Genomic DNA, 72,089 nt, shown 5'->3' with positions numbered 1-72,089 from the left:
AAAAAAATAAATAAATAACTTTTATATCCTTCAAATTCCCATCGCACATACTTCTATTTCTGTTAGTACGCATTCATACCAGCCTTCCAGGTAACCCCTGTTGGTTCACGAGATGGCACCATTATTGTCTTCACCATAGAGTTCCTCGATTTCTCGAGAATAAAGCCACATCATTATTTCTCAAAACCTGATTTGCGTGCAATGATTGAGGATCTCTGTATCTCCTCCTTTCTATTCTTTTCAAAATGATTTTCAAACATGGTTTTACTCCCTGGTCTGTCAAACTGCAACCACGATTATCAACCCATACTTTTGCAAACTTCCCTCATTCACGTGAGTACATGCAATAGATATACAACGACATTAGATACTAACCATAAAAAAAGATCCTTGGTTGGGAGGTTGCTGCAGGATTCGGAAACTAGCACATCCATTCTGAATGTGGTGAATGCGATTCATGCAAATGATAAGAAATCCATTTCTCGAACATCTATTGGTTGGGCACACTCAGATGCTCGTATCCACTCAAATGTATCAAAATGGCAAAAACTTCTCATCCTGCCAATCATCCTGTACGCCAACAACATCTTTGTCTGCTGTGTGAAACACAATGCATCCGCTGGACCACTATTCACGTTCATTACTGTCTGAACCACCACAAGATGCACCAAGATCTAATCATAATTCTCTAAGAATGATGCCATAATCACAGCGACCAAGTTCATCGGAATCATGAAATAAGCAAGGATAATATATGTCGTTGATCATTAATGTTTGAAGACATTGTTATACAAGATTATCACTGCTATGCATTTGACAGCACAGGGTCTTACAGGGCATCAATATTGTGAAAACTTTTATTGTTTATATAGGAAGTTTTGATGTTGTTCTTTATTTTCTCTGTATCATACCGTCTATGGGTGAGATTTCATTTTACCTTCTCTGAAAATCTTATTCTCGTCTAATCAACATGCTCTGCTATTAGCTGATACCATGCGTCGTGCATGCACAGAAGGTGCTGCTAGAAATGGATCACCATGAAATCATCCACAGAATTATAAGTCAAACCAATATTGGGTGACAATAACCATTTCTGTCCACCAGGTGATTAATTTGTTAATATTTCATGCACAGTAATCACTTCAGAAATTAGGGGATACCATAAGAAATCCAATACTAAATATCCAAAATATGTTAAAAAAGCCTCACATCCTTTTATCATTCCTATTTAAGAATGGACTGCTGCATACATCTGTTGTCTGATTCAAAATCTCTGATTGTGAAGATACAACTACACGAGAATATACTGGAGTAAAAATTGTTCACAGCCTCTTTGAGGTAAATCTGTAAATACTGTTATCATTCTGATGAATTCATCCGTCATCAATTTGCTGAAGGGTCAATAAACTGACATGACTTCAAAACCTTTTATACTTCGTGAATCTCTGCTCACTCCTTAAAATAATACATACTAAAATGCTCTTATGCGCACAGGTCTACCTTGGGACACTTGTATTTCATATAAATTCTATCAGAACATGTATATTGCTGTACAGTTCAGATTGCACCCTCAACACTATATATCTTGTACATATCTGCTCACACTTTCTTATCCAATTTGATTGAGTGAATGATCGGATAAAATGTTGTAAATAGAGGCTATAATTTGCAAAAAAAATTGAAGGTTCTATCAATAATAAGAAATAAATGCTGCAAGATTAGCTAGATGTGAAAGAAGATCAATTTGTCAATACTGATAAGAACTATCAATAACTAACCAGCAGCTCAATATTTATTTTATTTTGTCAATACCCTATTTGGCACAAAATCCTCTTTCCCTACTTCATGGCCTACACACAAATATGCATCATCTATGTGATCACAATTAATAATCCCTCCAAACAGCTTGTTGAATACATCAGGCCTATATGCATTGATAAAGTACGACAGAATTTAGCTGTTCACACATTTTTTATCACATTTTCTTTATGGGTCACACTTTTGATGGGAAAATCTGAAGGCCTAATTACTTCCCCAACATGGAGTCAGCCATAAAAGCTAGAGTTGTTACAACATATGCTACACAAATAAACAAGTGCCAAAATAAGAACGGTATGCATATAAAACGAATATAATGGTGAAGAATAATTAGTTTTATAAATTAGAGAATGCTAATAGACTTCAACAAAATCTCTCAATTTGGCTCCAATTCTTTTAATAAAAACATCACCAGAAGTGTATCCTTGCTTGTGTACGAAATGTACAAGTCACACAGAACTAAAAGTTTTCAAACAAAAAATTACTCAAATTCACAAATTACACATGGGAATCAAAGGTCCGCTACAAAAACTGTTGGAAATTAACGTCAAGAGCCAGCTGTTTGTCCTTGAAGAAATTTTTAAGTTTTAGGGTTAAGTTGTGAGTTTAAATTTTAGTTTGTATTTCTCACAAAAACATGTTACGGCCTGCAAAGCTGGGGAGCATTCAAAATAACTATATCAACCCTTCGCAGCATTGAAGAAACACTAAAAATTGTAATATTAATCGTTGGTATTCACACATCATGTTAACCCATAAGACCAAACAAATTATCAGATGTTACTATTATAGCACAATAAATCTCTCTTTACCCTTGCTCTAGATTCAACCAAATTCAAACACTTTTGACAGTTAAAAGTTTAAAGGACCTACAAAGTATTTCAAATGTTCAAAGGCTTAGGCTATCTCTGAAAAAAACGCAAATTCAAAAATAGACATTATAAACAAATTTAATATTTATTATGATAGAAAATCTTGTCTGAAAAAAATTTAAAATAACCATTGGTGACACCAAAAAAGACGTTTTCGCTAGTGCGTTATACTTTGCAAAGATATATTTTACTTAAACACAAAACTTCAACACCACTAATACAAGGAATTGAGGACTGACAGCCATAGACTTTTAAGGAAAGGTTTCTGTAAAACAATAATATATTTATGGCTCGTCTTTGGATAATTAAAAATAATAATATTTTCATTAAGGGTAAACATCCACTGTGTAAAAAAGAGAATGCATACATTAAGTGAAATATAAAAATTCTTCTCGACTCTGCTGTTTGGTTGCCCTTTAAATAGTAAATAGCATTATCAGTTTGAACAGAAGGTCGTCTGAATATGTGATCAAAACAGGTTATGTACGAATCAAGAATAAAATAAATTTCCCTAGCCACAGTTTAACATGCCAATGATAGATAATTTCCGACCAAATTCTTTTCTAAATCTGTGAACTGTGTCTCTTAGTTCTTTCATTCAGAGCGCACTCAAACAAATTTAAGAGAAAATGAATTAAACTTCTTCAATAAAGGGAAGAAGGTTCAAAATTTTAGCAACATTCTTGGCAAAGAGAAAGTTCTACAGAGATTTAGAGAAGTCACAACTCTCTTCTCTCTCTTCTTTCTAATTAGAACAAAGTGTAATCTCTCTAAAATGTGAAAAATTCAACGAGAGTCAATGTTCTTTGAATATTGACCAATCAACATTAATTTTAAATTAGAGAAGACAACCAAGCTGAAATAAGCTCCAAGAACATAAGGGCGAGAATATTGTAGGAGTGTTTTATCAACCCTACCATGAAGCTACTAAGAGTAGTAGTGGAATGTGTGGTTAAATAAAATCATGTTCTAAAAATCATTCATTACTAACATGGATAGCCAAATCAATGTATGAAACAAAATCATCAGCATCCCTTGATCAACATGTACAAATCTATTTTTTGTCACATTTCAATTGTCTTTATCTCAATCTATGCCATTAAGTATGGTGTCATTTCTAACATACCAATAAAATGTAATTTGTTCATGTTAATGTTATAATTATGTTGGATAAATTATATTATACATATGAGATATATAATATATGAAAAATATTATATATGTTATAATTAACTTTTATTAAGAGATATATATATATATAATCATTCAGGGTATATTAATTGTGTTATAAGTATAACTAATGTAAGTTAATATATTAAAGAGACATGTCTCTTCAAGAGACATGCCTCTTTATATCACATATATATTCATTTGTATAGTAACTTGCAAAACACATAAAATATCCACAATTGCCATTACAAGTTACAGATCTTATTTCACTGACATGGTATGAGAGTAGGTTCCCTACTTCCCTATGAGGCTTGAGATTTCATGAAAATAAAAATTTAGTACAAATGAATAAACTATATTTGTAGACAATGTCATCGATCCTTAACCTTAGTTTGAGATGAAGTGGATGGAAAAATAGGAAATTTCCTTATGTAGGGTATGGCATTGCAATTTTTTGTCTGAAGATAAGAAAGTCAATTCCTCTGGATCATGCGCAAACAATCCAATATTGGCGACTTTGTGGCTATTTATCAATAGCTTAAATATGTATTTGGTGGATGGTTTATGCTGAGGCATTTATTTACTCGTGCCTTACATGGACTTCATAGCTTGGGCTTCTATGTTCTACATTTGCAGATCGACAATTGCTAAGGGGGGCTAAGTGAGAGTGCAATATTGGAGTTTGTGTGGCTTGCAATATGAAAAAATTGAGAGATAGAGAAAGTTATCGTGTGGAAGTTCCTGTTATGGACTATTCTAAGAAATTCAGATCTAAGGAATCCAAAGAACATGTGATTGGTTTACAAGATCTAGAGTATAGATGTGAAATCTCCATGACATTGGTAGTTTAATTATATAACTATTTAGAATGATCTAAATAATGAAGATGATGGAAACGATATCCTTGAGATTGTGATTGATAAAGTTCTTAGATTTTTGCAACTGATGAATGTTGATAGCCTTTTATAGTTGACTACATGTGCGGATCTTGAATTGGTAACTTCAATCCCTTGAAGGAAGTGTAATGTAGAGATATGGAAGTAGATGGAGATTGTCATGTGTTATAGTCACTAATACACAATCGATCAAAGGAATACACTATAAAGGCAAGGTAAAATTGTTGACATTGGATAAAGTTGGACACAAAGGCTATTATGGGTGTCATGACTGAATCTTTTAGTTGAAATTGCTTATTCCTTGAAATATGATACTATTGCCAAGAATTGTAACAAAACTGAGAACAACCAACATAAAGGGAAGTGAATGAGGAGATAAGGATTAAATGGGATGGAATTTGTGATAAGGTTGGTCACTCTACACTATACATGTACAAAACCACTAGTAGAAGAAGAGGACATGGATGCCACTATACATGGAACATCAAGATATATGGAATTATAATCTACGAGATTAGAATCGTGAAGCTGACAGACTGTAGGCTTGATTTAGATCACATATGCAATATGGTTTTTGATAATCTCGACCTATATCCATGTAAACACTTCTAGTAATAGAATTGTCTCTAAATGTTCTTGTTGTGGATGATAGTATCGCAGATCGAAAGCTTATTGTGAAGCTTCACAAGAAGAGCTCTAAAATTCCTCGAAATGAGAGAAACAATACTGTGCAAACCATTAAAATTGAAGGCTGACATAGATAATCATCGACTGTAGGATGCCAAGAATGACTGGTTACAAATTGCTCAAGAATATAAAGCCTCTCCCTAGATACAAGAAAATCCACTGAGGCAGTAAGTTCAACGTTACATCTAAATACATTGAATGGAAATTGAAATTAAAATAAAATAAAAATAAACTCATCACTGAAGTAAGCTAAACATGGTTGAACATTATGTGACATACATTGAAGATTGATGGTAAAATAAATGCTTGGAGACCAAGTCAAATCATACTTTGCATTTGATGGTGAGAAAGGAGGGACCACCTTATTGTACGTGATTGAACCGTGCTAAATCAAGGAAAGAAAATAGCATCCATACCACAACAGTGAAGAGACACAAGCATTATAATCACTCCACTGTAGAGGATACCTCAACACCTTTAGGAGGAACGAGACTTGCCAAACACGTATAGTGAAGGTTAATACAAAGGTACCAAGTGTTGGGGCTAACACATAATGAGGTAAGTTAAGGAAAGGTATATCTAAAGCTTCCCTTGCATTATTGAAGTAAATAAAATATAATCTGAAGTTACATTTCTTGATAAGGAGTGTTGAAATTAAAATAAATGAGAAGACTTATGATATATATATATATATATATATATATATATATATAGAGAGAGAGAGAGAGAGAGAGAGAGAGAGAGAGAGAGAGAGAGAGAGAGAGAGAGAGAGAGAGAGAGGAGACTCGTGTACACCGTTATTAATTGAGACTTATGGTGAGTGTGTAAGATCTATATATAAAGATATGTATAAGTGGTTTAAAAAGATGACATGAAAATAAGTCCCACTTCTAAAGGGATTCATTATTTTGGCATCTTCCTTTAACTATAAGAGTCTAGGAATATCAAAAGATGCAATATCATATTAATTTATTGGGAGTGGCTATAAATTAAAGATGATGTGTATGATAACAAAACTTATTATCATTATTGATTTGGGAGAAAGCTTGAGTATTTTGATCACCTTCAGCATATATGTGATGGTTGTCTCTACCAGTAATAGTTATATTATTTATTCAATGATTATAAAGCTAAGGTTAAATGTCAAAGTGATCAAAGAGAATATAAATCCTTTGAGTGGAATATCACTCTCTTCTAGGTGCTAATCCATATATGAAGTAGCAATGATTAAGTAAACAAAATAGTCACTACTATCAGGTACATAAACAACATATTAAGCTCTTTCATGACCAAAGGGTGAATCGATGGTACACAGAGGCTATCAAATAATAGAGCATGTATGATGTGACACGTATGAGTGTGTCCCACCACTAAACAAGAGGAGCACATGGGCATGGGACACATTGTGAAAGCCATACCAATGTGGCTTGAGCTACAAGGAGATATGTTGTGTGTCCAAATATATGCAACTTTGTTGGCATACCTATATGCTCAATAATATAAGAGTGGGAATCTAACATTGTAAGGGGGAATGATAACCAATGTTCTTTTCCCATTTGAATCATCCTTATATGGGAGCAGAAAAGATGTACTCAAATTGTTTGACAAATTCTTACATAGAGACATTTCCTGATTTGATGCATATGGATATTCATTGGAGCAACTTATTATTGTAGATAAGTATTTATTATCCTCGGGTACTGCATGTATCTACTCATTGTAGTCTCTCTCTTATTTTTTTATTTCTATAAATACGATAAAGAGCTATTTTCCTTGATCTTTTCCTTTGTCTTTGAGCATGTTCTTGCAGGAAAAGAAGATTGACCTACATTAGGCATGCTACAAAATGTTGTGTAGACTTGATCTTATGATAGTAGCTCCAAAGAAACTGTGATTTAGGATTCATGAATCATCTAATGATTAGGTTGGATAATGTCAGTTTCTTGAAGCAAATATCCTTGATGATTGAAATTATGAGAGGGAGTCTGACAGTTCATTAGAGGCAACCTTGGAGAAAGAGAGGGATCAGAAAATAAAAATGCTTCAATCAAACTTTTGATGATATTTTTTCAGAAGGAGTAGACCTTGTTGATGGATTCAACACTAGTTAGAAACTATAATAGCTAAAGGACTATGATTCATGGGATAAAGTCTCATGTATGTCCGCTAGAAGGCCTTATGCTATCAAGATAACCATTGAACTAAGGAAGCATGACATGACTTGCTACCAAGAGGTTAGAAGGATGATAACAGATTCAGAGGAAGTCTGATACTTCATTGGAGAGAACCTTGTGGTAAGAGGTCAAAAAAGTTGATATCAAACTAAGAGGGAGAAACCTTATTCTCTGATATATTTTATGGTGAATGTTGTGACAACACCACATGATAGTATTTGTGGAGACTTCATGCCAACTTTTGATGTCATACATGTATGAACCTATCCCCTATGTACATCATGAAGAAGTGATGACTTCTAAATGATTATCACTTGTATTAGGAGAATTTGTTGTAAAGTGACATCGTTACAATAACTTGTAGCATGGTCCATTTTGTGAAATTGTTTCATGCAAAGGCTTTATCTTATAAATAAACAACTAGGCATTTGATATCATTAATTTGATTATCTACAAGTTGCTTGTATAGATATATTTTTGATACTTGATGAATATCTTGCCTTGATATTCTGATAGGCCAATGCCACAATGAGTACTTGGTGATCATCATTCAATTGATGTTTCTAATAGGCTATTACTCTTGTGAGCTTGATGAACATCATATTGTTGATATTTTAATAGGCCAATACTCATGTTACCTAATATGATATCAAATAGTAATTGGTGAATATCATATGTTAATATTCTAACAGGTCAATACTTATATGATATCATATACTGGAAATCTTTTGATCAAAGATATCTTATATGTATTATTTTTTGAAATATTACCTATTGTGTAATATCTATGTGTGTTTTCCTTCTTCATTAAGAGGGAGTGTTAATGTTATAATTCTTTCAGATAAATTATATTATATATATGAGATATATAATATATGAAAAATATTATATATAGAATAATTAACTTATATTAAGAGTGATACACACACACACAAAAAAACATATCTTATTATATAATCATTGAGGGTATATTAATTGTGTTATAACTATAACTAATGTAAGTTAATATATTAAAGAGACATGTCTCTTCAAAAGGCATGCCTCTTTATATCACATATATATTCATTTGTATAGTAACTTGGAAAACACATAAAATATCCACAAGTGCTATTACAAGTTACAGATCTTGTTTCACTAACAGTTCATCCATCAAGCAAGAACAAGAATGACTAACAAGTTAAGCTACATCTTAAATAGTTCATTTAAATTCAACTATCCAAAAGAGAAAAACATTACCGATATACCCACATGTGGATTTAAGGCACCATATCAGACACACATCTATTAGTTTGATCTACCCTTCCCTGGTTTACCCATAATCATCACCCTTCTAAGATTCATCTTCCTCACAAAGAAACATTAATCACATGCAATTAACATTTTAAAGAATAAAGTAAAAGAACTCTCTAATGCATTAGTAAATATACCTCTTTCATTCAATAGTTCATCAATGATCACAATCTTTCTCCTAAAAAGAAATAGAAGAAAACGAAACATTAAGAAAAGTGGGACACAATTCCGCATTTTTATAGAAGACAAATGATCTCATTCACCATTTAGATCTTGTAATATAAACACTTCACAAGTGTAGAGATTCTTCCCATCTCATCATTTCATTCGATTCACACATTAATTTTCAAAGTATTTTAATTCTATATCATGGTAAAATTTCCTCTCTTACAAGAATGGTCAAAGACAGCTCTTCTTATATTTTATATATACAAATTTTTCATCTTTCTTGATTCAAAAGAAATCAATTAACAAAATTCATTATTAAATAGCATAATCCATAAAGCTTTGATCCATCTAACCAAGGAAACACAATAACAATATCACACATTCAATTCATTGAGCCTAATAACTCTTCTCTAGACCCCTTTGTATTCAAGAAAAATATTTAATCGAGCCATGAACATTAAGAGTCAATACTTCAATTCATTTGTTCAGATATCAAAATCACACCATGTCAATATTTACAGGTGAGAATGGTGTTTTGAGTTAGAAAAGAACTATTCCAATGAATAGAGGAAAAATTAAGGAATGAATTATGCTTTTTAATATAACTGAATCTATATTACTAAGAATAAGGGATAGTTCTTAATTAGGTAGTGCAAGAATGAAAATGTTTGATCTAGCATTCACATATTTCATATTAGCAACCGACATGTTCCTTATCCACATACCCATATATGAACGAAAAATAGTGCAGTGTATAAGAGGTAACGTACATCTCTGCTCAGCAATAATATGTCATTGCCAATTCATTTTATCATTATTCCGGTGTATATTTAGAGAGAGATTTATGGAGATGAAGCAGACATTCAGAGTTATTTGGCTAACACTCCATTTAAGCTTGACAAAGAGAAAATAAAGAATTACTGGACACATTCACACAGAAATGCCCAGTGTACGCATGCTCAAGGAAGCTGCTCATGAACCGAGGCATAAAGAAATTTGGGGACCTCGTGAGAAATATAAAGGGCAGATTACATGCTTAAATTTGGGATAAATTCCTAGTGGGATGTTCCCTCCACTCCTATCAACCAGTGGAAACCCCACAACAACTGAAAAGGGACGATTTGTACCCAAACAAAGAAGTTTTCACTAATAAAATATAAAGAAACATCCGTATGGCTTACAAAGAAAAATTCAAAGCATGGAGTGACATCAGGAGCAATAGAAAACTTTGTCAGGCAATTTCTTTCAATTTTAAGTTTGGAATGGTTCGATAAACAGTAACCAAAATCACTTTTCATCATGAATAATGAACAAATAAGTTCTTCCGTTCTCCCAAACCAAGAACAATATACCCAATTTATATCAGAAAGGATATATATCAATATCATTCCTTTAAAGAAAATAAGATACGTTCAAGAGGAAAATTAAAATACGTAACGTGGATGTTTTTGGAGCACTATTACTTGCACCAATCACAACAACCCATCCATTTAGTGGGTCAATGGAAAATTAAAAAATTAAATCTAGTGGTGACATCTTCTTTTTCTTTTTCCCGATTTCGACGTACCACCACTTATTATTCTCCCCTAATCCATCCCAGATATCCCTTGCTATCCCCTAATCCATTATTTGCATGTAACGATTTTGGTCCCTCCATTTCCCTTTTTCGAGAGTGGTTCTAGAATAGCTATTTTAATTTTTATTCTCGCCATAATTTTATAACTATTATCTCAAGATATATATTTATGAATGAAAATATTTTGACAAAATTCCACATGGCAATAAAGGATTGAGTTGTTTACTGTCATAGAAAATGGGTTGTGACACAAAGCTATAATGATCTAGCAAAGGGGATGAAGGCCATATTACAATAGAATAATAGGGAAAAATCAAATTATAGACTTTAGACAATGCAAATGTTACAAGAAATTCTAAAATTTTCCCAGATGACAGAATGAAAAAATTACCATAGGAAAGCATAGAAAAAGGTCACTACTTCCATGACAAAAGAGAGCATCTTAAAGGAAATTCCATTTGAATAATAATGTCATTAAATCTATATACTCTATTATTTTCTCAGAACTTCACTCCTCAAAGTGACCTCAATCTGCCTAATGGTCCCAAGAATATGGAACATACACAACTGACAGTACCTTCCTTTTCTAAAAAAATGGAGTATTTGTTATCTACTTTGCTGACCCTATTGCCTCATGCCAAAGGTAAGTTGGAAACTCTCTTACAAACATCAACAGATTTTGATGAGTTCTCCAAAGACTGGAGGAGTTATATATCTACCCTATAATATAATACTTGTAATGAACACACACACACACACACACACACACACACACACACACACACACACACTACCTTTAATATGAAATATCAATAATCTACTTAGCTCAAAAATTCCACCATCCACAAAAAAAATTCACATCACCTCCCCTTCTTAGATATGCATATTGTATCCACAAATACTTGTTGTATATAAAAAAAACTTGCTCTTATTTCTCCATGCCATGAATGTAAAATTTATTTTCCATGAATAAAGAAATTATTGTAGACATCATTGCATATGACCATGATACATTCAAAATAATCTCTACATAAAATAATACAAAATGATGCATTCAACAAATACAAGACCATGATAATGATGGGAGTGCTCAGGGAATGTGCTTTAACTTGGAAATGGAAACTATGCCCCACCCCTACACACATATTGAGAGGAGTTGGTAAATTTTTTTGGAGATCTCTTCGCTAATTGATAAAGTTGATAATTCAAGGATACAAAAAAGACCAAACACTAGATTGTAGACACCTCTCCTGAACTAGTGTAAATTGAACTTTGATGGGTCAAGGAGTGAAGGAGTTATGGCTATAGGAATCATTCAAAATAGGGAGTCAATACCAAGGGATATTCAAAGAAATGTGAGAAATTTTTGAGTAATGAGGCAGAAGCCTTTGGAATCCTACGGGGGATGGAGTTAGCACATAATATGAGACTTCAAAATTTGATAGTGGAGGGGGATTCACTATTGGTAATTGAGGTTGTTAAGGGAGATAACAGGATGACCTAGCATGCCATGTCGATTACTAGAGATGCTCAAATTCTTCTGAACATGATTAATAAAGTTAAAATTCAACATGTCTACAAGGAAGGAAATCAAGTGGCAAATAACTTGTTGGGGTACAAAAACAAGTCTATTGATGCTCAAGTTTGGCAAAATGAGTATGATCTTTTAGTGGTGATTAAATTGCTAGCTCAGAAAAAAGACTTACCAAGAATTGATATCCACTTAAATTGAAAAATAAAACAATGGCTTCCATCACTATGCATTTAGTGATGGGTACTTTTAGGACCACTAACTTATTAACTAATATGGTGGGATGGGCCATGATAGCACTAACTTTAGTAGAAGTGCTAGTGTTGATAAATTATTATGGAGTTATCTCTTCCTTTAATTTGCTAATTATAACTTGTGATGTGAAATAGAAGCTTAGTAATCAATGCAAGATTTGGGATTATATTCTACTACATCCAAGAAAGGCACTTTCCAAATTTCAAGGCCAACTTTTAAGGGTGGATTATAGAAGCATTATGAACTAGCGGCTAGGAAATAAAATTTATTTTGGATGAAATTATGTGAAAACCAAGTGTTTGGTGAACATTTTTTTCTTTCACTTTTTCAAGTTGCATTGTCTGGTGTGTGAAGACTTGGCTTTGGTTTTTTTGGATAGACCATCAAAGTTGGTGAAAGGTATAGCAGTTCAGATGAAGGAGGGAGAAGAGGGCCTAATAGTTGAGCTTGGAGATGAGGAAGTTATGGAGGACGGTAATGCGAGGATCGAGCAACCCAAAATTGGAGAGGTTGTTTGGAAGGATAAGACAACGTGGATGCAGTTGAAGGAAGGTAGGCTTATTCTGTTCATGGAGAGAATTAAAGGCTACAATGAGATGATGACATAGTAGTTTGTGGATTCATCGAAGAATCGGTGGGTTAAAATTAATGGGATCTCCTTTGAGGTTATAGAAGAGCTAATTTCTAATGCTACTCATCTGGCATTGGAAGGAAAAATTAGAGGAAACAAGCCAGGATGGCTGACATGAAAAGCATGGGGAAATTTTCCCATTTCAATGAAGCCCCTATTTGTTTCAATGGTGGATTTGCTTGTGAAAAGATCCTAAAACCCTAGGATAAGATTTTTTATGTCATCGTGCAATACATAACCATGGAAGATAGAGTCAAGGTGTGTTACTACTACCACTTTCCCATCTTGAACCATTTTAGGAATAAGGAGTGTGTTTCCTCTCCCTATCTAATTTTACATTCCATGGAATATTGTGTGTGGAATATTAGGACAAAAAGGGAGGAGGAAAAAGGCTATGAGGTTTATCACCAAGCCTTGATTTACTGTGTCTTTAAATTCTATGCAAACGTCTTCATCCCCAAATCTTAAGCCAGAGCCTTTTCCTTTGAACAATCACTAATATGGGTTAAATTTCCTCCCCTTCCACCTGAACCTAGAGTGATAGGGATCCCATCGCTTCTTCTTGGAAGAAAAAAATAGATAAAGTTGATGTCCTTGATGTGGAGAGTATTAGTATCACCATTAGGAAGGGAACCAATAGATCAAGAAAAATAATTAGAGAGAAATATCCCTTGTCTAACCCTAGTCTAGTTAAAGCAGAGAAAGTCTAGACCTAGACACAAATGAAAAACCACTAGAAGGAACTATGGGGAGTAGACTTGATGGATGAAACAAAAAGTGAAGGTAAAGATGAGGAATTAATGGAGGAGGAATTGAATATCTCTTTTCCCTTTAGAGTTTCTAATACCTTAAAAATGGAGACTATTACCTTCAATTCTGAGAAAGCAGGGAATGTTGGTGAATAAGGTATGGTTACTTCACCTATGAGAATTAGGAACTTGGCCAGTCAAAGTAAAGCAAAGGTTATTGGGGGAGATGATAGGAAAAAGTCTAAACAAATGGTGGGAGATCACATCGAGCTGAAGGGGACCAATATGGAAAAAATACACAAAGAGTAGGGTAACCTAGAGATTAAGAAGATGAAAAGGTTCATTGCTAACATGGTCAAGAAGAATGTGGAACTAGAAGATAATTTTGACAAGGTTTCTAAATTCTTGATGCAGGTGATGCATTCAATGGCCACCTCCCTCTACCTCATGCAGACTAACAAGGAAGGTACTGATGATGCTAAGGCTATAGAGATAACTCACTCACAGTATGGCTTCTTGGCTAATGATTGGCTACAACTAATTCTAGAGAATCCAAGGAACCATAGCAAGGAGGGTTAGCACCTACCGGCATGCTTTCAGTTTAGTTTTTTGTTCTATGTTTATTAGGTTTTGGATTGGTCTAAGGGTTATCTATATTAATTTTTATTGGACTGGTTTAATGGCCATAGTGACTATTTTGGCCAAGTCTATGTATAATGTTGACATTCCTATTGTTCTTACTAGTATTAGTTTTAAAATTACTTCATCGTGTTGGTTTTAAATTGTTAAGAAGGGGTTTGGGTAATTGAATGGTGATGATTTTTGATTGATTCTTAGTTTGAGTTTTGCTTTGTTTTGTGCCAGCCTCCATTTTGGTTGCTTCTTAATATAAAATACAAATACAATATTATGAATATAAGAAATAAATATATAACATAGAATTATCATTATAGAAGAACTGAGAAAAGGTTGACAAAAAATGAATGAACACATTAAAAATAATATCATTAGTATTCTCAGTGAGAATTAAATTTTTATGCCTAATAACTTAAGAGGATGTCACATATTTAAAAATAATAATATTATCAACAAATAATTTTAAAATGTATTAAAATTTAGGTGCAAGAAGAAATTGACAATTTGAAAGGGACATCATTTTTAAAATATGATTTTTTGTAAAAGAATGTAATGTGCATTAATTGTGATTTATAGATAGTTTCCAAACAAAAAATATATTGGGGAGAAATTTCACTATTAAGAAATAATGGGAAGAAGAAGGAAATATCTATATTTATTAGAATAAATGATTCCAATATAAGGAAATAATAGACAAGAATGTTTCTGCAAAAATTGAAAGCTATGTCTATGTGGAAATAGAAGTAAGTTATTAAAAGTTGACAAATTCTGCTAAATTTAGAGCTTTGTCAAAAAGAAAGTTTACTAATTTACATTAGAAGAGAGTTGACATGCACAAAAACTTTTAAAGAATCTAGCACTAGAGATTCAGTAATTATGAGAAAAGATAATAGCAATTATATTTCACTTCAGTTGACACATAGTTAACAAAACATAATTTTTAATATAAGAAGAATATGCAACTAGTTTTGTAAAAGAATTAAAGAATTAGGTTTTTAGCCTGTTAAATAATCATTTCCTAAACTATAGACTAAACCTTATTTACTTAATAATTAAATGAAATGGATTTCCATGACAACTATTTTTTTAATGTTGCATAAATAGGAAGAAAATATTTAACACACTAGTGAAGCCTAAGTTTTCTATTAAATAAACCACTTGAGTGGTGGAAGATATTAATATTTAGCATATAATATAAATTAATCCTCATTTCCCCATTGCTAATATAAATAGTAGTCAATAGGTGGAAACATAGTTGTTCTAATGTTGTTAAATATCCATCTTTTTCTTCCTAATTTTATAGGAGGAAAAAAAACCACTAAAAAAGAGCACAATCAATACAATAAAGGATTAAGAGACAATAATTTAGTTTTTTTTTTTAAGTGCAAAAACAATAGGATAAATGAAAGAAGTAGGATTCTTGACGCAGAGAAGCACCATACATGGAGACCGATGCACGGATCTTGAATGTTCTAAGAGTTTTGACATGTTCTGTGTAAATATCTATAATCTTGGTATGAATATTTTTGAACTTAAAAGGTCTCTAAAAAAAGGTAAAAATAGAATTCATGTTAGTTTTATAAAAGATTGAAAATATGAGACAAAGATGTAGATTTGGAGGTGTGTTTATTATACTAAAGTGAGAATTATGGGAACAAGTTGATAAGAGTGGCATTTACATCACATGTAGTTACAATATTTCTTATGTTTGTAATTATCATTATTAGCACGCAACTGTGAACATGATTATTTATTTATGCTAAAAATAGAATTCACATTAGTTTTATAAAAGATTGAGAATATGAGACAAAGATGTAGATTTGGAGGTGTGTTTATTGTACTAAAGTGAGAATTATGGGAACAAGTTGATAAGAGTGTCATTTACATCACATGTAGTTACAATATTTCTTATGTTTGTAATTATCATTATTAGCATGCAACTGTGAACATGCATATTTATTTATGCATGAATTTTACAAATAAAGAAGCTTAAGAAGATGAAATAATTTACACAAAAGCATCATAAAAAATTTTAATCCCAAGAAAGATCACATTATCATCTGTTAGCACAAGTTGATGCGTACTCTTACCATAGTGACTCGTATATTTCTTCAAAATAAATTAAAGTAAACATTTTGTTATTGATATTTCTAGTCTTTTACTCTCCATGTAGTAGATGACAAAAGCTTTATGCAATAGATGACTATAGTTCACAAACATTGATACAAAAATCTCTACTCCATCTTTTTCCATGTTTCTAAATTTCCATTTGCAATCATCCAAGAAAATAAGCATTGCTCCTCAGGATATTGGACAAAAATACAATGAAGAGGGAAAAAGAATAGTCAAATTAACACAAATGTGTAAGAAAATGCCACATGAAGGTTTGAATAATGTCACTTGTCAAATTATAGAGACCTTGATATTTTGTCAAATTTTGTAAGCTAAAATGAAAAATACCACCCATAAAAATGACCAAATCCAAAAGAAAACAAGGGCGAAAGTGTCAAAGTTCCTAGCTTTAGTGTGGTGGGTTTTGGGGTAAAATTTGAATGAAAGTGTATATTTAATTGTATAAATTATTATTATTTTGTGAGAAATGAATACTCTTGTATTATATATTGTGGTTTATTAATTTTTACAATAAACTAAATAAACAAAAATCCTCAAAATGATATATTGACAATGAAAAATTAGATTAGATAAGAAATATTTTCAGTGTAGAGGCCATTTAAAAGTTGAGCAAGGTTTGAACACAATTATATTTATTTAAATATTTTTTAAATGGACATCTCATGTTCAATCTAGTGTTTTTAGAAATTCTTATGAAAGAGTTAGAGAAAGAATGAAATTGTTGATTAATATTTTTAATTTAAGTGTGTCAAATATTACAATATTTGTTAGCTAAAAGTAACACATAATTTGCATGGGCTAGTTGCTACTTTAAATGATAAAAAAAACATATAATTTGGAAACAAATATTGAAAAAAAATTAGATAATCAAAAGTTTAAATATTTTAAAAGATTGTTTTACTATTAATTAAAATATTTCTTTCCTATTTACTAACAATTAAATATATTTAAAATTTAAAATATATAATATATTAAATAAATTATATTTTAAATATAAAAATACTAAAAACATAATTATCAATTATCATTTTAATATGGAATAAAATATAATTATATAAACAATTTGATATTATTATTAATTTTAAAATACTACTTTCGTTAAAATCTATTGAGAATTTTACCCTTATTTCTCTAAATTTAAATACAATAATCAATCTAGACATATTCTATTATTTATCATAGCATGACCAAAATTTGGAGATTGATTCTTGGCAATAGTAATGATGACTCTTTTTACATCAGAGGATTACACATCAGCTGACTCTAAAAATTATTTTTCCTCCTTAGATTATATTGATATAGTCTTTGCTTATTTTCTAATCATGGATTAACAATTAACAATGTTTTTTGGTTAGTTTGTGGTGGTTTTGATTGATGTCAAGGCTCTTATTCAATAACCCAAGACTGCATTCCTTAGAGTTCGGATGGATCCCCACCACTAAAATAACCAAAGTAATAATGTATGTAAGATATTATGAAAGTTTTGATCAGTTTCTTATTGGAGTATGCCCCTTTTATTTTTGTATAGTAAAGGACTTTGGTCCCAGGCTAGACTAGAGGTTTTCTTCTCCGTTCTTTCCTACTAGTGCCCGCTAGAATAGAGAATCTTGTAATTTTTTATTAGTTCATTAATATAATACAAGGCTTTGGCCATTTATCGATAAAAAAATAAAAAATAAAAATACTAATTCATTTATTAAAAAATACAATTTATATTTATAAAAAATACATAATTAAAATATATTATAATTTATTAAATTTTAACAAATACTTAAAGTCTTAAAATTGTAATTAAATAAAAAACATATAAATGATTGATTAATGAGAATGGACGATATTGTAGATTTTTTCGATCATGTGGCAGATTGCTTGTCATTGGGGAACCCACATTGACATTAGTACACTGTGATGGTATTTTTTAAATTTTCGTTTTAAAATATAATTTTTTTCCTTGCAATTTTCTACAATGACCAATAACATTGTAAATAAATAGATTCACAACATATTACCAACAACTAAATAACTAGCACATATACAACCCCATCCCTTAATATAAAAAACCCATCCCCATAGAACTTGCACAACCAAGTAATGGTCTTATCTAGCATAATAAGCATAATACTATTCAATAAATTATTATAAACATACAATTAAAAACTACTTAATTTTTTTTTAAAGTCCAAAAAGGTGATAGATGACCAGTCCAGAATATTACTAGTTGGGGCATCCCAACATAACTAGAGGATAGTAAAGAAAACACAAAACAACAAAGGCCTAAATTTTAGCCCTTTTCTTTCCCTTCCTCATTAACAACACCTTCACCCAATCATAAAACATGAAACAATAAAGTTTCTTGAGTCCTCTGTACCAAGACCATTGTCCACCTTCTCCTATTAAAGCAATTGTAGCATTGTAGTTATTGTATGTGTCACCTTCACTACGAATCTTCAAAGTGTCTTGAAGTATTCATCTAGAGCCATAAATTGGACCTTAATTGCCAATATCCTTGTTGTTATTTTCCATGGTACCTTCCAAATTATAACAACCTATGTATTTACCCTTGAGCATCACCACATCCAGAGCTCACAACACATTTTTGTTAAGTAAAATGTTATCTTTATCTATTTTCTCAATCATTATCGAGGAGGTAGTAGTCATCGAGGATGTGTCATTGGTGATTTGAGTAGCTAAGTGGTAAAAGAGATGAAATAAAAGCTATTCATTGTGAAACTAGATGGCACATGGTAGAGTCATGACTGATGTCCATCTTCTTTTTATCCTCTCCCACCACTAAGTCTTAGGTCTCCTCCTCTGTACCTTCGTTTTCCTCCTCCTCCTCCTCCTCCTCCTCAACAACAACATATCTTTCCTTAAACACCATCTCCTTCCTTCTTGGCTTCTTTTTCTCACTGGCCCTTGACCTCAACTCCTCCTCATTAGTCTTCATCTATACATTTTAAATATGCTTCCTTCTCGCTTGACTCGTGGCATGTCTACCCAACCTCCTATGACCTCCACCATTATCTTCTTTAGAATCAACTAGATTTACCTCAAAAAGGTGTCCAATTTTAGGCATTTTAACATTAATTTGGGTATTGTTCAAGTTTCTTTTATATATAGAGAGTTTCTAGAGGGTGTGGAGGATGAGGATGGCTGAGAAGTGGGGGTTGTATAACAACCACTACCCATACTCCTTGAATCCAAAACTACAACATATAAGAATAATGCTTGAATAGTGTTAAATGCCACCATGATAGTGATAATGAGACATAGAGTTTGGTTTGTGGGAAACAAATGGGTATAGCAATTGTGAGGAATTTTTGAGAAGATATGCATAAACTTCCTGCTTGCTTCCCTTACAAAATTTTTCTAGCACAGTTACGATTACCCATATGCAACGACCAAACATGGTTTTCTTGAGAAGTACTATAAAGCTCAGGACATGCAAACTAAAAGCATGGTTCCCTTATACTACTACCTAGAAGATCGAATCTAACTTTTTCAAACAAATTGAGAGAGAGTTATAAATAGAGAAATATGTTCTATTGACTCTAGTTTTTTCTAATATTTTGCTAGTTGTGGAAGAGGCAAACAAATATATATGGATGAACACTTGATTGGACCCAATTGCACTATGAAGAAGTTTGCCACCACATTTCTACATAAATATGTCAAGGCCTTGTACTCCATATACATATACTTCCACATAAAAATCTCAATTTCATTTGATAGATCGCTAGCTTGCAAAATCCTCTTTGATAAAATAGTCATCAAATACTTATACCAAATGCATATCCTCTAGAGAGTTCTCATTTTTCAAGATTTCTCCATTACATATCTTAGTGAAAGCTTCAATAGAAAGCTCAATTCATTCTTGCTAACACTAAGCATTGATTCCTCGAACATTAACTTTAATATTATTGTGATGGGAATTAAGATTTATAGTTTCTACTTCATTTAAAGTTAATTTCCCATTCTCATCATCCTTTTCATCATTTGATTCATTTGAGACCATTTTTTCTTTGCTAGCAGTGAGGGAACCTATAATGGAAATAATCTAAAAATCTTTCCAAATATTACAAAATCTATAGCACTTACATCAAAGAGTTCCCCACCCTCCTAGACCAATATCCATACACCACTTATTGTACTTTTTTATATTGTTTTGTAATGAACACATTCACTATCCACCATCATTTGTGTGGATGGTGGGGTCTGGCTGACATCATCTTACTCCTTTATGCCTTTCACATTATGACCTATTTTAGCTAATTTATTTTCCACTCTGTTACCTTCTTGATAGATGTGGACCACGTGGACTCCATGAAACCCATCCAATAGGGTGCAAATTTCCTCTATGGATGCATTAATCTTCCAGCTACATTGGCCTTCTCCCTTAATAGCATTGATAATTAACATAGCATCTCCCTCAATAGAAAGTCTTCCAATTCCTCTAGATTTTTCTATCCTCATCCCCCATATCAAAGCCAAGACTTCTACTTCATTATTTAAACCCCCTTCATAGTTCCCTACATAAGCAACCACAAGCTTTCTAGTACAATCCCAAACAATAGTAGCATCGATCACAATACTTCCAACAATTGTCAAGCCATGAAACTTTAGTTTTAACCATGTTTCTAGAGGGAGGTGCCATATAATCTTACATTTGGCATTAACTTTAGAATTGTTAAATCTTGCCACCTTTAGGTTTAAGTCCCAAGAAGATTCCCATTTCATATCTTGGTCCCATGAGGGGTTCGGGGGGGTTTGCAATGCCAGTTCTCACTACATTCCTTTAGGAGCCTCATCACTTGGTTAATCACCAATGAGCAAGGATTAGTGTTGTCCCAAAATATGTGGTTATTCTATTCCTTTCAAAAATGCAGAGACACATCTAGGGAGAGTTGATTATCCATAAATTTTTGAACTAAGAATGATTAGAGGGTCCAATCTCATTAATAAAGTGATGGGGGTCCTCATTGAAGCACCACTGAATCTCCCACTTAGAGAGAAGCTCCCTCCAAACCTCTGAAGCAAAGGGACAATGTATGAGAAGGTGTTGTATGGTTTTCTCCTTGTTATAACATAGCACGCAATAGTTGGCCAACTGGAATCCTTTCTTCTTAAGGTTATCAATGGTGAGGATGGCCCCATGTAAAGTTGTCCACCAAAAGAAATTAATTTTTTGCAATATCGAGGGATGCCAAAACTTTGTCCACTCTCTCAAGGCTTGTCCTTCCTCAAAACAAAAATTATATGTAGATTTCATAATGAATTCTCATGAGGGGGTTAGTCTCCAGACCAAAGAATCTTCCAATGGGTGCTCTAGCTAAGTCCAATTGGACTTGGATGGAGTAGGATGCTATAAAATGAAATGTGATTTATAAAGCATAAGTAGAAGGAATAGTCACTCCTATGAAATGCTACTCTAGAACTAACAAAATCATGCACAATCATATTCAAAATAAACTACACCAGATGTTATAAAGTTTTATGAAAGAATGAAAAATGTAATATGTAGACATGCCAATAACCTACTAGAAGTTACTTATCCAATGTACTCCAAAGTAATTAGATCAATGTTTTAACTGCTCTGAATGTGATTTTGAATGCTAGTCTATAAATTAAGATAACATATTGCAAGCCAATATTTTGAATAGAAGCATATTCAAACAAAGTACCTACTAGATATAAAGGAGAAATAGTGCTAAAAATAATTTTTGATATTTAAACAAGGAAACCCATTAAATCTAAAGGGAAAGGTGTTGAGAAAAGCTTTTACAAGCCCCGCTGCCATAGAATTGATAGGGTCCGCTACTCGTGAAGGCGAATAGTAGGGGCCTCTGCTTGTAGGCTGCCATAGGTAGGGCCACTCGGAGGAAGATAGCTAGGGCGGGACGTGTGTGTGTGTGTGTGTGTGTGTGTGTGTGTGTGTGTGTGTGTGTGTGTGTGTGTGTGTGTGTGTGTATCTTACCAGTATTAACTCACTGTTCAACAATATTTGTTAAAGTGGTTGCACTAAAGTGAATCTTTACAAAAACATTGAGGCAAATTTATTTTGTCAAAGAAAAAAATTGAATGTGATATATTCTATTAATTATTACAAGAACAACAATCAAGCTATTGCTATTGATCTATAAAAATTGACATTAACAAAAAATCCAACGAAATCTCTCCCTATAGAACATGTAGATTTTCCACAAAGCATTAATCTAGTTGAATAAGTGAAACTAGAAATGGGTGATGAACACACTTCATATGTCTTTCAAAAGATTGATTTAGCAAAAGGATTCATCAATTGGGGAAAATACCATGAACTGTACTCACATAACTTGCATTGAAAAATAATCCATTACATTTTCCAATTGTATCAATTTCATGATTTAAGAAGCAAAATAATTTTTAGATTAATCTTTCTAATAGAGATTAAAATAAATTAATTGAAAATTTTCAATGTAATGATATTAATGGAATTAAAATAATAGTTCTTCATTAGGCACCTATTATAAAAATATATCTAGAGACAACACGACTTCTTCTAAAATACATTTATAGACAACACAACTTCTTGTGTGAGCCCATGCCTTTCCAAATTGATTACCTCTAAAAATTACATTCTTAATCTTCTTAGGACTAATTATTTTGGGGAAATAGAATCTATGTACATTCTTCCATTGAAATTCAAAAGAAATCACCTCAGTGGTTTTATATAGAATTTGAGTGCACAAAAAGGGAGACCAAGGGACTAAAATATAACAAATATCTAGCATAGGTTTGTTTCTCAGTGTGTATAAGACAAGTTCAGTTTTGGAAGCTTATGTGAAGCTTGAACTATTGAGGAAATCCCATAACAAAGAACTCCAATCCTTGGCTCTTAGAGACTGCCTCTAAAGAATTGGGCATTTTTCAATAGCATAGCTCAAATTGGTTCCTTAATAAACATATATAACTTTTGCCCTTTTGCAAAACCATCTTGAAATCCAAAATAAAACTATGCATTTTACTCAATTTTATCAAGATAAAATGAAGGTAGGAAAACAAAAATGGAGGCCATGCCCATACTTGGCACATTATCAACTGAATTTGATATTAATTAACTCAGCTCTACACACCCATCTATTTTCAAAGAAATGGATATATTTAAGATTGTAGACATTTGACTAAGCATGGTCATATCTCGTTCACTTTTGTTTTGATTAGAGATGTTGATAGACTTGTAGATTGAATAAAATATTTTGGTATTGATAGAGCCATGCAATCTGCCACTTTAGCATGAAGCCAAACTGCAAAATGCCACTTTCCTTGATAGAGCATTAACTAAATGTGCAATCACCAATAAAGAAATCATTCCATAAAATCTTCCAAGGCAGTCCACCTCTGTAAAAACATGCAAGGAAAAATGTTCTGTAGATGCCAAGTATTCTGTTGGACCTGTAGGTATAACGATTCCCTTGAGAGGCACTTTATAAAATTAAATGATTTATACCTACAAGGATTGTCAGACTATTTTATGGACCTCCTCTAATCTCATTATAGGGTCAGTGAAAGAATTTGGGTCTCACTTTTGGCCAAAAAGTGAAAGTATTTTTCCTGTTTTTGAAATATATTGTCAATTGATGCCAAAATTTGATCCATTTAGAGATTAAATATAAAAAACTTTAGACATAAAATTTGTAGTGTCTAGGATCTTCTTTTTGAATATGTAATTTATTTGTATACCCATATGATAGATTTTTTTGGTATGGATATTTAAAAACCACTTTTTTAAAATGCCTACTTCAGGAGCATACCACACTCATGTATGGACACCATAATTTAACACAACTAAATGAATTTTTGTGAATCTTTTTAAATGAAGTTACTTGATACACCAAAGATTGATGAGAATAATTTTTTTGAATTTTTAATGAATTTTTTTAATTAAATTAATTTTTAATTGATGATTAAGCTAATTGCTAAAACCTCTCATGTACAGATGCCATAATTTAATCAAAATTTAATTTTTTGGGATTTTTTTTAAAACTTCGAAAGAATTGTGTGAGGATTGATAACATGTAAATTAATTTACAAAATATGTAAAATTTTAAAAGTTATTAAAGTTTTAGTGAATGTCACTATTTAATGTTGAAGAGATACTTTTGATTAATAAATAATGGGAAAATAGCAAATGAACTCATAACAAGATATAAAATTTACATTTTTGAAATAAGAATAGTAAGACCTATAATGGGTTTTTGCTTTGTCAAAAATTTCAATGGGGACAACTGTATAAAAATTATGACAATCCCTAAAATTATCGATTAAATGCCTTAGTCAAAAATTGGTTCATAAAGGCATAGGCTTGGTGGGATGAAGCCTATGCCATGCCTTTCCCCAAGGCCAAACTCAATGTAAATTTGTGCCTGTGGCAAATTCCCACCCGTGGCACTAGAATCGGGCACTAGATTTGCAATTCAAAAATTGGGTGCCTAATTTAAATTTAGCCGTTAGCCAAATCAGGTACCTAGTTATTTAAAAATTGGGTGCATAATTGATAATCAGGTAGCCAATTATAATGTACCCATTGGGCCCCAAAAGATGCCCCACAGACCATTTTTCAATGATTGCAATATTGATTAAATGATAGTTTTGAACTAAAACAACAAATTTCTATCATAGTTACTCTATATTCTTGTCTTCTTCTACAATTTGCAAGGTGTTAATTCAAATTCAAAATTGGTGCAAACATGGGATCAAAAAAAAGAAGAAAGACTTGAAAATAAAAGTTTTGACAAATGAGGAGATTGCAACAAATAAAGAGAATGAAGCACAACGCCAAAGAGAGAGAAGAAAAAGAATTAGAGATTTGAGCAATGTTTCAAAGGAGAAAGATATTAAGGATACCATGATGGGTGAAGAGGCCATAAAAGAGAACCCAGTATAAGGTGATTTAGGTGCACATTCTAATCAAACATTCAATACAAGTGTGTCTCCAAACCCTTGAGTTTTTTCTCTTGATGAAATTGGTGATTTTTTGGAAGTAGGTTATGATTTAAACAATTTATATTTTCTTCATGAGAATAGATTGCCAAATGATCATGCACAACAAAATCCAATGGAACTACATGCCCTAGAAGAAATATAAAGAAAAATGAAAATAAGATTCAAATTTCAAATAATAGTGAAAATGAAATTAGCAGATCAAGTCAAGTGCAGAGACAGAAAGAAGTTCATTTAGTGCCTGTAGTTGCACGTGCTTCTTTGTGTTATTCTATAAGTTCGTGGTTTATTGGATTCGACCTGTGAAGTAGTGATTGCTCCAGGTGTTATTGTATGCAGCCATTAGAGCTACAAGTTAAAGTTTTTGAAGTTTGAAGTTTTACCAGTTTTAGGGTTATTTTAGAGTTTTGTGGTTGAAGCCGAATGCTTCCAAATTTTGTAATGATTTAATCAAAGTTGAATAGAAAGCTAGTAGGCATACTTGAACCTATTGCTCTTTCCTTATTTGTTGCATTTGAAAAGTTTGTTTAGAAGCTTCATACTTTGGCTCTCTGATTTTTAATGGTGAAAATATTCATGTTATAAATCTTCACTTGGTCAAGTCTTATTGAAGTTTTTATCTTTGCAATGGCTACCGAGTTCACTCGATACTTTCTTCTATCGAGCTCCACCCTCTACTAGCTACCAAGTTCACTCGACATCCACACTACCGAGCTCACTCGACATCCTTTGGTGTCGAGTTGTTCTTCATTTTCCAAGCTCACTTGGCACTCTCCTGCCACTCGGCTCATTAAAGTGCCAAGCAAAATTGGCACTCGGCAATAAATTTTTGCTGAGCATTATTTAGGGTTGTGAAATTAATTTTTAGGGTTGGTAATATATTTCTTACAACCTATATGCATTGATAAAGTAATATAGAATTTGACTCTTCACACATTTTTTATCATATTTTCTTTATGGCTCACACTCTTGATGGGAAAATCTGAATGTTGAATTACTTCCCCAACATGGAGTCAGCCATAAAAGCTAGAGTTATTACAATGTATGCTACACAAAAGAACAAGTGCCAAAATAAGAACCGTATGAATATAAAACGAATATAATGATGAAGAATAATTAGTTTTATAAATTACACAATGCTAATAGACTTCAACAATATCTCTCAATTTGGCTCCAATTCTTTTAATAAAAACATCACCAAAAGTGTATCCTTGGTCGTGTACGAAATGTACAAGTCACACAGAACTAAAAGTTTTCAAACAAAAAATTACTCAAATTCACAAATTATACATGGGAATCAAAGGTCCACTACAAAAACATGTTACGGCCTGCAAAGCTGGGGAGCATTCAAGATAACTATATCAACCCTTTGCAGCATTGAAGAAACACTAAAAATTGTAATATTAAGTGTTGGTATTCACACATTGTTGCCTGACCATAGAATTTGTTCCAATTCTACGAGCCATGGTTCGTATTTAAAACTTGCCTGGTTTTAAGCCTTAAATTGATCATTCGATCTGTGAAATCTGCAAATCTTTAAGTCTTCATGTCCCCGGCTTGTTAGCAGTTCCGCACAACACTTGAGATCATTGAAATCCAGCTTCTGAGCCTCAAGATATAAAAGGTTAATGATTGCCGCCAAAAACAAGTATTTCTTAACCTTTAACTTCTTAAAAGTTAATGTTAACCATCAAAAATGTGTTTTTCTTAACCTCCAAGTAAAAGGTTAATGTTAACCACTAAAAATACGTTTTTCTTAACCTCTCCTATAGGTTAATGATAGCATTCGAAAACACGTTTTTCCTAACCTAAACTCTCAAAAGGTTAATGAGAGCTACCCAGAATACGTTTTCATTAACCTCTATAAGGTAGTTATTAACTTGGTAAGGAGATATCACAATTAGAAGATGGACATTTTTTTTTTTCCCACTTGGAAGACCTTACTGGAGCTATTCCAATTGACTTGTCAAAAGCAAAGATTACAACAGGATACTTTGTAGAAAATACCATAATTGTTGCAGAAGGAGAGCTGCAGCCAAATGGAGTTTTCCAGATATATACATGTGGCTTTCCACCATTGGAGAATAGAAATGTATCTCTTTAAGTAATGGCAGGTCTTGACTTCTTTGGTGGGGACGTTCTGACAATAGATGAAACTACTAGGTTTTCTGATCTAGAAGAGAAGGCAGTCAATGATATGTTTGTTATCCTCTCTAATATCTGGGTTGACTGTGTTGAGACCATGGAAAATGTTACTACGGTTTTGGATGGTGTGAAGCTGAATCATGACCTAAGTTTGGTCAAGGCATTTCAAAGAGAATTTGAAGAACAAACCTTCAGCGCAAAGCATTGAACCATTGCATGTGTGAGCAAGGACGAATGCAACCTCGGATTCCAAACGAAATCAATGAAGTCGGATCTATATAAAAGCGGAATGGTAGTAATGACGAGGAGTGGCATTCTTTATTTGAGAGCTTCCTCAAGGTGCTGGCAAATAGAAGGCATTGCCGAGTTCAAAAGTGGATAAGCTCAAACACGACAGATTTCTGTGATAGTGATGAGGTGCAAAGGTTGCAGCTAGAGGCTAATGTAGCTCTTGACGAAGTAAAGCATGGACTTTCAGTTTGTGAATGAAAATGTTCTTTTTATGTATGATGGAGAAAGGCCATGCTGACCATCATTCTTGCATGGGGAGTCATTTGTGTACAGAAAACTGCAGTTATTGTGCTCGGCAAGGAGACTGCGTAAGTTCGTGCAGGAGGCGCGGGAGTTGTTCGACCAAATGCCGCAACAAGACGTAGTTTCATGATCTTCAATTATAGTCGAGCATACACAAAATGGGTTCTTTGATAAAGCCTTGGAGATTTTAAAGCACGTGGAGTTAGCAGGTGTAAAGCTTAGCTCTGCGATCTTTGCTAGCATCCTTCCAGTCTGTGCCAACAGGGCATAGAGATAGCCAGTGCCACGCAATGTTTGAGCTTCTGTAAGGTTTCTAATCCCACAGGGGGATTCAGTCAAATAATATTTGGTCAGGAATCTGCTAGAAAAATGTTGAGAAAGGTTCATGATCAAAAAGTGGTAGAGTTGACTGGCAACAATATTTTTAAATGGGACACTCCTGTTGTTTCTACAAAAAAGTCATTGAGTGTTGCTAAGCTGAAAGAGATGAGTGGCAGTGATATTTTTGCAGATGAAAAGCCAGTTGGTCGGAATTGCCTTGGAGGAATCAGGAAGCCCTCAAAAGGAGAACCTTTAATTTTTCTGACAGGGTATTTGATTTGTTTGAAAAAATGAAATGCTCGTTCCTAACCTGTAGCCATGGAAGCCTCACTGATTACGTCACCCAAATTCAGCTGGAGATAAAGGGTGCCGTACGGGGTTGAAGACATCCACCATATTTGAAAGAAAAATTGGAAATTAAACCATGAAGTACAAGTACCAAAGGCCGGATTATGCTCCTATTTTAAGAAATACGATTCCAGATATCGGTGATACCATTTTAGGAAGTATTTGCCTTCAATATTTCTTGTCATCTCTTGTGAATGAAGAAAAGACTCCATTAGCCAAAAAAATATTGGAAATTGGCTTGGCCCAAGCAGGTGGACATCCCATTTCCGTACAATGCCCGAAATTAGTGTTGGAATGCATGAAGGCTTATCATCCCAGCACTAGAGAGGTTCTTTCACCGAACAATGAAAAAATTGTCCATCTGGACCCTGCCTCTATTGCTAGCATTTTTTGATTGCCCACTAGGATGCAATATGCCAGCATTAACCTAAGGACTGCCAAGGAATATTTTACTACCAATCAAACCCAATGTTTAAATACTGTGGCAAGATCGTGGTTCTTCCAACCAAGAAGAGGCAAATTTCAATTAGGCAAATCCATTCACGGATCATCACTGAAAGAAGATGTGGCGAACATGGTAACCTTATTGAGCAGGATCGTTGGTCTTCGAGATTCACACGAGTTCGAAGGTTGGATGTTTCTATTCATTAATATGGTCTGCGAAGGAAAACAATACATTGATTGGGCCAAAATTATCAGTGACTCACTGCATAGACAGTTCATGGGACTTAAAGAGAATAACTACTTCTATATGACTTCATATCTTTTCTAGGCTATTGCAAGTACCAAAAGTTGGCCAGGACTTAACTGGCAAGGCATTTATGATGACACAACCATCATTTATAATCATCATCCTCAAATTTAGTATGATAATGGCCTGCACCATTTCAGAAGAGTGAATGATGCATTAACCATGCTAACTGTAAGGGAAATTCAGGGGAACATTGGGCTCAAGATTTCACCAGAGGCAGCGATGAAAGTACAAAAATACGGAAGTGTTTTTTTACAATTTCAAAAGTTTACTTATATCTGGCTAGCTGCCTATGATGGATGTCCGCTGATGTTACCAAGATCCGCTGATGATAAATTAGTCTTAATTGAAATGTGTAGGCAAATCAACCAAATCAATAAACTTTGCAGGAATAGGAGGACAGATGAAATAACTTTTCCTATTGGCATCAGATATTATAGTTGTGACACTGCATCAGATGCCAGGAACATTGAAAGATCTATTGCCATGATAAATTTGCATTCTTACATGATGCGTTTCCCTTATGACAGTAAGGGCTATGCTGTGAATGAGTTGAAGTTAAATCCCAGTCTCGGTCACTTCCCGGCTCTAGAAGATTTTTGGGAGGATTTTGAAAATGACTTCGAAGTGAGGAAGAGGGATTGGAAGTGGCTTACAGTACGACAAGTAATAGACTTCAAGTTAGACATTGATGTAACAGGCATTGATGATGATGAGATTTCTTTGGTTGATCCTTATTATTATGAGAAAATTGAATTGGTAGAGCTCCCTACTATTGATTGGTCAATTCCCAAATTGAAAATCTTGAAAGAGAGGTATTCCTATGTTCTTAAAAGAACAAGAGACTGGATCAGTAAAGTCAGAACCGAAAAAGCAATTGGTGAATCTCAAAATAAAGAGTGGAGAAATAATATAGGGGAATCGTCTCAGATGGCGATAGAGGCCACTTCTAGTAAGAAGATACAACAACTGGATATAGATGCTCAAGATCAAGATGAAGGTTTGAATCAGCCAGATAAGTTTACAGTCCAAAGGAAAAGGACAGGAATGAAAGGTAGAAGGAATGAAAAAGACCAAAAAAGCACTCAAATTGTTGAATCACATGTTCCAGTTACATCCCACCGTGATGTAGCGATTCCTCACTTGAATCTCCCTCTTCTTGATACGCCCATAATAGACATTACACAGTTAGATGACCCGTTATCTAATTCAGAAGACTTAATGATGGTTGCTGAAAATGTAACAGGTGCCGAACAAGTTTCAAAAGTTACACATTCATGGTTCCACGATAGTCTTTAGAAGAGGAAGAAAGTTGTTCAATTGGTTCCACCTCCATTTGATATGGTCTCTAGCATTCGTCAGAAGCCTCCTAAGGCAAGAAAGACCAAAGTGATGTCCAGGTTAGCTATTGATAAAACTTCAGGCAATTTGTGTGTGGAATTAGCCAAGCCTATAGTTGAAAAGAATGTTGATGAAGCATCTGAATCAAATTTCATTCTAGAAAACGTTGACCTTGGTCCTCCTAATGCGGAAAGAGAATTAAAAATTTTTGAACTGATTGTCGCTCAGATGTTGCAAAGAGCGAAGAAAGAGAGAAGAGCCAAAGAGCAACTCAAAGAACAACTTCAGATGATGGTAGCTTATGTTAATTCAATCAAAAATCCTTCTAATACCCAAGTCATGGCCACCCTGCCGGTTTTAACAGGTCTTGATGGTATTTTAGATCGTACTGTTGTTCAAAGAATCGACCAACAAAAGTCATATAGTTTGATGATCGAGGCTTGGACAAACAGGATGATAGAAGATGCTTCAAAACTTATAACTGGAGTAAAAGAGATATGTGGGAAAGCCATCACGCAGATACAGGAAATTTCTAAGGAGCTGGAAAATAGGAAAGAACATAAATCCAACTGGCAAAAAGTAGCCGATGAATTAAAGGAAATGGCCAAGTTGGATACGAGCACCCTACTCCTTGAGAAAATTATTGCTGATCCAAGTGACAACCAAATACGTATCTGGAGTAAGAGTGTTGGTTGGAAGATGATAAACATCAACAAAGGGATCACTAAGTTTGAAAAGTTAATAACTTCTTTGGAGCAACTAAAAGAAAAAAGTACAGATGAATTAATCTCTACTATCATGGGTGGGGTGCCAGTAAGTGATCTTTAGCATGTTGATTGTCAGTTTCTCCTTGATTCCTTCAGTGTTCAGATTCATTCAGAAATAGAGAACCGTGTATCAAATGTTGAAACTATGATGAAGCTTAGCCTGGTTGTAGTCATGCTGGGAGATTGTAACATTTCAGCTTATCGGCAGGAGTCAGAAGAAATCCAAGATAGATACCTCACAGCCAAACTTAGGATGGAAAACGTGCTCATTCCAAACTATGAATCAATGATGCTCATCCGAGATGCTTACAGAGCTTTTCGAGATAGATCAATTGTGTCCGGATAGATAGGGCTAGTAGCTAGAAAAATTGGTGATTGTATATGCAAACATTTTTAGGAACTCTAGCTAAAGTTTTGTTTTTACGAGTTTCCTTGTATAGGTTAATTTTCTTAAGGTTAATTAACCTTCCAAGATTTCGTATTTTGGAGGTGGTTATTAACCACGGAGAGGTAGTTATTAACCTCTATGTCTATATAAGTACACCTTTTGGCTTTGTAAGGGGACTTCTTTTTTTTTTGGTGGGAAAAATAAGGGAACACTATGCTGAAATTTTGATATAGGGATAAATTTTGGAAAGTATGTTCACTTTTTATCTCTGAATTGAAAGATCTCTATTGCTTTCTTGGTAGAAGGAAATGAAATGAGATGTTCTTTGTGTTTCTTATTTTAAAATCCAAATTGTTATACATTGTAGTAGACATTCTCACGGTGCTATGCGAGTGTTTACGAAAGATTATGAATGTGCTTAATAATATTGGTTGCTTTCAAGCGTAGCTCTTGAGCACCTCTGTTATCGATTTTGTTTATCGAAGAAATTTGTGAAGGCGTGTGGTGCATTCGTCCTGAATGACTTTCTCTTGAAATTTGAAGTTTGATTCCATCTTTTATTCAAAAAAAAAACCCTTTAAAAATTATATCATACGAGGGAGCTACCCCTCTAAACGCAGAGGAAGGCCGCATACCAAGGGCCTATCCAACTGTTGTGAACGATTTGCCACACACTTCGTTGGGCCAATTCTACTGTGAAAAATTTGTTTACCAATAGATTTTTGGTGACTCTACTGGGGAGATTGAACAGAAAGATCGACAGTCACCTACGATGAAGTACAATGGTGCTTCCACATGAGAATGTTTTTCCTGTTCTCCAACCGAACCTTGGCTTTCAAGACACCCAAGAAGATATCATCTCAGACTTGAACACTCTTGCATGGAGGTGTAGACAAAGTGTACAAGAATATCATCAAGTTAATCAAGTTCTTGAAGAAGAAGAAGAGTTCGGAGAAATCTTGCGAAGAGCCACTATTGGTCAGGACATTGTAGTTATTGAAAGAATAGTGGTCATTCCAAGAAGAAACAGACAAAATCTTGGTCATATTCAAGGGAAAATAAATAATAACAACTAAGTTGGCTGATAAACCATACACTTGGGGTGATAGACAAAAGGGTTTGGTAGACGAAGATTTTGAAGCCCTTCAAAAGTTAGATTTTAAGCCAATTACTCCTAAGAAGAAGAAAAATGTCAAGTCTGTTAGTAGGTCTTCTTCTCCAACTAAGGCTACTATTTCCCCTACGACCTTTCAAGATTTTCTTTTGCCAGGTACTATTGTACCTTCAGCTATAAATTTACAGCCCTTGAATATCATTCTTTCGACCATGGCACATCAAGCACCGCAACCACCAGTCCCATGGAGAGCTGCTATTGGCCCTCTAAATTTAGGAAACCAACTACATGACATGCCTGTTGGTTCTCGAAAAATTCTTCCCAAGTTTTCTGGTGATGGAAAAGTCACTACTGATCAGCATATAAGTGCATTCTTTATAGCAAGCGGTGTTCTTGCAATCCAATATGAAGATGTTTCTGTCCGTCTTTTTGTTGAAACACTTACTGAAGCCGCAACTGAATGGTTTGGACAGCTATCAGCTGGATCAATTACTTCGTGGGTGACCTTGATTCAAGCTTTTGAGAGGAGATTTAAGACTGCTGAAGATGAACATTTTCTTCTTTCCCAGTTGACTTCAATGAAGAAGGAAATTCATGAACCCATGCGAGAATTCATTGCTCGTTTTAATCAGACGGTGAATCGAATTCCTGTTAAAAAAAGACCCACTGAAGAAAATCAAATGAATTTCTTCATCAGTGCTCAACCTTCTGATGTAAGTTTTCAAATACGAAGGACAAGACCCGTTAATCTAGCGGCTGCGCAAACCTTGGCTATCGAGGTGGAAGATGACTTGCTTAGCTCAGGAAAATGGAGTCGTGATCTACAAAAGGGAAAAGGTCAACAAGCCCCTGTCACTACCACTGATCCTTTATATTAGAAATTGGCTAATGATCTGTTACAACTCAAAAAGCAGTTGCCCTCTAATCCTCCACCTTTGTATCAAGATATTCCAAGGAGGAATTATCTGCCATATCAACAAAATAGACAAACTAAGTGGCTACCCCAATCGACACCAAGGTTAGCCATCGAACATCCCTCATCATCTGGTAAACAAGCTACTATGTGTGATTTTCACCTAACAACAGATCATGATGGCGCAAACTGTCCTGATATGGCTAGATTCATGCAAATGCATTTGACTGCGGAGAAGATAGAAGAATATGTGGCTCCTGAAGATGTGACAGAACCTGCTGTTGGAACCTCTTCCATAAGTTTCTTGGAGTATGAATCTGATGATGACCAAACTGAAGATATCAACAATAATTCTTACAATGTGACTACACCAAGTTGGAGACAGAGATTGGAAGAAAAATGGAGTAAACAAGCAAAAGAAAAAGCTTCTGACGAGACTACTAAGAGGATTCTGTCTCGTAAGCATACTCTAGAAGAGCCTTCTCAAGCAAAGGAGACAGATAAGGGTAAAACACCTCCCACCATGGAAGACTCTTTTGATTTTATTGATCATTGCAAGAAGACCAAAGTACAAATTTCTCAATTGGATTACCTAAAAGCCAACCCTCATCAATTAGAAAGGTTGATCCAATGTGTTGGCAAAGAGAAACGTTCACCTGAAATCACTATCAACCATGAATCAGGAGTTTCTCTAGAAGTGGAAGATAATTTGGAAGGGCCCATGACTGAGAAAGAATCTTTTGTTGCGGCATCTTTGTCAGACAAACCTAAGCCTTTCTGTGTTTCTCTTTATATAGCTGGATGCAAGTTAAGTAATTGTATTATTGATTCTGGTGCATCTGATAATGTCATGCCTTCAAAGGTAGCACATGCCTTGGGTCTCTCTCTGAATAAACCCTCTGGAAAAGTGTATTCTATGGAGGCAAAACAAGTCCCACTAGTTGGCCAGTTGAAAGATGCTCAAGTAGCACTTGCGGCACATCCTGAGAAGAAGTTAAAACTGAACATCCTGGTTGCTGATATTCCTGCCAGTTATGGGATGCTTTTGAGCAGAAGTTTTTGCAAAGATCTTGGTGGTGAAATCAAAATGGACATGTCTCATGCCCTTATCCCTATTGGAAATAAGAAGGTTAAGCTTGATCCTGAACCCAAAACTAAATATACAGTGTTGAAATCAGATGATCCCAGAGCTGAAATATTATATGTTGATACTGGGCATGGAACGTACATGATGACATCCAATGAAGGAGATGTAACTAAACCTCTCATGCTTGATATAACTAGTGAATTATGGTCAATGGAGTTTGACGAAAGTTCTTCTTCTTCCGGTTCAGGTGCTGGGATAGTGTTGATATCACCACAAGGAGAGAAATTTCCAAAGGCTTACAAGTTGGCTTTTGAGACCACCAATAATACCGCAGAATATGAAGCTCTCCTACTTGGTCTCGAGTATGCAAGAGAAAAAGGAATCAAACAACTCAAGGTATCAGGAGATGTAGAATTAGTCGTCAACCAGGTACGTAGGCAATATCAAGCAAAGAATCCAAAATTGAAGGCATATAGGAATAGAGTGTGGGATGAGATCGAGCATTTCGATGCTTTTTCCTTATTTGCTATTCCTCGTGAACAAAATTCTAAGGAAAATTTTCTTGCAGTCTCTACGTCTCTACTTATCCCTCATCCTGAGTTCAACAGAGATGTTTATACAGTAGAGATGATTCATAGACCCAGTGTGCCTGATAATGATCGACACTGGCAAGTTTTTGATGATGATGGGAAAATAATTGCATTTCTCGAAGGGAGGCCTCCATTTTTAGACCTAAAACTTGAAGGATCATGCAATCATAATGGAAAACAAGAAGACGATCCTAAGGTTATTCAATTGGAAGGTAATGTTATCCCGAGAGGATTAGTCACCCTAGAGAGTCTTTTTAATAAAGAAGACAAAAGGAAAGAGAAAGTTGAGGACACTAAACCTTCTGATTGTTCAGGTTATGAGGAAGTAAATATTGGTTCTCAGGAAAATCCAAGGATGGTTCTAATAGGGAAATATTTGACATCTCGAGAGAGAGAGAAGAGTTTACAAGGTTATTGAATGCTTACCAAGATGTTTTTGCTTGGGGTTATGAAGATCTAAAGGAATTCATGGATGGGAAATTTAAACATCAGATTCCCTTGAAACCTGGTTCAACTCCCTTTCAGCAAAAGCAAAGACAATTCAATCCCAAGGTGGCAGATGCTATTTTCAATGAGGTTGATAAGATGCTTAAAGCAAAGATTATCTATCCCATTCACCACTCAACATGGGTAGCTAATATTGTTCTTATTAGGAAGAAGAATGGTGAGATAAGAATATGTGTTGACTTTCGCAATTTGAATCAGGCATCACTGAAGGATAATTATGGAATCCCTGTCATGGATCATATTTTTCAGTTGGTATCTGGCTCTGAACTCATGTCAATGTTAGATGGCTTCTTCGGTTATAACCAGATCAGTGTTGCACCTGAAGATCAACATAAAATTGCTTTTACCACTCCATGGGGTACGTTTGCCTACAATCGTATGCCTTTTGGTTTGATAAATGTTGGGGCCACCTTCCAAAGGGCCATGGATCATTCATTCAAGGATTTCAAGAATAAGATCATTGTTATGTATCTTGATGATCTTACAGTGTTTTCAAAACAGAGAAGAGATCATGTGCATCATCTAGAAGCAATATTACATCGATGTTGAACTCAAGGCATCTCACTGAATCCTAAGAAGTCTATATTTGGGGTGACCGAAGGCAAACTACTAGGGCATATTGTCTCCAAAGAGGGCATTCGGATAGATCCTGAGCGGGTGAAAGCTATCCAACAGTTGTCACTTCCCATGAGTAAACCAGGAATTAGGTCTTTCTTTGGGCAGATAAACTTTATAAGGAGGTTCATACCAGACTTCTCTGAGATAACAAAGTCAATTGTGGATATGATGAAAGGGAATACTAATTTTAAGTGGAAAAAAGAAGGTAAGGCTTCTTTTGAACAAATCAAGACTGAAATTGCTCATGCGCCTACCCTTTCTTATCCAGATTTTTCTAAGGATTTTCATTTGTATTGTTATGCTTCTGAAAACACTTTATTTGCTATACTTACCCAACCTAACAAAGACAATACCGAGGCCCCAATAGCATTCATGAGTATCCCTCTTAAGAAACATGAATTGAAATACTCCTTGATCGAGAAAAATGCTTATGCTCTAGTTAGAGCAGTGAAACAATTCAGGTTTTACATCCTAAACTCTCACTCCAAGGTGTTTGTCCCTGACTCAGCAGTGAAGACTATTCTGACACAACAAGAAATTGGCATGAACAAAAGGGCCTCCTGGATAGCTAAAGTACAAGAATATGATCTCGATATAAAACCTACAAAGCTTGTCAGGGGAAAAGGTTTGTGTAAGGCAATTGCGGAAGGATCTTCTAAAGAAGGGACGAAGGAAGAAATGCCTTTAGTTTTATTCATTAGTAATGTTGATGACTGGTTTTCAAATATTGCCTATTTTCTGACATATGGGGAATGTCCTTCTCATTTATCACCTAAAGAGAAGAGGACCTTAAAATTGAAATCTGCAAAATACATTCTTTGGAATGACGCCTTATACAAGAAAGGGATAGATGGTACTTTTCTGAGATGTGTTGATTCTGAACAAATAAAGGAGTTGCTTCAGTTATTTCATAATGAAGCATGTGGAAGGTCATTACTCTGCATCAGTAACAGCTTACAAAATTTTGAGGAATTGTTTTTACTGGCCCGGGATATTCAAAGATGCAAAAGAATGGGTGAAGAAGTGCGATTCTTGTCAATACTTCAAAGGAAAAGTTCAATTGGTTGCACTGCCCTTGAAACCAGTGGTGATCGAAGAACCCTTTCAAAAATGGGGTTTGGATTTCATAGGTCCTATTCATCCTTCATCCTCTGCTGGACACACTCATATTTTGATGGCAACTGACTATTTTACCAAGTGGGTGGAAGCGACCCCAGTAAAACAAACAACTTCAGAAGTGGTGTGCAATTTTATCAGACAAAACATTCTGGTTAGGTTTGGTGTGCCGAATAAAATTGTTACCGACAATGCTACCAACTTCTCTTCTCAAGAGATATCATCATTTTGCTATCAATACAAGATTATTCTCTCTCATTCCTCTGATTATTTTGCAGAAGGAAATGGTCAAGCGGAATCAAGCAATAAAAATATTATGACCATTGTGCAAAAACTGATAGATATTAATCAAAGATCCTGGCACAAGCACCTGTACGATGCATTGTGGGCATATCGTACTACTAAAAAGAGAGCAACAGGATTTTCTCCCTTCGAGATCCTGTATGGAACTAAGCCAACTCTTCCTCTTCCTTTAGAGCTATCCACCTTGAAATTACAGAGTGCCATTGAGAATCTTGAATTCAAAGATGCTCTTGAGAAACGAATGTTGTATTTGACAAAGTTGGAAGAAGAAAGAGAGATGGTTGTTGATAGAATTCAGGAACATCAATCCCGTGTCAAGAAGTTATTTGATAAAAAGGCTAAGTAGAGGATTTTTTGAGAAGGTGATCTTGTCTTGCTTTGGGATAAGCACAGAGAGCCAAAAGGATTACATGGAAAATTTAACTCCTTATGGAGAGGCCCTTTCCAGATCAAAGAGGTATGCAGAAAGAACTATTTTATTTTGTCATACTTGAGCGGTACCCAGGTGCCCTTACCTTATAATGGGCAACACCTAAAACATTATCATCGGTAGAAGGTGTCCGTACACCTTTTTGTATATAGGTTGTCCCGTTTTTGGTGTGCTCTTGTTGGTTGGTGTTGTTTTGGCCTTTCTTTCTGTTGTCCTGTTTTTGATATTTGTTCCCTCTTTTGAAAATTGGTCCCTCAAATGACTCTATTTCATAGCCCAATGGATAAGGCACTACTTTATTCATTCTGGATTCGAGCTTCATCCCTTGTCAGTCCTTGTCCCCAGTTAGAGCCAGCTGTTGCCCGACCATAGAATTTGTTCCAATTCTACGAGCCATGGTTCGTATTTAAAACTTGCCTAGTTTTAAGCCTTAAATTGATCATTCTATCTGTGAAATATGCAAATCTTTAAGTCTCCATGTCCCCGGCTTGTTAGCAGTTCCGCACAGCACTTGAGATCATTGAAATCCAGCTTCTGAGCCTCAAGATATAAAAGGTTAATGATTGCCGCCAAAAACATGTATTTCTTAACCTTTAACTTCTTAAAAGTTAATGTTAACCATCAAAAACGTGTTTTTCTTAACCTCCAAGTAAAAGGTTAATGTTAACCACTAAAAATACGTTTTTCTTAACCTCTCCTATAGGTTAATGATAGCATTCGAAAACATGTTTTTTCTAACCTAAACTGTCAAAAGGTTAATGAGAGCTACCAAGAATACATTTTCATTAACCTCTATAAGGTAGTTATTAACTTGGTAAGGTGATATCACAATTAGAAGATGGACATTTTTTTTTTTTTCCCTTGGAAGACCTTACTGGAGCTATTCCAATTGACTTGTCAAAAGCAAAGATTACAACAGGATACTTTGTAGAAAATACCATAATTGTTGCAGAAGGAGAGCTGCAGCCAAATGGAGTTTTCCAGATATATACATGTGGCTTTCTACCATTGGAGAATAGAAATGTATCTCTTTCAGTAACGATAGGTCTTGACTTCTTTGGTGGGGGCATTGTGACAACATATGAAACTACCAGGTTTGCTAATCTAGAAGAGAAGGCAGTCAATGATATGTTTGTTATCCTCTCTGATGTCTGGGTTGACTGTGCTGAGACCATGGAAAATGTTGCTACGGTTTTGGATGGTGTAAAGCTGAATCATGACCTAAGTTTGGTCAAGGCATTTCAAAGAGAATTTGAAGAACAAACCTTCAGCGCAAAGCATTGAACCATTGCATGTGTGAGCAAGGACGAATGCAGCCTCAGATTTCTAACGAAATTAATGACGCCGAATCTATATAAAAGCGGAATGGTAGCAACGGCGAGGAGTGGCATTCTTTATTTGAGAGCTTGCTCAAGGCGCTGGCAGACAGAAGGCATTGCCAAGTTCAAAAGTGGATAAGCTCAAACACGACAGATTTTTGTGATAGTGATGAGGTACAAAGGTTGCAACTAGAGGCTAATGTAGCTCTTGATGAAGTAAAGCATGGACTTTCAGTTTGTGAATGAAAATGTTCTGTTTATGTATGATGGAGAAAGGCCATGCTGACCATCATTCTTGCATGGGGAGTCATTTGTGTACAGAAAACTATAGTTATTGTGCTCGGCAAGGAGACTGTGTAATTTCGTGCAGGAGGTGCGGGAGTTGTTCGACCAAATGCCGCAACAAGATGTAGTTTCATGATCTTCAATTATAGTCGGGCATACACAAAATGGGTTCTTTGATAAAGCCTTGGAGATTTTAAAGCACGTGGAGTTAGCAGGTGTAATGCTCAGCTCTGCGATCTTTGCTAGCATCCTTCCAGTCTGTGCCAACAGGGCATAGAGATAGCCAGTGCCACGCAATGTTCGAACTTCTGTAAGGTTTCTAATCCCGTAGGGGGATTTAGTCAAATAATATTTGGTCAAGAATCTGCTGGAAAAACATTGAGAAAGGTTCATGATCAAAAAGTGGCAGAGTTGACTGGCAACAATATTTTTAAATGGGACACTCCTGTTGTTTCTACAGAAAAGCCGTTGAGTGTTGCTAAGCTGAACGAGATGAGTGGCAGTGATATTTTTGCAGATAAAAAGCCAGTTGGTCGAAATTGCCTTGGAGGAATCAGGAAGCCCTCAAAAGGAGAACCTTTTCTTTTTCTGACAGGGTATTTGATTTGTTTGAAAAAATGAAATGCTCGTTCCTAACCTGTAGCCATGGAAGCCTCACTGATTACGTCACCCAAATTCAGCTGGAGATAAAGGGTGCAGTGCGGGGTTGAAGACATCCACCATATTTGAAAGAAAAATTGGAAATTAAACCATGAAGTACAAGTACCAAAGGCCGGATTATGCTCCTGTTTTAAGAAATATGCTTCGAGATATCGGTGATACCATTTTAGGAAGTATCTGCCTTCAAGATTTCTGGTCATCTCTTGTGAATGAAGAAAAGACTCCATTAGCCAGAAAAATATTGGAAAGTGGCTTGGCCCAAGTAGGTGGACATCCCATTTCCGTACAATGCCCAGAATTAGTGTTGGAATGCATGAAGGCTTATCATCCTAGCACCAGAGAAGTTCTTTCATCGAACAATGAAACAATTGTCTGTCTGGACCCTGCCTCTATTGCTATCATTTTTCGATTGCCCACTAGGATGCAATATGCCAGCATTAACCTAAGGACTGCCAAGGAATATTTTACTGCCAATCAAACCCAATGTTTAAATACTGTGGCAAGATCGTGGTTCTTCCAACCAAGAAGAGGAAAATCTCAATTAGGCAAATCCATTCACAGATCATCATTGAAAGAAGATGTGGTGAACATGGTAACCTTATTGAGCAGGATCGTTGGTCTTCGAGATTCACATGAGTTCGAAGGTTGGATGTTTCTATTCATTAATATGGTCTGCGAAGGAAAAAAATACATTGATTGGGCTGAAATTATCAGTGACTCACTGCATAGACAGTTCATGGGACTTCAAGAGAATAACTACTTCTATATGACTTCATATCTTTTCTACGCTATTGCAAGTACCAAGAGTTGGCCAGGACTTAAATGGCAAGGCATTTATGATGACACAACCATCATTTATAATCATCTTCCTCAAATTCAGTATGATAATGGCCTGCACCATTTCAGAAGAGTGAATGATGCATTCACCATGCTAACTGTAAGGGAAATTCAGGGGAACATTGGGCTCAGGATTTCACCAGAGGCAGCGATGAAAGTACAAAAATACGGAAGTGTTTTTTTACAATTTCCAAAGTTTACTTATATCCGGCTAGCTTCCTGTGATGGATGTCCACTGATGTTACCAAGATTCGCTGATGATAAATTAGTCTTAATTGAAATGTACAGGCAAATCAACCAAATCAATAAACTTTGCAGGAATAGGAGGACATATGAAATAACTTTTCCTATTGGCATCAGATATTATAGTTGTGACACTGCATCAGATGCCAAGAACATTGAAAGATCTATTGCCACGATAAATTTGCATCCTTACACGATGTGTTTCCCTTATGACAGTAAGGGCTATGCTGTGAATGAGTTGAAGTTAAATCCCAATCTCGGTCACTTCCCGGCTCTAGAAGATTTTTGGGAGGAATATGAAAATGACTTCGAAGTGAGGAAGAGGGATTGGAAGCGGCTTACAGTACGACAGGTAATAGACTTCAAGTTAGACATTGATGTAATAGGCATTGATGATGATGAGATTTCTTTGGTTGATCCTTATTATTATGAGAAAATTGAATTGGTAGAGCTCCCTACTATTGATTGGTCAATTCCCGAATTGAAAATCTTGAAAGAGAGGTCTTCTTATGTTCTTAAAAGAACAAGAGACTAGATCAGTAAAGTCAGAACCGAAAAAGCAACTGGTGAATCTCAAAATAAAGAGGGGAGAAATAATATAGGGGAATCGTCTCAGATGGCGATAGAGGCCACTTCTAGTAAGCAGATACAACAACTGGATATAGATGCTCAAGATCAAGATGAAGGTTTGAATCAGCCAGATAAGTTTACAGTCCAAAGGAAAAGGACAAGAATGAAAGGTAGAAGGAATGAAAAAGACCAAAAAAGCACTCAAATTGCTGAATCACATGTTCCAGTTACATCCCTCTGTGATGTAGTGATTCCTCACTTGAATCTCCCTCCTCTTGATATGCCCATAATAGACATTACACAGTTAGATGACCCGTTATCTAATTCAGAAGACTTAATGATGGTTGCTGAAAATGTAACAGGTGCCGAACAAGTTTCAAAAGTTACACATTCATGGTTCCACGATAGTCTTCAGAAGAGGAAGAAAGTTGTTCAATTGGTTCCACCTCCATTTGATATGGTCTCTAGCATTCTTCAGAAGCCTCCTAAGGCAAGAAAGACCAAAGTGATGTCCAGGTTAGCTATTGATAAAACTTCAGGCAATTTGTGTGTGGAATTAGCCAAGCCTATAGTTGAAAAGAATGTTGATGAAGCATCTGAATCAGATTTCATTCTAGAAAACGTTGACCTTGGTCCTCCTAATGCGGAAAGAGAATTTCAAAATTTTGAACTGATTGCCGCTCAGATGTTGCAAAGAGCGAAGAAAGAGAGAAGAGCCAAAGAGCAACTCAAAGAACAACTCCAGAATATGGTAGCTTATGTTAATTCAATCAGAAATCCTTCTAATACCCAAGTCATGGCCACCTCGCTGATTCTAACAGGTCTTGATGGTATTTTAGATCATAGTGTTGTTCAAAGAATCGACCAACAAAAGTCATATAGTTTGATGATCGAGGCTTGGATAAACAGGATGATAGAAGATGCTTCAAAACTTATAACTGGAGTAAAAGAGATATGTGGGAAAGCCATCACGTAGATACAGGAAATTTCTAAGGAGCTGAAAAATAGGAAAGAACATAAATCCAACTGGCAAAAAGTAGCCGATGAATTAAAGGAAATGGCCAAGTTGGATACGAGCACCCTACTCCTTGAGAAAATTATTGCTGATCCAAGTGACAACCAAATACGTATCTGGAGTAAGAGTGTTGGTTGGAAGATGATAAACATTAACAAAGGGATCACTGAGTTCGAAAAGTTAATAACTTCTTTGGAGAAACTGAAAGCAAAAAGTACAGATGAATTAATCTCTACTATCACGGGTGGGGTCCAGTAAGTGATCTTCAGCATGTTGATTGTCAGTTTCTCCTTGATTCCTTCAGTGTTCAGATTCATTCAGAAATAGAGAAGTGTATTAGATGCCGAAACTATGATGAAGCTTAGCCTGGTTGCAGTCATGCTGGGAGATTGTAACATTTCAGCTTATCGGCAGGAGTCAGAAGAAATCCAAGATAGATACCTCACAGCCAAACTTAGGATGGAAAACGTGCTCATTCCAAACTATGAATCAATGATGCTCATCCGAGATGCTTACAGAGCTTTTTGAGATAGATCAATTGTGTCCGGATAGATAGGGCTAGTAGCTAGAAAAATTGGTGATTGTATATGCAAACGTTTTTAGGAACTCTAGCTAAAGTTTTGTTTTTACGAGTTTCCTTGTATAGGTTAATTTTCTTAAGGTTAATTAACCTTCCAAGATTTCATATTTTTGAGGTGGTTATTAACTACGGAGAGGTAGTTATTAACCTCTATGTCTATATATGTACACCTTTTGACTTTGTAAGGGGACTTTTTTTTTTTTTGGTGGGAAAAATAAGGGAACACTATGCTGAAATTTTGATCTAGGGATAAATTTTGGAAAGTATGTTCACTTTTTATCTTTGAATTGAAAGATCTCTATTGCTTTCTTGGTGGAAGGACATGAAATGAGATGTTCTTTGTGTTTCTTATTTTAAAATCCAAATTGTTATACGTTGTAGCAGACATTCTCACGGTGCTATGCGAGTGTTTACGAAAGATTATGAATGTGCTTAATAATACTAGTTGCTTTCAAGCGTAGCTCTTGAGCACCTCTGTTATCGATTTCGTTTATCAAAGAAAGTTGTGAAGGTGTGTGGTGCATTCGTCCTGAATGACTTTCTCTTGAAATTTGAAGTTTGATTCCATCTTTTATTCAAAAAAAAACCCTTTAAAAATTATATCATACGAGGGAGCTGTCCCTCTAAATGCAGAGGAAGGCTGCATACCAAGGGCCTATCCAACTGTTGTGAACGATTTGCCACACACTCCGTTGGGCCAATTCTACTGTGACAAATCTATTTACCAACACACATCATGTTAACCCATAAGACCAAACAAATTATCAGATGTCACTATTATAGCACAATAAATCTCTCTTTACCCTTGCTCTAGATTCAACCAAATTCAAACACTTTTGACAGCTAAAAGTTTAAAGGACTACAAAGTATTTCAAATGTTCAAAGGCTTAGGCTATCTCTGAAAAAAACGCAAATTATAAAATAGACATTATAGACAAATTTAATATTTATTATGATAGAAAATCTTGTCTAAAAAAAATTAAAAATAACCATTGGTGACACCAAAAAAGACGTTTTCGCTAGTGCGTTATACTTTTTACAAAGATATATTTTACTTAAAGATATATTGACAACCATAGACTTTTAAGGTTTCTGTAAAACATCAATATATTTATGGCTCGTCTTTGGATAATTAAAAATAATAATATTTTCATTAAGGGTAAACATCCATTGCGTTAAAAAGAGAATACATACGTTAAGTGAAATATAAAAATTCTTCTCAACTCTGCTGTTTGGTTGCCCTTTAAATAGTAAATAGCATTATCAGTCTGAACAGAAGACCGTCTGAATATGTGATCAAAACAGGTTATGTACGAATCAAGAATAAAATAAATTTCCCTAGCCACAGTTTAACATGCCAATGATAGATAATTTCTGACCAAATTCTTTTCTAAATCTGTGAACTGTGTCTTTTAGTTCTTTCATTCAGAGCGCACTCAAACAAATTAAAGAGAAAATGAATTAAACTTCTCCAATAAAGGGAAGAAGGTTCAAAATTTTAGCAACACTCTTGGCAAAGAGAAAGTTCTACAGAGATTCAGAGAAGTCACAACTCTCTTCTCTCTCTTCTTTCTAATTAGAACAAAGTGTAATCTCTCTAAAATGTAAAAAATTCAACGAGAGTCAATGTTCTTTGAATATTGACCAGTCAATATTAATTTTCAATTAGAGAAGATGACCAAGCTGAAATAAGCTCGAAGAACATAAGATCGAGAATATTGTAGGAGTGTTTTATCAACCCTACGATGAAGCTACTAAGAGTAGTAGTGGAATGTTTGGTTAAATAAAATCATGCTCTAAAAACCATTCATTACTAACATGGATAGCCAAATCAATGTATGAAACAAAATCATTAGCATCCCTTGATCAACATGTACAAATCTATTTTTTGTCACATTTGAATTGTCTTTATCTCAATCTATGCCATTAAGTATGGTGTCATTTCCAACATACCAATAAAATGTAATTTGTTCATGTTAATGTTATTATTATGTTGGATAAATTATATTATACATATGAGATATATAATATATGAAAAATATTATATATGGAACAATTAACTTTTATTAAGATATACATATACATATATGTATGTATGTATATCATTGAGGGTATATTAATTGTGTTATAAGTATAACTAATGTAAGTTAATATATTAAAGAGACATGTCTCTTCAAGAGGCATGCTTCTTTATATCACATATATACTCATTTGTATAGTAACTTGCAAAACACATAAAATATCCACAAGTGCTCTTACAAGTTACAAATCTTATTTCACTAACATGAAATGAGAGCAGGTTCCCTACTTCCCTATGAGGCTTGAGATTTAATGAAAATAAAAAGTTAGTACAAATGAATAAACTGTATTTGTAGACAATGTCATCGATCCTTAACTTTAGTTTGAGATGAAGCGGATGGAAAAATAGGAAATTACATTATGTAGGGTATGGCATTGCAATTTATTGTCTGAGGATAAGAAAGTCAATTCCTCTGGATCATGCAAAAGAAATCCAATATTGGCGACTTTGTGGCTATTTATCAATAGCTTAAATATGTATTTGGTGGATGGTTTATGCTGAGGCATTTATTTACTCATGCCTTACATATACTTCATAGCTTGGGCTTCTATGTTCTACATTTGCAGATCAAAAATTACTAAGGAGGGCTAAGTGAGAGTGCAATATTGGAGTTTGTGTGGCTTGCAATATGAACAAATTGAGAGATAGAGAAAGTTATCGTGTGGAAGTTCCTGTTATGGACTATTCTAAGAAATTCAGATCTAAGGAATCCAAAGAACATGTGATTAGTTTACAAGATGTAGAGTATAGATGTGAAATCTCCATGACATTGGTAGTTTAATTATATAACTATTTAGAATTATCGAAATAATGAAGATGATGGAAACGATATCCTTGAGATTATGATTGATAAAGTTCTTAGAGTTCTGCAATTGATGAATGTTGATAGCCTTTTATAGTCGACTACATGTGTGGATCTTGAATTGGTAACTTCAATCCCTTGAAGCAAGTGTAATGCAGAGATATGGCAGTAGATGGAGATTGTCGTGTGTTATAGTCACTAATACATATCCATGTCGATACTTATAGTAACATAATTGTCTCTAAATGTTCTTGTTGTGGATGATAGTATCGTAGATCGAAAGCTTATTGAGAAGCTTCACAAGAAGAGATCTAAACTTCCTTGAAATGAGAGAAACAATACTATACAAACCATTAAATTTCTGGTTGACATAGATAATCATCGACTGTAGTATGCCAAGAATGACTGGTTACGAATTGCTTAAGAATATAAAGCCTCTTCCTGGATATAGGAAACTCTACTGAGGTAGTAAGTTCAACGTTACATCTAAATACATTGAATGGAAAGTGAAACTAAAATAAAATAAAAATAAACTCATCACCAAAGTAAGCTAAACATGGTTGAACATTATGTGACATACATTGAAGATTGATGGTAAAATAAATTCTTGGAGACCAAGTCAAATCATACTTTGCATTTGATGGTGATAAAGGAGGGACCACCTTATTCTATGTCATTGAACCATGCTAAATCAAGGAAAGAAAATAACATCCATACCACAACAGTGAAGGGACACAAGCATTATAATCACTCCACTGTAGGGGATACCTCAACACCTTTATGAGGAACGATACCTGCCAAACACGTATAGTGAAGGTTAACACAAAGGTACTAATTGTTGGGGCTAACACATAATGAGGTAAGTTAAGGAAAGGTATATCTAAAGCTTCCCTTGCATTATTGAAGTAAATAAAATATAATCTAAAGTTGCATTTCTTGATAAGGATTGTTGAAATTAAAATTAATGAGAAGACTTATGATACACACACACACACACACACACACACACACACACACACACACACCGTTATTAATTGAGAGTTATGGTGAGTGTGTAAGATCTATATATAAAGAGATGTATGAGTGGTTTAAAAAGATGACATGAAAATAAGTCCCACTTCTAAAGGGATTCATTATTTTGGCATCTTCCTTTAACTATAAGATTCTAGGAACATCAAAAAATGCAATATCATATTAATTTATTGGGAGTGGTTATAAATTAAAGATGATGAGTATGATAACAAAATTTATTATCATTATTGATTTGGGAGAAAGCTCCAGTATTTTGATCACCTTTAGCATATATGTGATTCTTGTCTCTAACAGTAATAGTTATATTCTTTATTCAATGATGATAAAGCTAAGGTTAAATGTCAAAGTGATCAAAGAGAATATAAATCCTTTGAGTGGAATATCATTCTCTTCTAGGTGTTAATCCATATATGAAGTAGCAATGAGCAAGTAAAAAAAATAGTCACTACTATCAGGTACATAAACAACATATTAAGCTCTTTCATGACCAAAGGGTGAATTGATGGTACACAAAGGCTATCAAACAATAGAGCATGTACAATGTGACATGTATGAGTGTGTCCCACTACTAAACAAGAGGAGCACATGGGCATGGGACACATTGTGAAACCATACCAATGTGGCTTGAGCTACAAGGAGATAGGTTGTGTGTCCAAATATATGCAACTTTGTTGGCATACCTATATGTTCAATAATATAAGAGTGGGAATCTAACATTGTAAGGGGGAATGATAACCAATGTTATTTTCCCATTTGAATCATCCTTATGTGGGAGCATAAAAGATGTACTCAAATTGTTTGACAAATTCTTATATGGAGACATTTCCGTATTTGATGCATATGGACATTCATTGGAGCAACTTATTATTGTAGATAAGTATTTATCATCCTCGAGTATGTCATGTCCCCAAAATTTTTGGTGACAGTTTGATTTAATTAATTTAATTAATGGTTGTCCAAGGACGACTAATTAGTTATTTTAATTAAATAAATAGTTATTAAAAGATAACTTTATATTTAATAAAGTGACTTGGAAATTATTTAATAAAGTCACTTGAGGGATAAGATCAAAAAGGTTCTAGAAGTCTCTGGAGAGGATGGAGGAAAAAGAATAAATAGGCACCCCCGGGGCTCCATTCGAATCAAGCAGTTGTTTATCTCTCTTTTGATTTTCAGATTGTGATTCAATCACAGGTGTATTGTGGAACCTAGGGTTTTCGCAATTGTCACAGTTGGCCATTGAGAACAATAACTCTCAATTGGTACGCAATTTTGAGGGTGTGAAATATCATCCAAATTATTGCAGATTGGAGGTGACATCCAGTCATTTCATCAGGGTGCTTATTTGTGGCTTAAGGCCAAATTGGGTTCTTGCATCACTATTTCTCGAAGGATTTCATTCAGATCATCAGTGCAGGGGTAGAATTGAGGATTTGTTGCAAATGTCATTTATGGTGAAGCAACTATGAGCAATAATTGAGCCAGAAACATTCGCTGCATCAGGGAACAAGTGTATTATTCAGATTTGAGGAAAGTTTCGATTTCTCAGCTGACATAAATTTATATAAGAGACGACGCAAGGCTTTGGTCGAATTGGAAAGCAAATCATTGCCTGTCACAGCCGCGTCAGGAGTGCCAGATCGGAGGGAGGAAATCAATTTGTTAAAACCCGCAGAACGAGTATAAGGAGTAACGGCCAGAACGGGCAAATCTTTAGACTAGCCCACCCATGAGCTGCAATTTTAAAAATGCGGGTCACATTCCGATTCAGAAGTCTCTCCACGGCTTCAGCACATTATCGTGTCTCTTTGGAGTTAACAAAATCATCAAGTCAAACCGAACTCCAATCGCTGAATCTATAATCGACTCTTGTTCATCCCCTGGAGAAAGGCACGGGTCGGTTCAGAATTGGTCAAGCACGACAGGAGAATATTGGGTTACGAAACCATCCGCAATAAATACATAACCTGTCGGGAATATTACAGTGGTATCAGAGCCTGTTTGCTAACTGTTTGACATAATGCCTAATCATTGAAGTTTTTAGTATTTTGGTGTTTAAGAGGCAAATATCCTGTCGGGGATATTTCAGTGGTATCAGAGCTGAAGTATAAAGAGTTTTTTTTGGTGCTGGAGAAAGCAATAATCCTGACGGGGTTATTTCAGTGGTATCAGAGCAGTTTTCTTGCCATCCTGTGGGGTGAGAACCGACTTACATGAGTGATCAGCACTCTACTTCAACCAAGATGGACAGGTACAGCACAAAGTCTACAAGGACACAATTTCGGACAAGTAATAGACGCAGTATTCAGAGTCAAAATTATGGAAAGGAGGACTATTCAGGTATTCAGGATGAGCTCAGAAAAATCAGACATAACATGTCTGAACTGTTGGTTAAGCACCACCGTATGCTTGACAGGCTGTCCATCCCAGCTAAGGTGAATAAATCAACTGGATTTTGTTTTGTCAAATCTTCTCACGAAGCGTTGACAGATACAATGAGAGATGCTACTAGGAACCTTAATGAGGAGTTCGAGAAACAAGTGTGCAACCAGTCAGAAGCTTCAGTTCGGTCACAGGAAGAAGTAGTGAAGGATAATTCGCTGATGGATAATAATTGTCAACTTGATACTCAAGATGAGATAGTTGAATACGAGTTTCCCAAGGGTGATGTCTCAGGTACTCAGGGTGGTTTGGTTCCAACAGGCAATGATTACAGTGAGGCGAGTTCAGATGATGACAAGGATGTTGATGATGAGATACCTAGTGGAAATGAGCAGACATCGAGCATTTATGATTTTGCTGAGGGAGAGTACCAGGCTCAGTTAGATGCTTCGTCACATGAGGATGAGAATGGCAGTACTTCACATGATTTGTCCAGCCAGCTGAAGGTAAGCAAAGATAGTATTGTGGCTTCTTTATCTCATCATGACAGGATGCAGGAGATGTTAGAAGAACACATCCAGATGATTCAGTTACGAGGAAGATATAAGGGAGTTCAGGCAAATTCTTCCTGCTGTGACTTACATGCAATTGGTGAAGGAATGGGGACGACGAAGCTGAGCTATTTACATCTTCTATCAGATCGTGACCATCTTTTAAGCCTTGCCAAAGACTATTCAGATGCCTTGAGGAGGAAGGAGGAGGAAGTTGTCAAGCTTTCTTGTGAGCTTGAGGACACTCGAGCAACTTTGGCTTTACAGGACTGGGAGAGACATGGGAATGAGCACGACATGGAGCTGAGCTTAAGTTCATCTTGCACTCAGTTTTTGACAGAAGAGGGATCATGTGAGGTTGCTGATAATGCTACGAGTTCATCTTGCTTTCACATCCAGGATACAAGGACAATGGTAGACAGGTATGTGAAGTTAGCTGGTATTGGTCACATTACTCAGGTAAGTAGTTTGCTTGAGTTACCAGTTGTTTCTTGCATATGGATTCGGGAATGTTTTAGCAGCATTTGGGATTCAGTCAACCGAAGATCTTTAGCACTTTATGATAGCCATGATTGTTTGAGTACTATCATGGATTTGATTAGCAGAATATACGGTGTTATCTTTCCTTGTGCCAGCAGAACATCCAATGTTGGTATTAGTTTTTATGCACCGTTGTTGGGTTTGGTTCATATGTCCAATCGACCATTCTTGCTGGAAGGTGTTGAAGATTTTTCAGCATGTACAGATGAGTCCCAGGATCGCTTGGGTCTTGATGACATCCGGGAGAATGAAGTGAACAGTTTTGAAGATTCAGCTTCTTTGACAGTTTCTTGGGGTACAGAGGAGCTTGACCGCAGAACTACAGATTTTGACACTCTGGATGTTGATATGAGTTCCGAGGTTGATTCGAAAAATATAGATGGTAATAATCCAGAGACCAGTAACTTTGAAGACATTCCTCCAGACAATGTGTCAAGAGGAGTTTATAGAAGACAATCTAGCCAGAGCCATCATGTGGTTAGCCAGTTGAAAGTTAGTGAGCAAGACATTGCTATCGCTTGTGAGCATTTTGATACTGCTCGTCAGTTGTTGACTGTTACTGGTTGGGGTTCTTCTATGACAGATGAGTCCAGCGGTGGTTACTTTTCTTTGGCAGAGATTCATGCCTTGCGTGAAGCTGTTCGGATTTTGAAGCAGGATTATTTACGATTGGTAGCCGACCGTGATCACTTGGTTGAGTGGGGAAGTATAGCCTATGAGGCACTCTTGGATCATGAAGAGGAGGTGAGTGAGCTTTCCCAAGAGCTCATAGCGACTTCAGAGGCTTTAGAAGACACACGACAGGATCTACAAAAGTCGCAGTTTCAGTTGAAGGAGGTGACCGTGGAGTTGGAGCATTTACAGTCAAAACCGGCCCTAGCACCAGTTCATTTGACTACTGAGGTGGATGGTGGTGAGTACACTTCCGCAGTTACTTCTAAGGAGCATATTGTTAAGGCCGACACATATATTCAGGATCTGGTAGTAGCTGGTTCTAATGAGTTCGGGATACCGGTAGAGTCAAGTCCCCAGATTGATTCTACTCAGATAGTTGATAGTGTGGTACAGTTGAGTACGCCACCCTTACAGGAAGACCCGTTGTGGTGTAAAGGGGAGTATGTTAATGTTTCCTCATATAATTTTTACTACACTGAACCGTTCATGGAGTATTTGATGGATAGTGCATGTGTTCATTTGGACCCGTGTAAAGTGACAGAAGGTGTTCTCATCCATGATACTGGTGTTATTTGCAGATTGGTTGAGAAGATTATAGGGGTCCTTTCTACTATGCTACTTCACAAGGATCTCGAGGAGGGGTTTGTTGAGCAGAATGCACGGGATCCTATCCAGCCTACAGTCACTCAGAGTCAGAGATTGGAGCCATATATTGATTACCAGTTCAATGATGATGAGCTAGCAGCAGAATTTGGAGGTTCTTACCGGCATTATACGGTAGGGTACGCTCATCATTTCTCTTTTGACACAGAGGTAGAAGATCTTATTTCATGCAGATGTAGATTGGCTCTAGTTTCTTATCATCCATTAGGGGATAGATTGGCGCCTTCTTTCGAAAAAAAAAGTGGTAGTAGCAAGTTATTCAGCCTGCAGCATCGACACACGCGGAGCAGTTTTTCAGAAATTGGATTTGATGGCAGTGATTCAGGCACCTATGGCTGTTGTCATATCTACAGTGTAGTTGGGTGCAGGTGTCATTTTGACAGGAGCTTGAGTTTTGATAGAGTTGATGTTTCAGTTGGCTTGAGTTCCGCAGAATGCTTTCTTCTACCGACATTTACAGTGGGTTTTCAGATAATTTCATCAGAGTTGTCAGTTGTTTGGATGTTGAGTACAGTTTCTCAGCTACTGGTATTGATGATTTCTCCATGGGAGTATGATGAGGATTGGGATGATACACAGAATTACATTTGGGATCTAGGAAGACTGATTGGTTCATGGTTCAGCCATTGCTTGGGGACAAGCAATTTCAGGAAGGGCGGACTGTCATGTCCCCAAAATTTTTGGTGACAGTTCGATTTAATTAATTTAATTAATGGTTGTCCAAGGATGACTAATTAGTTATTTAATTAAATAAATAGTTATTAAAAGATAACTTTATATTTAATAAAGTGACTTGGAAATTATTTAATAAAGTCACTTGAGGGATAAGATCAAAAAGGTTCTAGAAGTCTCTAGAGAGGATGGAGGAAAAAGAATAAATAGGCACCCCCGGGGCTCCATTCAAATCAAGCAGTTGTTTATCTCTCTTTTGATTTTCAGATTGTGATTCAATCACAGGTGTATTGTGGAACCTAGGGTTTTCGCAATTGTCACAGTTGGCCATTGAGAATGATAACTCTCAATTGGTACGCAATTTTGAGGGTGTGAAATATCATCCGAATTATTGCAGATTGGAGGTGACATCCAGTCATTTCATCAGGGTGCTTATTTGCGGCTTAAGGCCAAATTGGGTTCTTGCATCACTATTTCTCGAAGGATTTGATTCAGATCAGCAGTGCAGGGGCAGAATTGAGGATTTGTTGCAAATTTCATTTATGGTGAAGCAACTATGAGCAATAATTGAGCCAGAAACATTCGCTGCATCAGGGAACAAGTGTATTATTCAGATTTGAGGAAAGTTTCGATTTCTCAGCTGACATAAATTTATATAAGAGACGACGCAAGGCTTTGGTCGGATTGGAAAGCAAATCATTGCCTGTCACAGCCGCGTCAGGAGTGCCAGATCGGAGGGAGGAAATCAATTTGTTAAAACCCGCAGAACGAGTATAAGGAGTAATGGCCAGAACGGGCAAATCTTTAGACCAGCCCACCCACGAGCTGCAATTTTAAAAATGCGGGTCACATTCCGATTCGGAAGTCTCTCCACGGCTTCAGCACATTATCGTGTCTCTTTGGAGTTAACAAAATCATCAAGTCAAATCGAACTCCATTCGCTGAATCTATAATTGACTCTTGTTCATCCCCTGGAGAAAGGCACGGGTCGGTTCAGAATTGGTCAAGCACGACAGGAGAATATTGGGTTACGAAACCATCCGCAATAAACACATAACCTGTTGGAAATATTACAGGGTATTTCATGTATCTACTCATTGTAGTCTCTCTCTTATTTTTGTATTTCTATAAATACTATAAAGAGCTATTTTTCTTGATTTTTTCCTTTGTCTTTGAGGATGTTCTTGTAGGAAAAGAAGATTGGTACATTAGGCATGCTACCAAATGTTGTGTAGACTCAATCTTATGATAGTAGCTCCAAAGAAGTCATGTTTTAGGATTCATGAATCATCTTATGATTAGGTTGGATAACGTGAGTTTCTTGAAGAAAATATCCTTGATCATTGAAATTATGAGAGGGAGTCTGACAGTTCATTAGAGGCAACCTTGGAGAAAGAGAGGGAGCAGAAAATAAAAATGCTTCAAACAAACTTTTGATGATATTTGTTCAGAAGGAGTAGACCTTGTTGATGGATTCAACATTAGTTAGAAACTATAATAGCTAAAGGACTATGATTCATGGGATAAAGTCTCATGTATGTAGGCTAGAAGGCCTTATGCTATCAAGATAACCATTATAACCATTGAACTAAGGAAGCATGACATGACTTGCTACCAAGAAGTTAGAAGGATGATAACAGATTCAGAGGAAGTTTGATACTTCATCGGAGAGAACCTTGTGGTAAGAGGTCAAAAAAGTTGATATCAAACTAAGAGGGAGAAACCTTATTCTCTGATATATTTTATGGTGAATGTTGTGACAACACCACATGATAGTATTCATGGAGACTTCAAGCGAACTTTTGATGTCATACATTTATGAACCTATCCCTTATGTACATCATGAAGAAGTGATGACTTCTAAATGATTATCACTTGTATTAGGAGAAGTTGTTGTAAAGTGACATCCTTACAATAACTTGTAGCATGATTCATTTTGTGAAATTGTTTCATGCAAAGGCTTTATCTTATAAATCAACAACTAGGCATTTGATATCATTAATTTGATTATCTACAAGTTGCTTGTATAGATATATTTTTGATACTTGATGAATATCTTGCCCTAATATTCTGATAGGCCAATACCACACTGAGTACTTGGTGATCATCATTATATTGATGTTTCTGATAGGCCATTACTCTTGAGAGCTTGGTGAATATCATATTGTTGATATTCTGATAGGCCAATACTCATGTTACCTAATATGATATCAAATAGTAATTGGTGAATATCATATGTTGATATTCTAATAAGCCAATGCAGACACCTAAAATCCCTTAGAAAATAAAGTATTTTTATTTTCTGAAAAGTCCTTGATGACATCATCATTTATTAATTATTTATTTAATTAATTAATTAATTAATTTTTTGTGCCATTAAATCCCTTTATCTTAATTAAAAATATTTAATTAAGAAATTTCTCCCAAAAATGTTTAAATCTTATTTAAACATTATTTCCTTATTTATTAATTATTTAATTAATAAATCGACCAAAAATCCCAAAATAAATAATTTATTTATTTTTTGCCCAAAACTTGGCCAATTTCTTTAAGACCACTAACCTCTTCCAAAATCTTCTAATCCTTCTTTAATTTCGATTAAAGGCTAATCCCATCATTTTCTACCCTTAATCCCAACTCAAAATATTTAATTAAGGTTAAATATTAATCCTCATGTTTATTAAAAATATTTTAATGAATATCTCCTCAACCCAAACCCATGAAATACATAAAACTTTATTTATTTCCTAAAAAACCTTTTATCCTCATCCTAAGAAATTCTAGATTCTTCTAGAAGGTCTTTATCCTCACCCTAAGCCTATCTCTAAACCTCCATTTTAGCCTAATCCACCCCATCCACCCATACTAACCAAGCTTAGATACTAACTCACCCACCCTCATTTAATGCCATCCACTTGCATATCTCTAACATCCCTAATCTAAATCCTAAATCACCTCTAATCCCCCCCTAACCTTGTCACATTCCCTAAGCAAGCTTAAGACTTTCCTAAACCAAGCAAAGTCAACAATCTCAACTCCCTCAAAAATATCCCAACCACCCAACTATGAATGCTCTTACAAGGCCATAAAGACTCTTACAAGCCCATTCATTGCTCTTACAAGCCATTTATGAAGGGTCTTTATGAAGATATTATCCCTTGAGCCTCTTTTGTTGACTCATCCTTGCCCTTTCCTCCATCCTCTCACCCTGTGACATGTGTCACTCCTTGATTGGCTACAGGGAAGCACAATCCATGTACTCTCCTCTCATTCAATCTGAGCCCTCCATAAGATTTTCCCCATCCTTGCATCTTAGCCCTCAAACCCTCAAGCCCTTAGCCTATAAATTGAATCCCCTCCCAAGCCATTTCATCACAATCCTTGAGGTAAAGTTATAATGTTAGTTTGAGAAACAAAGCCCTTAACCATACCCTTATAATGCCAAATTAAGAGCTCACAAAGCTACCAAATTGCCATTACCCATCCCCATCATTGAAGCAAACTTGAAGCCCTTTGAGCATACATACCAATCCTTCATTTAGACTCATCTACGAAACAAAGAGCTAATTCCTATTGGGAGAGTCCATTCATTTGGCTCACATTCCTATCAGGGGTTCCTCTTTTGTCTATCTTATATGTTATGTTAATTTAGTTAATGTTAATGCTTTTGTTTTCATTAAATTAGTGTTTCTAGCATACTAAAGTAGCATATACAGCCAATACTTATATGATATCATATACTGGAAATCTTTTGATCAAAGATTTCCTATATGTATTATTTTTTGAAATATTACCTATTGTGTAATATCTATGTGTTTTGTCCTTCTTCATTAACAGGGAGTGTTAATGTTATAATTCTTTTGGATAAATTATATTATATATATGAGATATATAATATATGAAAAATATTATATATAGAATAATTAACTTATATAAAGAGTGATACACACACACACAGAGACATATCTTCTTATATAATCATTGAGGGTATATTAATTGTGTTATAACTATAACTAATGTAAGTTAATATATTAAAGAGACATGTCTCTTCAAAAGGCATGTCTCTTTATATGACATATATATTCATTTGTATAGTAACTTGGAAAACACATAAAATATCCACAAGTGCTATTACAAGTTACAGTTCTTATTTCACTAATAGTTCATCAATCAAGTAAGAGGAAGAATGAATAACAAGTTAAGTTGCATCTTAAATAGTTCATTGAAATTCAACTATCCAAAAGAGAAAAACATTACTGATATACTCACACGTGGATTTAAGGCACCATATTAGACACACATCTATTAGTTTGATCTACCCTTCCCTAGTTTACTGGTGTAGGAGCACCTCAAATATTCAAGCCACAGTTGAAGATTATAAAGACCGAAAAGATCCTCAAAACAAATCAAAAGGAGGAATGTATAAACAAGGTCATCAAATCCATTGGGTAGTCTTGGAACCAATAATGATGCTAAAATAATATTAGGTCTTCAAGATAGGTTTAGGTATAGAAAAGAGTTTAATGTTTAATAAAACCATTGTATGATTTTTCAAGTTCAAACATTAAATAAAAAAAAAAGGTAACCATTGGTTTACAGGGAAGTTTAGTTTGTAATAATTTTAAAAATACCCAACTCAATGATGATAGTTGGTTGGAATCAGTTATTTTAGGGTGTCTTATAAATTGGAAAGAGTCTCTAATGTAAAAGGGGAGAGAAAATATTGGAAGACTAGTATGTACGGACTCGTGAACAACAATATTAAAACTTAGATATTCTGCAACTCAAATTGCATATTGTGGTCCACAAATTGATTTGTTGGCTCTACAAATGCATTAATAAGGTTTCCTTCATCATTCCAAGTACTTTGTTGATAAGTTTCATGTTATCATAGGTTTTCTGTTATGCCTATTGCAAAACCAGTAGATTTCTCTTAATTATTTATTGTTTGTAGTGGGTTTTAAAAGAAATGAAGATCTTTCCATGAGGATGAAGGCCTGATACTCATGGAAAGAGTTATTCTAACATGTATGATATATTACTAACCAAGCACGTGCAGAATTAAACAAGATAGGGATTCTACCCAAACAAGGGGTTTATTTTCTGATTGGAGATATTAAAAAATGTACATGTGAAGGTGAATTCATTGTTAGTTGGGATTGGAAGTGTGTGTAATCAAGTGATTGAGAAAGCCCTAGTTCAAGAGTAAGAAGTGCTAGGAGGAGTCTGCCATATGGTTCCTTTTTAAATTGTATCATTTATTATTTGATTTTTCATTATTGTGATTTCTCCTCATCATATTGGTATCAGAGCAAGAAAAAGGTCTTGTGGAAGCAGAATTGGTCTTGTGAAGTTGGTTCTTGAATCCCTTAGTGAGCCTTTGTAGTTGAGCTATCCTGAGAGGTGTAACCCTATAGTAGATTCTTGTATCAAGTTGATCAAGCAACCATGTCTAAAGGAGAAGAAGAGATTCCTACAAGGTTGACAAATATGGAGTTGGCAAAGATAGTGAAAGAACAAGTGGCAGATAACAAAAATTTAAGGGCATCATTAGAACAAAGGGACAAAGAGAATGCTGAAAAAGATAGATTGATAAATTCCATGATGGAGAGGCTGTCAGCACTAGAGAAGAAAGATAAGAGCATTAGATTGGATGAAGAAGAGGAAAAAGAACCCAAAGAAGAAGAAAAGGACCCTAAGGAAGTAAGAATGGCTAAGTTGGAAAAAGCCATAAGAAATGAAGATAAAAGGGTAAGGATAGACATACCTATGTATGGAGGAAAAATGGATGATGAAGAACTAATAGATTGGTTCGGTGCAATGGAAAATTTCTTTGATTATGAAGGGATAGAAGAGAAGGAAAAAGTGAAGATAGCAAAGTCCAGGTTGAAGGGACATGCTTTGTTGTGGTGGGATTGCGTCCACGCAGACAGATGGAAGAATGGTAGACCCATGATGACATCTTGGTATACTATGGTGGAAAAAATGAAGGAAAATTTTTTGCCAAAGAATTATAGAGTATAGTTGTACAAGAAAATGAGAGATTTCAGGAAAAAGGAGATGGATGTATAGAAGTACACTAAGGAATTTCACAAGCTTGATATTAGGGTGGATCATGATGAAGAGATGGAAGAAAAGATTGCAAGGTATATGGGGGGACTAAGGTTCAATATCCAGGATGAACTTAGTCTTGCTACCTCGAGGTCAGTTGATGAATTTTATCAATTAGCCTTGAGGGCTAGAGAGAAGATAAGAAGGAGACAAGAAAAGCAAAGCAACAATAGAGGTGGATCTTCCATGAGAGGAAGAGGGGGAAGAGGTACTACTGATTTTCAGAGCAACAATGATAAGGATAAGGACAAAACATTTTCAAAATCAAGAGGGGGTTATAGAGGTGGAAGAAGTGGAGGAAGAGGAAGTAGAGTATTCATGGGAAGATGCTTCACTTGTAATGAAGTAGGCCATCAGTCCTTTCGGTGTCCAAAATGGAAGGAAGACAAAGGGAGAGAGAGAAGAGTAAACTTGGTTGATGAAGAGCCAAGAAAGGATGTGCAGAATGAACCCATTGAACTTCTTCTAGAAGAAGGAGAGTGCTTACTGATGGGAAGAAGCAATCAAATACCAAAAGATCAAGGCATATTCAGATCAAATTGTCTCATTCAAGGCAAGGTATGCAAGTTTATAATTGATTCAGGGGCAAGTAATAATATGTTATCTTATGAAGTTGTTAAGAAATTGAATTTGAAAACTTTTGCGCATGCTGCTCCTTATTATGCTACTTGGGTCAATGAGAATCAGAATTTTTTCGTTAAAGATCAAGTGATGGTTGAGTTTTCAGTTGGGAGTTATAGAGACAAGGTACTATGTGATGTCATGCACATGACTTGTGGGCATCTTATTTTGGGAAGATCTTGGCAATGTTTAAGGAGAGTCATGCATAATGGTTATGAAAATACATGTTTAGTTCAACAAGGAAAGGTGAAGTATAAGTTGCATCCATTGGTGAGGAGTCATAAGGAAACTATACTGATGTGTTTTGGTAGAGATGTTCCAATACAAGATCAGGGTACTCCACATTATGATACTAGTTGGAAGCAATGTCAGGCTAAGAGGCAAGACAATCTAGGGGTGGCAGAGCTAGTTGAACAACCTTTTTTTTTTGTTGGAGCAATGAAGTGTCCTCTAAGAGGGCAGATAGATGAAGATGATATGGTGATAGAGCAGAGACAAATAAAGACTTTCCAGCAGTCTAATGTGCAACAACAATACTATCAAGCAAGAGGACAGTCTAACCCAAATATTTATGTATCTAAATCTTGGTGTGTGACTGCAGGAACTGGGATGAAGGGGTAGATCACTTTGAGGAATAATTCCACCCCTCAGCAGTAGTAGATGGGAGCAAGGAACAATGGATCACAGGTCAACTCTTGGGGCAAGAGTTCCTTTTATGGTGGGGAGTATGGTGCAGGAGCACCTCAAATACTCAAGCCATAGTTGAAGATTATAAAGACTGCAAAGATCCTCAAAACAAATCAGAAGGAAAGAATGTATAAGCAAGGTCATCAAATCCATTGGGCAGTCTTGGAACCAATAATGATGCTAAAATAATATTAGGTCTTCAAGATAGGTTTTGGTATAGAAAAGAGTTTAATGTTTAATAAAACCATTGTATGGTTTTTCAAGTTCAAACATTAAATAAATAAAAAAGGTAACCATTGGTTCAGAGGGAAGTTTAGTTTGTAATAATTTAAAAAATACCCAACTCAACGATGATAGTTGGTTGGAATCAGATATTTTAGGGTGTCTTATAAATTGGAAAGAGTCTCTGATGTAAAATGGGAGAGAAAATATTGGAAGACTGGTATGTACGGACTCGTGAATAGCAATATTAAAACTTAGATATTCTGTAACTCAAATTGCATATTGTGGTCCGCAAACTGATTGGTTGGCTCTACAAATGCATTAATAAGGTTTCCTTCATCATTCCAAGTACCTTATTGATAAGTTTCATGTTATTATAGGTTTGCTGTTATGCCTGTTGCAGAAGTAGTAGATTTCTCTTAATTATTTATTTTTTGTAGTAGGTTTTAAAGCAAATGAAGATCTTTCCATGAGGATGAAGGCCTAATACTCATGGAAAGAGTTATTCTAACATGTATGATATATTACTAACCAAGCACGTGAAGAATTAAACAAGATAGGGATTCTACCCAAACAAGGGGTTTATTTGCTGATTGGAGACATTAAAAAATGTACATGTGAAGGTGAATTCATTGTTAGTTGGGCTCGGAAGTGTGTGTAATCAAGTGATTGAGAAAGCCCTAGTTCAAGAGTAAGAAGTGCTAGGAGGGGTTTGGCATATGGTTCCTTTTTAAATTGTATCATTTATTATTTGATTGTCATTATTGTGATTGCTCCTCATCATTTACCCATAATCATCACCCTTCTAACATTCATCTTCCTCACAAAGAAATATTAATGACATGCAATTAACATTTTAAAGAAAAAAGTAAAAGAACTCTCTAATGCATTAGTAAATATACCTCTTTCATTGAATAGTTCATCAATGATCACAATCTTTCTCCTAAAAAGAAATAGAAGAAAATGAAACATTAAGAAAAGTGGGACACAATTCCCCATTTTTATAGAAGACAAATAATCTCATTTACCATTTAGATCTTGTAATATAAACACTTCACAAGTGTAGAGATTCTTCCCATTTCATCATTTCATTCGATTCACACATTAATTTTCAAAATATTTTAATTCTATATCATGGTAAAATTTCCTCTCTTACAAGAATGTTCAAAGACAGCTCTTCTTATATTTTATATACACAAATTTTTCATCTTTCTTGATTCAAAAGAAACCAATTAACAAAATTCATTATTAAATAGCATAATCCATAAAGCTTTTAAGATCCATCTAACCAAGGAAACACAATAACAATATCACACATTCAATTCGTTGAGCCTAATAACTCTTCTCTGGACCCCTTTGTATTCAAGAAAAATATGTAATCGAACCATGAAAATTAAGAGTCAATACTTCAATTCATTTGTTCAAATATCAAAATCATACCATGTCAATATTTACAGGTGAGAATGGTGTTTTGAGTTAGAAAAGAACTATTCCAATGAATAGAGGAAAAATTGAGGAATGAATTATGCTTTTTAATATAACTGAATCTATATTACTAAGAATAAGGGATAGCTCTTAATTAGGTAGTGCAAGAATGAAAATGTTTGATCTAGCATTCACATATTTCATACTAGCAACCGACATGTTCCTTATCCACATACCCATATACGAACCAAAAATAGTGCAGTGTATAAGAGGTAACGTACATCTCTGCTCAGCAATAATATGTCATTGTCAATTCATTTTATCATTATTCCGGTGTATATTTAGAGAGAGATTTATGAAGATGAAGCAGACATTCAGAGTTATTTGGCTAACACTCCATTTAAGCTTGACAAAGAGAAAATAAAGAATTAATGGACACATTCACACAGAAATGCCCAGTGTACGCATGCTCAAGGAAGCTGCTCATGAACCGAGTCGTAAAGAAATTTTAGGACCTCGTGAGAAATAAAAATTTGGGATAAATTCCTAGTGGGATGATCCCTCCACTCCTACCAACCAGTAGAAATCCCACAACAACTGAAAAATATAAAATATAAAGAAACATCCGTATGCCTTACAAAGAAATCTTCAAAGCATGGAGTGAATTGGGAGCAATGGAAACTTTGGCGGGCAATATCTTTCAACTTTAAGTTTGGAATGTTTCGATAAACAGTAACCAAAATCACTTTTCATCATGAATAATGAACAAATAAGTTCTTCCGTTCTCCCAAACCAAGAACAATATACCCAATTTATATCAGAAAGGATATATATCAATATCATTCCTTTAAAGAAAATAAGATACGTTCAAGAGGAAAATTAAAATACGTAACGTGGATGTTTTTGGAGCACTATTACTTGCACCAATCACAACAACCCATCCATTTAGTGGGTCAATGGACAATTTTAAAAAAATCTAGTGGGTGACATCTTCTTTTCCTTTTTCCCGAGTTCGGCGTACCACCCTTTATTATTTTCCCCTAATCCACCCCAGATATCCCTTGCTATCCCCTATTCCATTATTTGCATATAACGATTTTGGTCCCTCCATTTCCATCTTTCGGAAGTGGTTCTAGAATTTAGCTATTTTTATTTTTATTCTTGCCATAATTTTGTAACTATTATCTCAAGACATATATTTATTTATGAAAATATTTTGACAAAATTCGATATGGCAATAAAGGATTGAGTTGTTTAGTGTCATAGAAAATGGGTTATGAGAGAAAGCAATAATGATCTAGCAAAGGGAATGAAGGCCATATTACAATAGAATAATAGGGAAAAATCAAATTATAAACTTTAGACAATGCAAAATGCTAGAGGAAATTCTAAAATTTTCTCAGATGACAAAATGAAAAACATTACCATAGGAAACCATAGAAAAAGGTTTGGTGTAGGAGCACCTAATCCTAGAGGTCACTATGAGATGTATAAGGTTTTTGAGTCATTTAAAGTCAACTATATGATATATTGATTCATTTTGAATCCATTTGTAAATGTATTGACAGGAAATGTAAGCATGTGCACAATATTGCTCAAGTTGTCAAATAGGTCATGTTTAGGTCTACATGGTCAAATTGTATAAAAGGCCTATATAATGGTAAATGCATTATAAGAGGTCATAAATATTATATTTAGGTATGTATAGAGAGGTTTGATAAAGTTTTAAAGTCATTTTGTCAAAAATGTAAAAAGTTGCATAAAAAAGTTGTAAAATGCAACATTGAGAAAGTTGCTAACATTGCAAAAAAGATGTAAAAGGGTAGATGGTTGGTGTAGAAGTTGGTTATGAAGTTAAAAAAATACCAAATACCTTATAAATACCATCGTATGGTTGAACCAAATCATAGATTTTGAAGGAGGAAATATTTTGATACATTTCTAGTGCATTCTATTATTGTTATTTTGATTAGTTTTTTAGTTTTAGTGTTGGTTCCAGGTCTTGTACAGCTATGTACAGCCTGGAAACCATGTAATATGGTAATGGACAGATAGAAGGATGAATCGTCTTTCTTATTCTTTTGGTTTGGTTCATTTTTATAAAGAAATGAATAAGTTATGTACATTTTGGTGAAAGTTAGTATTTGCAGATTTGAAGATTTCAGAGAACAGTCATGTTGCAGCATTTGGTATAGCCATATTTTGACGAATCAAGACCTCTAAGAATATTCATTGGAAAGATACATGAATTATCTTTCATTTCCTTTTGGTTTGGGTTGTTTTTATATAGATTTGTGAAAGGTATGGGCATTTGAGTGAAATCTGGTTTTTAACAATCTATATTGAAGTTGCAAGCAATGATTTGTGCTTATAGAATGATATATGAATTGGAAAATTTAATGAATTATATATTTAGAAACTAGGCTCATATAAGGTTGATTGAAAATTGGTTTGGTGTCATTTAGATTCATTTTGAGGAAGATATGAGATGCCCTAGGAAGGGTTTGGTGTTTTAAATCTGGTTTATGATAGAAAAATGATAGTCTGAAATAGTTATTGGTTGAGGAACCAAATGGAATCATAAGACCTTGTAATTTTTGGAAATGGTAGTTCTTGATGTTGGCTAAAAACTTCATTCTTTCTAAAAAAATTAATATTGTGATTTTATGGGTCAAATAAATCAATCTTTAAAGACTATCTTGAAGACAACAATGTTGTGGTTTTCCTCATAAGTTGCCTTTTTTCAAAGATATTATTGAATGGATGTTGAAAGGATAATAAAGGTTCCTATTTATTGTTGGTTTTTCATGATGCTTTGCATCAGACTGGTATAAGAGCTTGAAGATCTTGAGTGTGTGGGTATAGCACCAAGGGAGGCAATCCACACCACGATCTTAGAGAATTTGTATTTGTTTTGTTGATGAGTTTTGGTTGCAAGTGCTTATCTATCTTTCTGCATATGAAGTTTGGGATGTATGGGTAGACAAGAGAAGGTCTATCTAACCATTCTCCAATAGAGATAAAGCTGGGTAGAAGGTGCAATGTGAAGAGAGAGGCATCTTCCAAGATCTATTGTTGGGTAAGATGAATGGTCAAGGGCCAAGGATTGGTCTAGTTGATTGCCAAGAGACTAAGGAGAGAGGCAAAGAGGAGGACTCCTAGGTGAGGCATAGGGGAGAGTTGTTTGTGGTGAGTTTGAAGCAGCAATGGTAAAGGTGGATCTCTGTCTGATAAGGCACTGTGGAAGTTGCAGCTATTAATGCTCCACTAACAGGAGTATTTGAGAAGATGATTTTAAGGATAGTCATGTGTCCTTAAGGGAAAAGATGATGGTAATAAATGCATGAAGAGGCAAAGTCAAATGAAGGTGAAGACGAAGATTTTGTCATAATTTTTTAATTTTTTTCGCAGAGCATCATACAAAACCAACAATAAATAGGAACCTTTATGACCCTTTCAACATCCATTTAATAATATCTTTGGACAAAGGCAACTTATGAGGAAAACCACAACATTGTTATCTTCAACATAGTCTTTAAAGATTGATTTATTTGACCCATAAAATCACAATATTAAATTTTTTAGAAAGAATGAAGTTTTTAGCCAACATCAAGAACTACCATTTCCCAAGATTACAAGGTCTTATGATTCCATTTGGTTCCTCAACCAATAACTATTTCAGACTGTCATTTTTCTATCATAAACTATATTTAAAACACCAAACCCTTTCTAGGGCATCTCATATCTTCCTCAAAACGAATCTAAATGACACCAAACCAATTTTAAATAAACCTTATATGAGTCTAGTTTCTGAATATATAAGTCATTAAATTTTTCAATTCATAAATCATTCTATAAGCACAAATCATTGCCTACAACTTCAATACAAATTGTTAAAAATCAGATTTAACTCAAATGCCCATAACTTTCACAAATCTGTATAAAAACAACCCAAACCAAAAGGAAATGAAAACTAATATACATATCTTTCCAATGAATATTCTTAGAGGTCTTGATTTGTCAAAATATGTCTGTACCAAATGCTGCAACATGACTATTCCCTGAAATCCTCAAATATGCAAATATTAATTTTCACCAAAATGTGCATAACTTATTCATTTCTTAATAAAAATGAACCAAACCAAAAGAATAAGAAAGAGGATTCATCCTTCTATCTATCCATTACCATATTACATGGTTTCCAAGCTTTAAATGGCCGTACAAGACCTAGAACCAGCACTAAAATTGAAAAACTAATCAAAATAGCAATAATAGAATGCACTAGAAATGTATCAAAATATTTCCTCCTTCAAAATATATGATTTGGTTCGACCATAAAATGGTATTTATAAGGTATTTGGTAGTTTTTTAACTTCATAACCAACTCCTACACCAACCATCTACCCTTTAACATCTTTTTTTGCAATGTTAGCAACTTTCTCAATGTTGTATTTTACAACTTTTTTATGCAACTTTTTACATTTTTGACAAAATGACTTTAAAACTTTATTAAACCTCTTTATACATACCTAAATATAATATTTAGGACCTCTTATAATGCATTTACCATTTCATAGTCCTTTTATACAATTTGACCATGTAAACCTAAACATGACCTATTTGACAACTTGAGCAATATTGTGCACATGCTTACATTTCCTGTCAATATATTTACAAATGGATTCAAAATGAATCAATACATCATATAATTGACTTTAAATGACTCAAAAACCTTATACATCTCATAGTGAACTCTAGGATTAGGTGCTCCTGCACTAAGGTCATTGCTTCCATGACAAAAGAGAGCATCTTGAAGGAAATTCCACTTGAATAATAATCTCATTAAATCCATATACTCTATTCTTTTCTTAGAACTTCACTTCTTAAAGTGACCTCGATCTGCCTAATGGTCCCAAGAATGTGGAACATACACTTGACTGACCTTCCTTTTCTGAAAAAAATGGAGTATTTGTTATCCACTTTGTTGACCCTATTGCCTCATCCCAAAAGGTAAGTTGGAAACTCTCTTACAACCTTCAAAATATTTTGATGAGTTCTCCAAAGACTGGTAGCTAGAGAAGTGGAGGAGTTATATATCTACTTGATAATATGATACTTGTAATGAACACACACACACACATATTACCTCTAATATGAAATATCAATAATCTACTTAGCTCATAAATTCCACCATCTGTCAAAAAATTCACATCACCTCCCCTTCTTAGATAGGCATATTGTATCCACATACAATATAAAAACAACTTGCTCTTATTTCTCCATGCCACAAATGTAAAATTTATTTTCCACGAATAAAGAAATTATTATAGACGTCATCGCATATCACCAAGATATATTCAAAATAATCTCTACAAAAAAAATACAAAATGATGCATTCAACAAATACAAGGCCAAGATATTGATTGGAGTGATTAGGGAGTGTGCTCTAACTTGGAAATGGAAATTGTGCCCCACCTTTGCACACATATTGAGAGGAGTTGGGAAAAATTTTGGGAGATCTCTTCACTAATTGAGAAAGTTGATAATTCAAGGATACAAAAAAGACTAAACACTAGATTGTAGCCACCTCCCGTGAACTAGTGTAAATTGAACTTTGGTGGGTCAAGGAGTGAAGGAGCTATGGCTAAAGGAATCATTTAGAACAGGGAGTCTATACCAAGGGATATTCAAAGAAATGTGAGAAATTTTTGAGTAATGAGGCAAAAGCCTTTGGAATCCTATCGGGGATGGAGTTAGCACATAATTTGAGAATTCAAACTTTGATAGTGGAGGGGGATTCATTATTAGTAATTGAGGTTGTTAAGGGAGATAGCAAGATGACCTAGCATGCCATGTCGATTATTAGAGATGCTCAAATTCTTCTGAGCATGATTAATAAAGTTAAAATTCAACATGTCTACAGGGAAGGAAATCACATAGCGGATAGCTTGTTGGGGTATGGACATAAGGCTATTAATGCTCAAGTTTGGGAAAATGAGTATGATCTTTTGGCGGTGATTAAATTGCTAACTTAGAAAGAAGCCTTACCAAGCATTGATCTCCACTTAAATTAAAAAATAAAAGGATGGCTTCCATCATTATGCATTTAGCGATGGGTACTTTCAAGACCACTAACTTATTACCTAATATGATGGGATGGGCCATGATAGCACTAACTTTAGTGAAAGTGCTTGCGTCAATAAATTATTGTGGAGTTACCTCTTCCTTTGATTTGCTAATTATAACTTGTGATGCAAAATAGAAGCTCGGTAATCAACGCAAGATTTGGGATTATATTCTAACACATCCAAGAAAGGAACTTTCCAAATTTTGTGGCCAACTTTTAAGGGTGGATTATAGAAGCATTATGAACTGGCTACCATGGAATAAAATTTATTTTGGATGAAATTATTTGAAAACCAAGTGTTTGGTGAACATAAATTTGGCTTTCACTTTTTCAAATTGCATTGTCTAGTGTGTGAAGACTTGGCTTTGGTTTTTTTGGATAGACCATTGAAGTTGGTGAAGGGTATCGCAGTTGAGATGGAGGGAGAAGAGGGCCTAATAGTTGAGCTTGGGGAGGAGGATGTTATGGAGGATGCTAATGCAAGGATCGAGCAACCAAGAATTGAGGAATTTTTTTTGAAGGATAAGATGACATGGATGCATTTGAAGGAAGGTAGGCTTATTCCATTAATGGAGAGTATTAAAGGCCACGATGAGATGGTGACCTAGTAGTTTGTGGATTCATGGAAGAACCAGTGGGTTAAAATAAATGGGGTCTCCTTTGAGGTTATATAAGAGCTAATTGCTAACGCTACTTGTCTGGCATTAGAAGGAAAAAATTGGACGAAATAGGGTAGGGTGGCTAACATGAAAAGCATGGGGAAATGTTTCCATTCCGATGAAGCCCCTATTTGTTTCTATGGTGGATTTTCTTGTGAAAAGATCTTGAAAGCCTACGATAAGATTTTTTATGTCATTGTGTAATACATAACCATGGAAGATAGAGTCAAGGTGTGTTACAACTACCACTTTCCCATCTTAAACCATTTTAGGAATAAGAAGTGTGTTTCCTCTCTCTATCTAATTTTATATTCCATGGAATATTGTGTGTCAAACATTAGGACAAAAAGGGAGGAGGAAAAAAGATATTATGTTTATCACCAAGCCTTGATTTATTGCCTCTTTAAATTCTACAAAGGTCTTCATCCCCAAATCGTGAGCCAAAGCCCTTTGCCTATGAACAATCACTAATATGGGTCAAATTTCCTCCCCCTCCACCTAAACCTAGAGTGATAGGGATCCCATTGCTTCTTCTTGAAAGATAAAAATAGATAAAGTTGATGTCCTTGATGTGAAGAGTACTAGTAGTACCATCAGGAAGGGAACCAATAGATCAAGAAAAAGACTTAGAGAGAAATATCCCTTGCCCAACCCTAGTCTAGTTAAAGCAAAGAAAGGCTAGCGCTAGACCCAAATGAAAAGCCACTAGAAGGTACTATGGGAAGTAGACTCAATGGATGAAACAAAAAGTGAAGGTAAAGATGAGGAATTAATGGAGGAGGAACTGAATAACTCTTTTCCCTTTAGAGTTTCTAATACCTTAAAAATGGAGAACATTACCTTGGATTCTAAGAAAGGGGGGAATGTTGGTGAAAAAGGTATGGTTACTTCACCTGTGAGAATTGGGAACTTGGCCGGTCAAAGTAAAGTAGAGGTTATTGGGGGAGATAATAGGCAAAAGTCTAAACAAATGGTGGGAGATCACATCTAGCCAAAGGGGACCAATATGGAAAAAATACACAAAGAGTAGGGAAACCTAGAGATTAAGAAGATGGAAAATTTCATTGCTAATATGGTCAAGAAGAATGCGAAGCTAGAAGATAAGTTTGACAAGGTTTCTAAATTCTTAGTGCAGGTGATGCATTCAGCGGCCACCTCCCTCTACCTCATGCAGACTAGCAAGGAAGGCACTAATGATGCTAAGGCTATAGAGATAACTCACTCACGGTATGGCTTCTTGGCTAATGACTGGCTACAAGTGATTCTAGAGAATCCAAGGAACCAGAGCAAGGAGGGTTGGCACCTGGCTGCGTGCTTCCAATTTAGTTTTTTGTTCTATGCTTATTAGGTTTTGGATTGGTCTGAGAGCTATTTGTATTAATTTTTATTCGACTAGTTTAATGGCCACAATGAATATTTTCACCAAGTTTATGTATAATGCTGACATTCCTGTTATTTTTACTAGTATTGGTTTTAAGAAGGGGGTTTGGTAATTGCATGGTGATGAATTTTGACTAATTCTTAGTTTGAGTTTTGCTTTTTTTTGGGTCAGCCTCCATTTTTGTTGCTTCTTAATATAAAATACAAATACAATATTATGAAAATAAGAAATAAATATATAACATAGAATTATCATTATAGAAGAAATGAGAAAAGGCTTACAAAAAATGAATGCACACATTAAAAATAATATCATTGGTATTCTTAGTGAGAATTAAATTTGTATGCTTGATAACTTAAGAAGATGTCATGTAATTAAAAAAATATATTAACAACAAATAATTTTAAAAAGTATTAAGATTTAGGTGCAACAAGAAATTGACAATTTGAAGGGGCATCATTTTTAAAATATGAATTTTTGTAAAAGAATGTAATGTGCATTAATTGGGATTTATAGATAGTTTCTAGACAAAAAAATATTGGAAAGAAATTTCACTATTAAGAAATAATGGGAAGAAGAAGAAAATATCTAAATTTATTAGAATAAATGATCCCAATATAGATAGATAATAGACAATAATGTTTCTGTAAAAAAATGAAAGTTATTTCTATGTAAAAATATAAGTTATTAAAAGTTGACAAATTTTGTTAAATTTAGAGTTTTGTCAAAATGAAAGTTTACTAATTTACATTAGAAGAGAACTAAAATGCACAAAAACTTTTAAAGAATCTAGCACTAGAGATTCAGTAATTATGAGAAAAGATAATAACAATTATATTTCACTTTAGTTGACACATAGTTAACAAAATATAATTTTTAATATAAGAAGAATCTGAAACTAGTTTTGTAAAAGAATTAAAGAATTAGGTATTTAGCCTGTTAAATAATCATTTCCCAAACTATAGACTAAACCTTATTTACTTGATAATTAAATGAAATGAATTTCCATAATAGATATGTTTTTTAATGTTGCATAAAATATATAATGCACTACTAAAGCCTAAGTTTTCTATTAAATAAACCACTTGAGTGGTGGAAGATATTAATAATTA

Source organism: Cupressus sempervirens, chromosome 4, assembly GCF_028749045.1.
Source record: "Cupressus sempervirens isolate cs-2001-9-10 chromosome 4, ASM2874904v1, whole genome shotgun sequence".
Lineage (NCBI taxonomy): Eukaryota > Viridiplantae > Streptophyta > Pinopsida > Cupressales > Cupressaceae > Cupressus > Cupressus sempervirens.
Note: the sequence above shows the minus strand (reverse complement) of the source record.